Source organism: Daucus carota, chromosome 9 (assembly GCF_001625215.2).
Source record: "Daucus carota subsp. sativus chromosome 9, DH1 v3.0, whole genome shotgun sequence".
NCBI lineage: Eukaryota > Viridiplantae > Streptophyta > Magnoliopsida > Apiales > Apiaceae > Daucus > Daucus carota.
In genome coordinates this window covers 31152630-31224718 of record NC_030389.2, presented here as the reverse complement: position 1 = coordinate 31224718, position 72089 = coordinate 31152630, and the positions used below count along the sequence as shown (strand labels likewise).

General features: G+C 32.5%; 4 protein-coding genes across 5 annotated transcripts; all 4 read right to left on the bottom strand.

The window, feature by feature from the left end:
• Positions 1 to 16487: 16487 nt before the first annotated feature.
• Positions 16488 to 18706, bottom strand: LOC108202201 (S-norcoclaurine synthase 1). Its single transcript, XM_017370590.2, has 4 exons — positions 18401 to 18706; positions 17744 to 17988; positions 17068 to 17395; positions 16488 to 16970 (listed from the first exon to the last, which is right to left on the bottom strand). The coding sequence occupies exons 1-4, from the start codon at positions 18659 to 18661 to the stop codon at positions 16719 to 16721; spliced, it is 1086 nt and encodes a 361-aa protein (XP_017226079.1). The 5' UTR covers positions 18662 to 18706; the 3' UTR covers positions 16488 to 16718.
• Positions 18707 to 31627: 12921 nt separating this feature from the next.
• Positions 31628 to 34520, bottom strand: LOC108201402 (protein FAR1-RELATED SEQUENCE 5-like). Its single transcript, XM_064085359.1, has 4 exons — positions 34499 to 34520; positions 33166 to 34105; positions 32818 to 33076; positions 31628 to 32581 (listed from the first exon to the last, which is right to left on the bottom strand). Exons 1-4 carry the CDS (start codon positions 34518 to 34520, stop codon positions 31628 to 31630), a joined length of 2175 nt encoding a protein of 724 aa, XP_063941429.1.
• A 656-nt stretch (positions 34521 to 35176) lies between these two features.
• Positions 35177 to 38069, bottom strand: LOC108201401 (uncharacterized). Its single transcript, XM_064085358.1, is given in 13 exon segments — positions 35177 to 35284; positions 35320 to 35395; positions 35499 to 35562; positions 35663 to 35770; positions 35900 to 36061; positions 36175 to 36295; positions 36386 to 36598; positions 36707 to 36789; positions 36869 to 37043; positions 37146 to 37197; positions 37291 to 37437; positions 37539 to 37599; positions 38006 to 38069. Coding segments are annotated over 13 exon segments (1434 nt in total).
• A 4273-nt stretch (positions 38070 to 42342) lies between these two features.
• LOC108200575 (uncharacterized) lies at positions 42343 to 47718 on the bottom strand. Of its 2 annotated transcripts, XM_064084956.1 has the most exons (6): positions 47347 to 47718; positions 47196 to 47256; positions 44711 to 44805; positions 43545 to 44410; positions 42759 to 43150; positions 42343 to 42654 (listed from the first exon to the last, which is right to left on the bottom strand). In XM_064084956.1, the coding sequence occupies exons 3-6, from the start codon at positions 44727 to 44729 to the stop codon at positions 42546 to 42548; spliced, it is 1386 nt and encodes a 461-aa protein (XP_063941026.1). In that variant the 5' UTR covers positions 44730 to 44805; positions 47196 to 47256; positions 47347 to 47718; the 3' UTR covers positions 42343 to 42545. The 2 variants fall into 2 exon arrangements, with proteins under 2 accessions (XP_063941026.1, XP_017224270.1); XM_017368781.2 differs by having other exon boundaries at positions 42759 to 43135; positions 47196 to 47717.
• Between the last annotated feature and the right edge of the window lie 24371 nt (positions 47719 to 72089).

The window sequence follows — 72089 nt, the reverse complement described above, 5'->3', positions numbered from 1 at the left end:
ACAATTTGTTCCTTCACAACCTACAGTTCCATCTCAGGGAACTATGGTTGTCTATACAGGTACTGGTGACGGTGTGACAAACACGAGTGAAATCAGGCAAACACCGAGCGAAACACATGCACGAGAGGATAGTGATAAATCTTTGAGTGTTCGTGAGGTGAGTGCACACACCAACACTGATCTGTTACAGGAACAATTGGCTGCTCTGAAAGCTGAGATTTCAAGGTTGAATGCTGAGAATGCCAGATTCAGAAGTGGAGAGTTGGTGACTCTACAGGAAAAGGTTGTGGATCCTTCATTTTCTTCTCTCAAGCAGGAATTAGATGCTCATGTCAAGGGTATTCACTCTAGGATGGACAAGTTTGATCAATCTCAGGAGCTCTGTCTGACAAAGCTTGGAAACTTGGAGCAAACTCTGGCTCAAGTTATTCATCACTTAAAGCTTAATCCGTCAACAGCTCAGTCTACTCCAGAGGATCCCTCAACTAAGGGGGAGAAGGATAAGGATGACAAAGATGATCACAGCAATGCTGATGCTGATGATAGGAGTGATAAGGATGATGCTGACAGGAGTGACAAGGGTGGAGAAAGAGCAAGTGGCAAAGAATCTTCTGAAGCTGATAAAAGCTATAAAAGGTCTAAAGGCAAAGAACCACTACATCAATCTGAAAATGTCTTCAACACTGACAATTATGATGATTATCCCAAAGACATGGATGATGATGACGTATTCGATGCTACCTATCGTCAGGCTGAAGAAGAAGGTAAATTTGATGAAAGCTATTTGTTTCAGGAAGAACCTGTTGATCCTGAACACGAGGAGAATGTCAGGAAGTTCAAAGCAGAAAATGAAGCCAGGAAGCGTAAGCTTCGTGATTATCAGAAACTTCTGGAAGACAAGTTGATCACAGAGGAACAAATCAAGATTGAAAAGCAGAAAATCTATGATGCTGCGATCAAGCAGAAGAATCTTGAGATTAAAAGAAAAGAAGGAAAAGGCTGGGACATTGCTAGAAGAATATTCAATGGACCTCAAAGGGAAACTTTCGATGATAGGAAGTTCTTATCTCTAATCTATGATCTTCGAGAGGTGAACCCTGATGAGGATGTTTGTATGCATGCCTTTGCCTTAGAACTGGAATATGTAACTGTTGCTGTTAGGGGACTGCTAGAAGAATGGGAGCTGATTGTCTACACACAGAGGAATGGTTCATTCAGACTATCTGTCGAATTTCTCAAATCATTCTCTGTATCTGAGCTCTGGGTACTTCGCAACAAAGTCAAGCGTTGCTCAAACTTGAATGAACTTCTTCGTGACAAACTGTTGGATTGTGCTGTTTTCAACAGTCCTCAGGTTGTTAAGAACCCATACTGTGTCAAGTTTGTTCACTTGGAAATCCTCTGCACTGTCTATCTAAATGAAGAGGCTTTGCCAAAGTACCCTGCCAAACGTCTAGCTCTAGCATCCACCTTACTAAGGACCAAGGGCTTCGCATCTAAAGCCAAGTCTGATGCTGATGATGTAATCTCATCCTACTGCACTCGAAGAAACATTTCTCAATACTTTCGGAGGATGAAGGGTGTAACAAAATCTCAGCCATCTGACTTCCGTGAAGACCCTGTGGAACTAGAAGTACTTCACCAGCTAGTTCTGGCTCGTGAAAGAAAGAAGCGTGGAGAATCCACTGCAGCTGAAGAGCCTACTCAGAATGAGCCTTCTACTCCAATTATTCACTATTCTGATGCTGAAGAAGGAGAAGTCACTCGTTCTGAGTGAATAGATTGATTAGGATATTTGTTAGATATGTTCAAGGAACATCCTTTTGTAATCTATTTATGATCATGCTTTAATGTTTAATGCAAGCCATAAACTTATGCTATCTACATTCCATTGTTTAAATCTTTGTCTTATCTGTTAGTTGAGTTATCCTCTAGGAAATTTGCATGTTATGTTAACAAACAAATAGGGGGAGATTGAAAGGCATATGTTCAGCCTATTTGTATTTAAAGAGGTACAACTCAACTCAGATCAGAAAGCTCAGTAAATAGCAAGTCATCGGAATCAGTACGAAGAACGTCAAATGATTTATGGAAATCATATGTCAGATAAGTTCCAAGATACTGCTGCACGCCACTGAAAGAAGTTCATTAATATGTTCAAGCCTCAGTGCACAAATAATCTTTTGTGGCACGTCCAGGAGTTCAGAAGACATAAAGTTTCTATACTTTATTTCATCAGAAGATTTCAGTTAATGAAGATGTACGTACAAGACGAAGACTCGACGAACTAACCAAATTCTTATTGTTTATTTGACGAAGAATATTTGATTTAACTAGATACAGATGAACCAGACAGTACATCTGTGTATCAGTTATTCAAATTAAATATTTGAAGTCAAGCAGAAGTGGTAGTTCGTTCGTTCGACAAATCAAGAAAAAGTTATTAAAGTTTAAAGAAGACAGGAAGCAGTTCTACTGAAGATTGGGTGATTAAATATTTAATAGACTATTATTTCACTTCTCAAATAGTTATATTAATTATGTAATTTATTTATTAAATTAATTCACTCTCGAATTAATTTAATTTATGAATTTATATGATTAACTTAATTAAGTGAATAATTTTCTATTTTATATTTACTATATTATTACTTTTTTATCACCAAAACAGCCCTGCAAGACAATCTGTGATTGTCTTGCCGAACTGCCCACTTGGAATGAAATCAGTGTGCAAGACAATCCAGTTGTCTTGTCTTGCCGAGTGTTTCAGTGGTGTGCAAGACAATTCAACTGAATTGTCTTGCCGAAGGACTTGTGTGGCAGCAAGACAATCCTGTTGTCTTGTCTTGCCGAGAGTCTCACTTTCTGCAAGACAATCCAGTTGTCTTGTCTTGCCGAATGCAAGGAGGTGTGCAAGACAATCTCCAATTGTCTTGCCGTTTGTAGTGTTTGTCTTTCTAACAAAGAGATTGTCATACCTTCCCTTCTAATTGTCTTTCTGACTTGATTAAAGCTGGGTAGACAATCTGTGATTGTCTTTCCTTGCCTTGATTTGTCTTGCCCAAGCCTAGATTGTCATACCCTCTTAGTATTTGTCTTGTCTTGTGTTTGTCTTGCATGTACAATGCTTTGCCTATAAATATGGCATTCATTCTTCATTTGAAAGTGTTCATCACTTTGTAAATCAAAGCATTTGTAAAGCTTTCAAGTTGTTCGTAACTTGCTTGATCGTTATATCCACAGTTTTCTGTGCTTTGATAACCCGGTTGTTTTAATCACTAAATCTAGAATATACCCTGTCGAATTTATTCTACGAACTTTAGTGGACATTAAAACTGAACCATTTTAATTATATAACGACTTCAAACATTGTTATATTAATTAATTATAATCTGATTAACAAATCATATTCAATCAGATTCACTTCCGCGACGATTTGGTATTGATTGTATTCAACCCCCCCCTTCTACAATCATATCTGGACCTAACAGGTTGCTATTGCTGTTGCTGTTGAGGTTGAGGTGGAGGAGCCACTTGAAGTTGATACGGTTGCAGTGGAGTATTGAACATTTGTAGCATGTGAGGAGTGGTGATTAGTGGAACATTGGCAAATTTATTCTTGTTATCCAACTAAGTCATTAACTTGGTACAGGCACGAGGAACTGGTGCCACCGGAGAGTTGGAGTAGTGTTCCTTCTCGGCGTCAGTCATCTTATCATTTAGAAACAACATGATAAAGCGAGGATAGAAGCAGGAAACCTTTGCGTTCTGTTCAACAGATCTGTTCCTTAGCGGTCCCAACTTGGAAAGAATGGCTTGAAGAATAAGCTTTCCAAAGTTGATCCGACGATTATAAACAATGTTGAACCCAATCTTCTGAAGCAACGAAGTTATGACATTAAAGTTCTTGCGAGTGGTTGGAGCAAACACTTTAGCCAAAGTGTCGAAGAAGAGGTCCCACTCAGGCTTCAGATTGCCTTTAAACATCCTAGGCAAGTTGATCTCTCCCTGATATAAGATTGTCTCGAAGAATTGGGTGAGTTCAGCTTCAGTAGGGAGTTCAGCAAAATTCTCCCTTGGAAACCCCAGTATCCTATTCACATCATCAGTGCTGATAGTAATGGTACGTCCTCCGTGTATATCTCCAGAAACCCGATGATTATCCAACAAAGTAGTATTCAGGGCTGTCGAGTAGAAGTCCTGAATTGGTTGTATCTGGAGGTCTGCATGAGCTGTAATAGCAGTGCTGACGAGCGACTAGCTATTCAGAAAACGGACCCACGGTCTGAAACGAGCCAAACTGGCCTCGGGGTCGAAAAATCCATTCAAATTAGTCTCCTCGATAACAAAGCGATCGGCCATTTTTAAAATTAAAAATTGAATTAAGTGAGAATTTTTCAAATAAAATAATAATTTTCAAATTTCTCACAATTTTCAATTAATAATTAAATATCAATTAATTAAATTAATTAATAATTCGAATTAAATGGTTAAATTCGAATTAAAACTTAATTTAATTTAAAATGGCTAAGCAAGGTCCCCAAACAATGTCTTAAGCTTCAATATCTTCAAAAATCCCCAAATTAGTTCCACAAACCCTAAAACTCGAAGTCAAAGAATAGGGTTTCAAAACTATTGAATCAAAATCACCACAGACTGATTAATACAGTGAATCCACAGCCAACTGGACACAAACTCGGCAAAGACTCGCTCAAAATCGTTCGGAATCGTTGTTAATCGGTTGTAACTCGGCGAAGTTTGAATTTTAAAAACAAAATCGGCAGCACTTCGACTGATTTTGTGATTAAATCAAGTAGCCAGCAAGCTTTTTAGGCTTGAAATAAGTAACCAGCAAGTTGTTTGAAGCAAAAACTTGAAAAACTCGAATGAAACAACAATGGCAGTCGTGTGTGTACAGGTGTGATGAAGAAGATGAAATGAGAGTAAGGTATGACTTACATAAGTAAAGTCATATGGGTTTGGTAAAGTCGGTATGACTTTCTAAGGAAATGTCATACCGAGTTTCCTAGAATGCCATTCTGGGATGATCGGTATGGCATTCCTAGAAAAGTCATACCGCATAACCACATAAGGCCGTATGTTAATTCGGTATGACATATTCAAAATGTCATACCGTTTGAGAGGTGTATTCAGTAAGCCAGCCGGTATGACATTATCTGAAAATGTCATACCGAGCTACAAAACAGATTATATATATAAAAACGAAATACAAAATATGATTTTTGATTATTTTTGAAACAATAAAACCTTTTGCACATTTAATCAAAAATCTAATACACATAATATATAATATATTACATATATATTTTGTAAAATTCAACTTTAATTAAATATAAATACTTATGAATTTAACTTTAATTCATTAAAATGAATTAACTTAAAATTAAATATTTATGCTTAATTAATTTTGAAAAATACAAAATAGATACATATAATTATCTAAATGCATGGAGAATATTACAGGGGAGTATGCAGCACTTAGAAAAATTATAGAGACATATATGAACATGCATAATTACACATAAAATTATCAGATAATTTACAAACAATTATTTAAAATCTAATAAAATAGATATAATTACACAGAAAATTCACAAAAATATATAATAATACATAAAACACATATAAAATATATATAAAGAGAATCATGGCATATTTAACATCCCTAGCTCACAAACCAACTTAGAGAAAGTGGATTCATCAAGTGGTTTAGTGAAGATGTCTGCAATTTGATCAGCTGTGGGTACAAAATGTAACACCACAGTACCATTCATGACATGTTCTCGAATGAAATGATACCTGATATCTATGTGCTTGGTCCTGGAGTGTTGCACTGGATTGTTTGAAATGGCTATGGCACTGGTGTTGTCACAAAATATTGGAATTTTGTCGACAGACATACCATAATCATTTAATTGGTTTCTAATCCAGAGAATCTGAGCACAGCAACTGCCAGCAGCTATGTATTCAGCTTCAGCAGTAGAAGTGGACACTGAGTGTTGCTTCTTGCTGTACCAGGAAACCAACTGACGTCCTAGAAATTGACAACTTCCAGACGTACTCTTTCTATCAATCCTGCAACCAGCATAATCAGAATCTGTATAGCCGGTTAAGTCAAAACCAGTATTCTTAGGGTACCAAAGACCTAAACCAGGTGTACCCTTAAGATATCTAAAGATTCTTTTGACGGCTATAAGATGTGATTCTTTAGGATCAGCCTGAAACCTAGCACATAAACATGTTGCAAACATGATATCTGGTCTACTTGCAGTAAGATAAAGTAAAGAGCCAATCATACCTCGATAGCTTGTGATATCAACTTTCTTACCAGATTTATCCTGGTCAAGCTTTGTGGCAGTGGCCATGGGTGTCTTTGCCGGGGAAGAGTCTTCTAAATTGTACTTTCAAAGAAGATCTCTGACATACTTGGATTGGCAAATGAATATTCCATCTTCCTTTTGGCTTACTTGAAGACCAAGGAAGTAGGACAGCTCACCCATCATACTCATCTCATAGTTACTCTGCATCAACTTAGCAAATCTCTTGCACAAGTTATCGTTAGTAGAACCAAATATAATATCATCAACATATATTTGTACAAATATCATATCCTTATCATGCAATTTGTAAAAGAGAGTTTTGTCTATGACACCTCTAGTAAATTTATTTTCAATTAAAAATTCAGAGAGGGTGTCATACCATGTCCTTGGTGACTGCTTGAGTCCATAGACAGCTTTGAATAGGAAGTACACAAAATCAGCAAATTCTGGATTTTCAAAGCCAGGGGGCTGTTCCAGATATACTTCTTCTTCCAGCTTTCCATTCAGAAATGCACTTTTCACATCCATCTGATAAACTTTGAAGTTGGAGTGTGCAGCAAATGCAAGGAATATTCTGATGGCTTCAAGACGAGCAACTGGAGCATAGGTTTCATCATAATCAATTCCTTCTTCCTGAGAATAACCTTTTGCAACCAGTCTGGCTTTGTTTCTCACAACAATGCCATCACCATCTAACTTGTTACGGAAGACCCATCTAGCTCCAATTGTAGACTTTCCTTTTGGTCTTGGAACCAGGGCCCAGACTTCTTGTCTCTCAAATTGATTGAGTTCTTCTTGCATGGCAAGAACCCAATCAGGATCAGCAAGTGCTTCTTCTATTTTCTTTGGTTTTAGTTGAGATAGAAACCCAGAGAATAGGCATTCATTTGTCGTAGCACTTCTAGTCCTTACACCAACATCAGGATCACCAATAATCAGATCAAAGGGATGATCTCTGCTCCAAATCCTTTCCCTTGGAAGTTGTGTCCTTGATGATTCAGCTGTATTGTCAATAAGCTGATGTGTATGACTAGTTGATCCACCAGCTCCCCCTGAGTTGTTGCCAGGATGACTTGATGATCCACCACTAGCATCAGTGGAATCTCCAGCATTATTGCCATTTCCTCCACCATTGCCTGGATCATTATCATTGTTGTCATCACATGTTGCAACCTCAGGTGGCACATCATCATCTGAATCAGAATCTGGATAGTTGTCAAACTTCAGAGATTCAGATGGATCAGCAGATTGTAAACTTGGTAGTTTAGTGTCATCAAATGTTACATTGACACTAACTTTCACTGACAGAGTATCAATTACAAAAACTCTATAAGCATTATTTGTATAACCAACAAAAATTGCTTCAGATGCCTTTGGCTCAAACTTGTTCAAGTTCTCTTCACCATCCTTGAGAACATAACACTTGGCTCCAAAGACATGAAGATGTTTGACATAAGGTTTCTTGTTGTTATACAGATGAAATGGAGTTTTCATATGATCCTTGTTGATCAAAGTTCTATTCTGGGTATAGCAGGCAGTAGACACAGCTTCAGCCCAAAAGTACAGAGGAAGCTTTGCATCAGCAATCATAGTCCTTGCAGCTTCGATCAGTGTACGTTTCTTTCTTTCGACGACTCCATTCTGCTGAGGAGTCCTTGGTGCTGAATACTGCCTTCTAATTCCCCTTTTCAGAGTAAAAGTTGATTAGAGTTTGATTCTTGAATTCTGTGCCATTGTCTGACCTTACAGCTTTGACTGGCACACCTTTATCCAATTCAACTAACTTTATATGATCAATCACTGTCATCGGGGTTTCATCCTTAGAAGCCAGGAAGTAAACCCAAGTAAATTTTGAGAAGTCATCCACAATAACCAAGGCATATCTTCCTCCATCAATGGATGCAACATTCACAGGGCCAAACAAATCCATATGCAACAAATGAAGTGGATCTGTAATGGTATTGATGGTTTTGCCTTTGTGAGATGCTCTCTTCGCTTTTCCTTTCTGACAAGCTTCACAAAGATCATCAGATGAGAATTCCAGGGAAGGCAAACCTCTCACTAGATCTCTCTTGACTAGAGAGTTCATGGTTTTGAAGTTGAGGTGTGAGAGCTTCTTATGCCATAACCAACTATCTTCAGCAGACGCTTTGGCGTAGAAACAGTGAACTTCGTTTCCTGGTCCTGAAGACAAATCAGCTACGAATATATTGCCCTTCCTTATGCCACATAGTGAAGGACGCTTATCCTTGATATGTTTAATGATACATATCTCCTTTTCAAAATGAACATAATATCCCTTGTCACAAAATTGACTGACACTCAGGAGATTATGTTGAAGTCCTTTAACTATTGCAATATCTTCTATGATGATCCTTCCTATTTTGTACTTTCCATATCCCACAGTACGACCTTTGCTATTATCAGCCAAGCTCACTGTTGGGCCAGCTCCTTCTCTTATGTCTTCCAGCAGGGATCTATTGCCAGTCATGTGCATTGACGCTCCACTGTCAAGCACCCAGGTAACACGAACAATTCCACTGGCACCCTGCAAAAGACAACTTGATTAAACATTCTTTGGGACCCACACTTGATTGGGTCCAGCAAACTTAAAAAACTGATTTCTATCAGGTAATACAACAGAGCCTCTTGGACTGATACTTGGTTCTGATTTGACTGAACTTACTTCCTTAACAACAGCCTTATAAACCTTGGTTTTAGGCTTTGGCACATAAGTCTCCTTCCTGACACGAGGAGGACTAGCAGTCTTTGATCTAGCATGCTTGTAGTTTGTGTGTTGTCTAGGTGATGTGTTTTCATTTTTAGCATGCAAATTTTTAAAATAAGCAGACGTCAAATTGAAAGCACAAGTCATACAATTATCAACACTACAAGATTTATGACATGCATCAAAAGCAGGAGCAACAGGCATATCAGTCACAGAAGTAGGAACATCAATGGATTCTACTCTAACATTGTTAACAGATTTAAAGTTCTCAGTAGAATGACATCTATTGTTCTTGTTCTTACTATTCACAAAATTATTAGGCTTGTTGAATTTTGTTCTCTCAGAGTTGACACCTAAACCAGCTTTAGGCAATCTAACATTGCCTTTCACTTTGATTGGTTTCAGTGATGTCAGGATCTCATCTCTCTTCTCATTACTCTCTTTCAATTTAAGGTCTTCCTGTTTGAGTTCATATCTAATGACAACAGGAGTCTCTAAAAGAGGTTCAGCTTCTGAGGTTTTAAACAAAGGTTTAGGGGAATCTTTCAAAACAAAAGGAATCCCTCTCTCCTCAGCACTCTTCTTAAAAGGAGTAATGTTACTAGACTTACCTACAGATTTGTTATAGTCAAAACCTATTCCAACAGTTCTCTTGATCTCTTGTTTATTATTAAGTTCTTTGACTATCATGGAGGCATCCTTAAAGGCTTTACATTTCACTTTCTCTTCGTCTAGCTGAAGTCTTAAAGCAATCTCACCTTTCTCTAGAACTTTGACTTTAGCACATTGTAATCCTAAATCCATAGTCAACTGTTCTATTTTAGGTTTTAATACTTTCATCTCATTCATCTTATAAGCATGAATTTCTAAGACTAAAGTATCAATTTTAAGATTGGCAGCTTTCATCTTTTTAATAGCATCATCTCTTTCAAGTCCTAATTGCATAAACAGTTTAGGGCATGTAGGATCTACCTGAAAGCTTCCAGCAGGAGGAGGTGAAGATGATCCAGCATTAGCCATGAGAGCAACATTCCCAATCTGCTCTTCTTCATCACTATCTGTATCATCCCAGCTTTTCCCTTCTGCTAGATATGATTTGCTCTTGAAGCTTTGACCTCCAGAAGTACCCTGATGCTTTCTAACCAATGCATCATACTTCTGCTTCAGCTCATCGTACGAATCTTTTCTCTTTCCTTGAACCTTGGGCTGTTTGCATTCAGTTGCAAAGTGTCCAGGTTCACCACAGTTGAAGCATTTGAATTTGCTTCTATCCACCATCCCAGTCTTGTATCCTCCTTTGCTTGTAGAAGATGAGTAACCTCCTTTTTGAAACCTATTGACAGTAGGTTTGTATTTGTAGGAAGGGTTCTTCCGGAATCTCATGTTTCCAAAATTCTTGGCAAACAGTGACAGAGATTGATCTTCTAACAGTTCTAGCTCTTCCATTGTATAGAACTCATCATCACCACTGGAAGAAGCAGTCTGACCCATCTCAGGTACAACAAACTCCTGAGTGGTTTTAGAAGGAACAACAACATCCTTCTTTTCTTCTGGTCCAGGTGACTCAACAACTAGAGCTCTCGAATGGTTCAGTGTTTTACCCCAGCCATATCTCTGTTTGCTTTGAACTTGCTCGAGTTCATAAGTTTTCAAAACTCCGTAGAGTCTCTCCAGAGATATCTCATTCAGATCTCTGCTTTCCCTGATGGCAGTGATTCTGTGTTCCAGATGTTCAGGAAGTGTTAAGAGAAACTTCATGTTGACTTCTTTCTTGTCATAGAATTTCCCATTCAGATTTAAATTATTTATCAAATTATTAAGTCTGATAAACACTTCTGAAATCCCTTCTCCGGGATTGGAACCAAACTGTTCACACTGAGCCATCAGTATCTCTTTTTTGTTTTCCCTAACTTCCTCTGAGCCTTCATTGATAATCTCTAATGTATCCCAGATTTGCTTGGCGTTCGTACAATTTACAACAGCATTGTACATCACTGGATTTAGAGATTCAACCAAAATTAGTTGAAGAGCGTCATCTAAGTTCATCTGTTCACTCTCTTCATCTGTGTACTCAGAAAGTTCTTTCGGAATGACCTGATGAGGTATTAACACACCATCCTCTTCGTGTGCTAATATGACATTCATCGGAGTAGTAACACTTTTGTCCAAAATCCCGATGTATTTTCTGTTCGCTGTTCGGAGGAATAGGAACATGTGCCTTTTCCATAGGCCAAAGTGTTCTTGGCTGAACGGTGGGATTTTAATGCTACTGATCTTTTGCGTACTCATTTTTAAGAATTTAAAGTGAATAGTGTTTGGAAAGATTTGGATTTTTGAAAGAAAAATATTTTAAATCAAAATTAATTTTTGGAATAAAATTAATTCGAATAAAAAATATTTGGACATTACAGAGTGTGTATAGGATCTGATACGGAAAATGGTATCAACCGCTCTGATGCCAATTGTTAGGTCCAGAAATGATTGTAGAAGGGGGGGTTGAATACAATCGTCACTAAAAAATCGCGGCGGAATAATCTGATTTGAATTAAACTTGTTAATCAGATTTTAATTAATTAATATAACAATGTTTTAAGTCGTTATATAATTAATATGGTTCGTTTTAATGTCCACTAAAGTTCGTAGAATAAATTCGACAGGATATATTCTAGTTTAGTGATTAAAACAACCGAGTGATCAAAGCACAGAAAACTGTGGATATAACGAATAGCAAGTTACAAACAACTTGAAAGTTTACAATGCAATGAACACTTGAGAAATGAAGAAGTGAAGCCATATTTATAGGCAAATCACTTGGATCTAGGTATGACATTGAAAGGAATGACTTTCTAGCTTAGGAATGACATTACAATGGAAGATATGACATTATTACACAAAGCCATGCCCTAAAACAAAGAAGGAATGGCTTTTAAATGGAATGTCATACTGCCAGGGGCGGTATGACATTATTCCTTGGCCACTACTCTTCATTTGGCATGTCTTTACCAAAGAAAGTCATTCGGTTGAGCTTTGTATGACTTTCTTAAGTCATTTATAAGCAAGTCATACACACAACAGAGAATGCCTAAAACACAAACACGGTATGACTTTTTTAAGTCATACCAGTGAATGTCTGATACCAACAAACGGTATGACATTCACAAAGTCATATCAATTCAAGTCAGAATCAAGTACACGGTATGACTTTTAATTAGAAAGTCATACCGATTGATTAAGCCATGCAATACTCATCAGTATGACATATGAAAGTCATTCTGAGAATGTCTGCTCAACTGACACGGTATGACATTATCTGAGAATGTCATACCGAGCCCAATATGCATTAAAACAATTGATTTAATTGAATAAATACTTACTAATTACTCACTTAATTATATTAATTATATAAATTCATAAATTAAATTAATTCGAAGGTGAATTAATTTAATAAATTAATTATACAACCAATTTAATTAATTTGAAGAGTGAAATAATTAAATAAATATTTATAAAATTATATTCCTTTAGCAGCAGAGACTCCAGGCTTTGTTGAACGTTGTAGATTTCTGTCTTGATCGAACGACCACTTGTAGTTGATGCAGAACACTTAATCTGAGTAGCTGACACACAAATGTACTGTCTGGTTCATCTGTATCTAGCTGAATTAAATATTCTTTATCAAATAAACATTTGAAACGAGGCTTGTTCGTCGAGTCTATGTCTTCGTAGATCTTCTTCATAAGTAACAATAGTATGGAATCTTCTGAATAAATAAAGTATTAAAACTTTATACCTTCTGGACTTCTGGACGTGCTACAAAAGATTATTTGTACACTGAGGCTTGAACATATTGATGAACTTCTTCCAGTGGCTTGTAGCAGCATCCTGAAATTCTTCAGACATATAATTTCAATAAATCACTTGACGTTCTTCGTACGGATTCCTTCAACAGTACTTGCTATTTACCTTGCTTTCTTATCAGAGTTGAGTTGGTACCTCTTTAATTACAAATAGGCTAAACATATGCCTTTCAGCACGAAATCAAACACCCGGAGTGGATGATTTACGCTTGTTCTGTGATCAACTACATACCTGCTGATTCACTGGCTTGCATCACGACAATATTTCTCTTCATTCTGCAATTGATATCATCAAGATTACGATCAACACATGTGTTCAATGAAGCGGGAATCCATAAACACCTTCTGAAATGACTATTTGCAGACCTCGCTAATATGATCTTAACAGGGGACAGGCAGAGGAGATCGAAGCCATGAGAACACCGGAGAAATTCGAATTGCAGATGAGGAAACAGAAATAAACTATGCCCACTATGAAGCACGTATTTTGAATATCAATTGGATACCGTAACTCTCCATGCCTGGCGAAGAACACATTACCTACATCCATGGTAGAAGATTGCTGAGATCTTAATGTGATTTAAGAGATGATAAGAGATGATCCATACGCTTGAAGACTGGAACTGGAATTCAAAAATTCAAAAATTGAATTAAGAGATGGAAGATAAGGTAACGGTATCAATTATCCAAAATATAAAAACTTAAATGGGTAAACGGGTTAATGGGTAAATGGGCTATGGGGCAGGCAAAAGAATGAGTATTTTTAGGAGTATTTTGGAGCCTTCACAAGCATGTATTAAGAGTATATGAATATGGATATGGATATGAATTTTGGGAGGATGACTTTAATAGATTTTATAGACTTTTAATGATTCTTGTTGACTTTTTAAGATTTCAAAAAAAAATTCATGACTCCTAAGACAATGACTTTTAAAAACTTTAACAAACTTTTTTTTACAAATTCATGACTTTCAAATACTTTAATAGACTTTTATTAAAATCATAATAGCCTCTCTAAAACCCAAGTTGGGTGTATGTTCTCAAATCTGGCGACTACAAAATCGAGTACAAGGTATTATTGCTATATTATATATACTATAATACTATTTACTGAATCATATTTATAAATATAATGTTAATTGTGACCTTGTATCAGATTTTTGTATTCACTTTTGATACCATAATTTTACGGATTTTAAGGTTCGAGGATTATGTGTTTTTCACTCTTCATATTTAATATGATGCAGAGCTATAAAAGCTATATCAATAACCACTAATATTGTTACTCATATATGTGATTATATGTTTAATTTTTAAACTATTCTACGATTTAGAATATATTACTAATATTTAACCTCTAAATTACAAAATACTGACCATTAAAAAATAAATATATTAAAATAAATATTTCATAAGAAAAAAATATAAGCTCACTAGATATATTTATGAAAATATTTGATAATTTTAATTAGTTAATATGTATATATACAAAAATTAAGTTAGAGGCAACATTCAACAAGCGATAATTTTAAAATATAAAATATTATTAATAATCCGATTAACAATTAAACATTATAAATTACGATGAAAAAGCGTGCAACCCAACATATTTGTAACAAATAATTACCATTTTTTACAACTATCTTGCTTTTAGTGTTTGTAGCTTGCAAACTTGAATTTGTTACTGCATGTTCAGGGTTCTGGTGATTATAAATTATGGGTGTGCACAGTGGCGGAACCGGGGTACAAACCAACTGGGTTAACTCAAGTATAGCTGATTTTTTTGATATCAGCCAGAATTTCTTACTAATTTTTAAACAAAAAAATATAGAAGAAAAACAAAATTCTAGTGACGGGCTATAAAGCCTTGACAGATGATAAGCCCCTGTTCTTTAAGTCAATTCTGTGTAACATAAGAGACTTGAGACTACAGTCAGTTTTTATGTATAGAGGAGTTGAGCAACTGATGTAGCATGCTTGCCGTCTTTTTAGGCCTAATTGTGATCATTTTCTAGTTGAATTGAAGAGACTTTTCGCAGAGGATGAACCGTAGGTTGGAGCGACTAGTTAATTGTGGAAAGATAAAATCATGTCAAATCTTGACAATAATGGCCTGACAATTTTCTGAAAAAATATATACACTTTTCCATAAAAAGTCATTAAAAGTCTATCAATTATATTTTTTCATTTAAGTCATTGATATATTGAATAACAACTGATTTTTAATAACTCTTTAAAAGTTGTAATTCAATACCTCAAATTTTGAAAGACTTTTTAAAAAACCTTATACAATACCTCTTTACTTTTAAAGAGTATTTAAAAATCTTAATTGAATACACCTAAACTTTAAAAGTCAATAAAAATCATTAAAAATCATGATACAATACCACTCCCTTATTTCCCCGGTCATCTTGCATGTCCGATGGTTAGATGATAAGCTTTCTTGAATGAAAGAATTATCACGGTGAATTGCCGAATCGTATTCGTTGAGATTCATTCTCATTATAAAAAAAAAAAAATCAGAATGCGTGTTCTGTTGGATATTTAGGACAACAGTTCAACTAATTGTTATTTTGGGCACCATTCTTTTAAAATCGGTCAGATTGGGCATTTAGTTTTAAAATTTTAGTTATTTAGCATTTTCTCCCCAAAGAGAAGGGTCTTTTAAATTAAATTTTTTATTTCTCTGTTTTAAATAAAATATAATTTGGAGATGATTACAAATATATATAATCAATTGTATTCTGTTATAATATAATATAAATCTATACTATACTATAATAAGCCAACATGGGTATAATTTGTAATCCTAGATTTTAGTTATATTTTTTGGTTTGGTACTCTCCTTTTGGTACTACAAGTCTACAAATGTGGAGTCTATTAGTCTTACATTGTTAAACAGTTTCAAATACTAAAAACACTCCTAACACCACCTTATCATATAATATTTTATTAAAAAATTATAATGATGTTATAAATAAAATTATAAATAATAATTTCGAATATCTTTTTTTAACAAGAAGCTTTATATAACTCTTTTTAACTTTAACGTGTTCTATATCAATATAAACACCACACATTACATAACTCTTTCTAATTCTAATCTTAAAAGTATTTGTTGCCAAAAAAATCAAGATTATAGAATCATGTTGAAATTCGATTGATTAGATTACTGAATCTTTCAAATGTATTACAAGATCGTCTATGTTTCGAAAAGATTTGAATTTTCTGATTTTTTTAATTTTTAAATCTACATGTACTAAATTCGGATTAAATGTATTATATATATATATATATATATATATATATATATATATATATATATATATATTTGTTATGGTTTGTCCATTTTCAAGTAATCGGGAGAAAATATAGTCAGTCGAATAATATAATTTAATTAAATTCAATCTATTAATATTAAAATACTAATAAAATGATGTTAAAATTAAATTTGTAAATAATAAATTACGAACTATATACCCGCCCGTGCTTCGCACGGGTTAAAGGCTAGTATACTATAATAGAGTATATCTTTTTTCAAAAAGGCTGGAAATCGGTCAATAGAAGAATCAAATATGTAATTTGCATGCTATATTCTGACAAAAGAACCTGGAACTTGACTGATAGAAGATGATCTTATTCAATACACAACACTCATCAATACTCTATGAAATTCGTAAACATGTTTACGATCACACCGTAGAGCACATATATTTCGAATTAAACGAAGAACCCACTGCAGAAGCTTTCCCGGTAAAGAGAACCTTTTATTCATTCTGCACACCGCACCTTCTACTGATCATATTTAATTTTCATTTCGTTCAGCAGGCGCTTACCGTCCAGTGTATTTCGAAGGTTCAATCTCAGAAACTCTTCTATGCTCATCTTCACAAATTTTGGCTGATTTTCATTTACAAGCTCGGGCAATGGACCAAGCATTGTCGCGAGATCTGGCATTTGAAATGTTGCCAGAGATATACGTTCGATTTCATAATTTACCACAGCCCTATGCTCAATGCTGCTATATTCTCCGTTACTCATAATCTGCAAAATGAAAAAAAAAATAAAAAAAAATACATCAAATCATATGTTTTTTCACCAAAAAACACTACTGAAAATTTGATGTGATCGAAGAATTCACCTCAAGCATGTCACCTATGTTGACAATGATGGCTCCTGGAGCTGGTCTTATAGGCAACCATTTGTCGTTTTTCTTCATTTGCAATCCTTGGATGTCGTTAACCTGAACTAAGAGAGTGAGACCAACTGCATCCGAGTGGGGACTGAGGCCGATGACTTTGTTGGCATGGTTGCAAGGCGGATAATAGTTCAGCCTAATTCCTTGCTTGCAATCCTGATCAAACAGACGGCTCAGGTTGCCCCGCTCAACTCCCAGGTTTATTTCTATTAACCGAAAGAGGCTCATTGAAATTCTGTGAATCTCTTTGGAGTACTCATCTAGTGTTGATCTGATGATTCAAAACATTATTAATAATGATGAAATTATGAGCACTAAGGACCTCAATTCCTAGCAGATGATTTGATTGTCAACATATGTTAAGTTAAACAAGAATAATTGTTATATTGTACAAGATTTATTTATTATTAAAAAATGCTACCAAGTGAGTGATTAAGTACATGGAATACTCGGAGTCCTGGTCAAAATCGGTTTATGAGACCCTGATTCATTTGTAGTTTTTGCATGTTATTTGAAAATATTTATATATAAACGATTCTGAAATTTCGAGGCTCTAAATTTTTGGGACCATAGACGCAAGACTTGTCCGCATAAAGTCAAGGCGACTCGGATTAAGTACCTGAATGAAGCAGGCTTTTCTGGCCAAAGTCTCATCTTTCTTTGTGAGACAGGAAGTAAATAAAGGAAGAAGACGTCAGCCCAGTCAAGCTTTTGATCCTCTGAGAAAACAAAAAGGTGTCCATAGCCTTCAATGTCATCTGGTGGCTGTGCCCACTCCATCTTTTCCTCTAGTGGCAGCTTAAAGAACTGCTCAGTCACCGCCTTCATTTTCTCAATGATCTCCATGCCACCGTGATTTATCAACTGTTTTCTCAAAAAATTCAAATTCAATTAGGCATATATCCCCATATCATATTCCAGAACCACGTAAACAAAAATGCATCAAAGATTATCATTAGCATTCCATGAGAGGTTATGAAATCTAAGTGTTAGAATATAATGGCTCTGGTAAAAAGTCTTTCTTTAACACTCATGTTAGAATATAATGATCCTGCTCGAAAATTCAATTCTTGTCAAAAATAAGACAGGTGCGTGCATGAGCGTGTTTAATTATATATAAAAATACTCATCATCTGATGGAATTAAATGAATTTGACCAGGATCATCTTATTCTAACATCAAGTTCGGGCCAACATTTATATTTTACCTAACCATAATAATCGAATAAATCGGCCAAAGTTAATAATAAAACAATCTAAGTTTGCATGTTAAGTACCTGGAAGAAACCCCAATCTTTACATGCCAAATGAAGCTTCTGCAACTCCTCGTCATATCCAAGCTGTCCAGTCCCAAGCTTGTTCATGTCGATCACCGGAATCTCAATCGAACCATCGTCTAAAACTTCTTCGGAGTCGAACTCTGGCCGAACATATCTAGGAGGGATATTTTTAAAATTCTCGGAAGCAAGAAGTTGAACATTTTCTACTGCTAGTGAACTACCCAAGTTGTTTGTGGCGAGAGCTTTTGGAGTAGCCATTCACTTGTAATCTGTATGCACAATGTCCACCATTTTTTCTTATACATAGAGGCCATTTGAGTGAGATTAAGTGGGTGTTTGGTACGGGGCTATAAGCCCGGTTTCTGGAATTATAAGTTAGAAGCACTTATTTGTATTGTTTGAGTAATTAAGAAGTCATTCAAGAAGTACTTAAAAAAGCTACGATTACTAGCTTTTGTCTCACGGTTTCTACTTATTTCCCAAACACTTTTATCACTTAAAAATCTTAACTTGCTTCTAACTTCTATTTCACTTTTTTATTTTAAGCAATAAGCACTTATTTTAAGCTCACTCAAACGGCCTCATAAGTGCTTCTTACTTAAAATAAAAAAGTGGAGTAGAAGTTAGAAACAAGTCAATACTAAGTGATTAAAGTGTTAAAACCTAGCATTTCTAACTAAAAATTGTTCTTAACTTTTTACACAAACAATACGAATAAGTAATTCTAACTTATAAACCAAGGTGCTAGTAAACAAACACCCCATTTTCTTATTCTTGAATTTATTATTATTATTATTTTTTACAGAATCTTATTCTTGAATTAAACCAACGAGATGACTCCAAAATTTGGTAGCTCACTGAATAAATATGTATCCGGGCAGCGTTTTATTCTCATTCTGTTTAATGTTGAGGATGTAAACCTTGATTAATTACTAATATAAATGAGACTTTGCTAATATGGAAGCCGATAAAAATGATGTGTCTAATTATTAATATAATAATACAAGTCTCAACATTTAGTATACAGAAATATTCTAAGATAATAAAAAAATTGTTAATTATTTTTTGTTCCATTATTAATATAATAATATATTTTTAACATTTAGTATAGAGAGATTAGTCCTAAACAATAAAAGAGAAAGTTGTTATATTTAATTTTTGTTCTATTCTGATGGGAAAACATAATTGTAGTGATCTGTAGAAATTAAATTGTAAATTATTATAAAATCATATCATTTCGGTGGTAAAATTTGCGATCATTATGCATATTAACACTTTAAATTAATAAATTATAATCAAACACTTTATAAAGTTAATTCATGTTTGAAAGTTAGAGGTTTTGGAGAGTTTTGAGGTGTTTTAGAGATTTGACTGAAATCCACTAATGCTAGTATTTGGTAGTTAGCGGATTGAAACAAAAGTTTTGATTAAAAAAATTAATTTTCAAAAAACTACTGAGAAATTTTTTAGTTAGAGGGTTTGGTTTGTGTTAGAAAAAACTAACAATTTTATAAAAAAAATTGCTAATTTAATTCACTAATGACAAAAAAAAAAATCACTAATCAAAACATATACTTTAGCCAGCTACTTTGTTTACAGAACCAAAATTATATATAATATCCCTACTACCGACCAATCCATAATTAACTATGCTGCACATGCCGACCCTTCTCCAGCGGACAGGGAAGAAACGGAAGAAACGCATGGGTCTAGCTGGTGTGTCTGTATAATGTGAAATATGTGATATGCCAAAGACATTTTAAGGCACAACTGTTTTCTTCATGCTGATTGGTTGTTTTAAGGAAAGACTTCTCTTTATAGGAGTTGAGATTCCCTTCTGTCTTATAGATTATGACCGACCACCGTTGCATGTTTGGATTGCATTATTGGAGGAAAATATAGATTTATTAAAGAGAAAGTTTCATATTTATATAATATTGATTATATTAAATATTATATAGGTGTTTATATTTCATACTTGTTTATTTAATTTACTTATTTTCAAAAAATAGAGAAATTTGTAAAAGTATATATATTTTCAAATTTATTATTAAAAAAAGTTCAAAGTTACAAGTTGCAACGCCGTCGAAAACAGTTGATTTTCATGACAACAGTTACCATTAAAGTTTTATATATAATGTAACGGTATTTTTGAGGGGGGAAAAAAATTATACCTAGGATTAACTTATACGTGAAGTAAATAAGATAAATCACACGAGTGTATAACATATTATAGCATTTAGAAAAAGTAGTTACTGTATATGATATTGTTTTCAACTATAATATAAAGATGCAGCGGAAAGATATGGTTCTAAATGCGGGTCATTTCTAAGAAATTACAATTCTATGAAATATCCATTACTCTTTTTGTTTACAATCATTTTCTCCTTCCCGTTATTTCTCTTCCAACAAAGTTTTATATTATTATGACAACGATGAATATCAATAAGAATTTTGTTAGATTTTTAATCAATGTCATAACTTATATGAAGTTGTATTTTGTATTATAAATTTAAATTAAAACTAATAGATGCTCTTAGAACTCTTTAATATAACAAAATGCAAAACTGTGATATATATATATATATATATATATATATATATATATATATATATATATATATAGGGTGACAATCTAGGGAGTGCACCTTATATGAAGTTATATAGTACACCCGATCTGAACCGTTGATATTTAAAAAAAAAAGTAACGGCTGTGATTAAACATATTAATTAACTCTTAAAACTGTTGCAGCTAACTTGCTTTTGGCAACTATACACACAGAAGCTATACACAAAACACAACCACCGAGACTCTACTACGCACAGCGGAGCTTGAGAGATTCAAACCACGAAGCTCAAAAAGAAGCTCGAAACAAGAAATCGAGCTTCCTTGTCTAGCAAATCGAAGGTAATCGAAGCTAATCGAAACTTATCGAGATTCAATTTTGTTTTGATAAATTAGGGTTTCAAATTAATCGAAGGTAATCGAAGCTAATCGAAGCTCTTTTTGTTTGTTTCAGGTGATTTAGAGAAGTATTAACAGCTTAGAAGATGCTCCGCCGAATAGGTCGGTAAAACTTTAGCGAATTGTTCAAAATTTTATATTCTACAATAGAATGTTTTGCTTTAGCAAAGTTCGAAACACGGATGTTCCACAATAGAAGTAATTTTAATTGTTCTACATTAGAATAATATCATTCTTTATAAAACAGAGCATGTTTATAAAGTTTATAGAGCATTATTCATTATTTTGCATCTGTAGCAGAGTATATTACAATTTCATAAAGTTTGTGCTACATTAGAATAAAATCATTGTTTATAGTACACAGCTTTTTATCTTCCACAGTAGAATATATTATAAGTTTGTCAAATATGTTGTATATTAGAATAAATTCATTGTTTATAGTATAGATTATTTTGCTTCTTTTGTAGAATATAATATTAGTTTATGAAGTTTGTTCTACATTAGAATAATATCATTGTTTGTAGAATAATGACAAGGCTTATATGTTACTTGTATTCATCAGAATAATTAGTTGTAGAATATTTTTTAGGAAATAGTCACCTTATGTTTTACATGTTATTGTTTGGTGTTTGCTTAAGGTAACATCGGTTGATCCCACTGATCATGGATTCACTTTGGTGATTGGTATACTGGTCGCTGAATTTTTTTTCCCTTAACTGTCAAACTGGTACAATATATCAAGAATAGCATGGGCATTCATAGTCCTTATCACAGGAATATGTGTACATGTGTGCGTCGTGGAAGTTTTATGGTCATATATATTAGTCATCAGCACTTTTAACGGTGTTTTGTTTATATGTATAAGGGATAAAGTTAATTATATCTCGCGACATTCTTCCAAGTCTAAGATCAGGGCAGATATAAGACCAATATGAAGATTATGCTGAAAAGAAATAAGTATCACTTAATCTTGTGTGACATTTAGTCATCGTTTCCTGTTATAATGGTATGGAACATTGTTTACAGGCACATATAGTTGAACATATTTAGAGTACAACTTTAAAACTATTTGCTCTTTATATATTTTAACTCAAAGTGTATCTCTTACTTGCTTTGTGGAATAACTCAAAGTGTATCATATATAATTACTCTGGCTCATATGAAAGCACAATCTAAGCCTCAAATAATTTAAAGTGTATCATATGAAACTGAATCCTACTTGTTTATTCAAAGTGTAGTTCTCCTTTCATTAATTAAAGCGTTTTAGGGCGTCTCGGTGGTGTAAGCTTTCATTTATTTGCATAAATGAAATACTTGGTTTTTATTTTCCTATTCAATTATTCTAATATCTTCACTACTTTTATCTAAACATGTACAAGGTCAGGAGGAAAGAAATATAAATTCAAAAGTTCGGGATCTGCAAAACATGGCAAGTCGCAAAAGAGACTTAAGCAAGATTCTGATGATGAAGTAGAAGAACAGTTGAGCACAGCAGTCTTTGATGATTATTGGAGGTAATATATTCTTGTCAAATTATACAAGTGTTTTCATAACATTTTTTCTATATTATTTTCTCTGGTCATGCAAATAATTTTTTTTCTATGTAGTTTAATCTGGAAAAGAATACCTTCAGAGAGAATACAAGGATGTGTGTATTTCCATCCTTTATCTTTTCGAAGATATTTGACTGAAAAATCAGCTAACAAACTGAAAAAATGGGTATCAAGACAAAAAGTGTTCTCAAGCAGATATGTCTTCATTCCAATGTGCCAATCATAAGTAAATTAAAAACATGATGTTAGATATGTACTAAGCATTCTTCAAACCAATTCTAAGAAATTTATATTTGTTCATGACGGAAATCACTGGAACTTGCTCATTATCTGTAACATTGGTGAGGATATGAATTCTGAAACAAAGAGTCCATGCATGTTCTTATTGGACTCGCTGCAACTCGGAGAATCTACAAGACTTCAAACAAAATTAAGAGAGTAAGATCTTATATTAACTATTAATTATAGTTTAATTATTTCTTATATATATATATATATATTATATTGTAACATAAAATTTGATATGATGCAAACTTCAGGTTTGTGTTTCATTTATATGAATCTAGAAATCGAAAAGAATCTGTTGAGGAAATCTTCAATATACCATACAACATACCATCCATTCCACAACAAGAAGATGGGACTAAATGTGGTTATTACATGTTGTTCTACATGTTTAAATTCCTCACTGCTTGTCCCTATCATTTTGACATGTCTAAGGATTATCCAGGATTTGTAAGTTCTTATTTGTTGGTTTTCTCTAATCTATATGTTCCTAATTTGTGTTATGATTTATAAAATAAAATGATGTATTTAAAACTTCCTAGTTGTAACAGATGAATGAAGATTGGTTTGATTTGGATGAATTCCAAAACTTTTACGAAGACTTGACATCAGTAAAAGAAAAGAAGTTTAGTTTATATGACACAACTACAGATAAAAACAAAGATGGTGAAGGAAGTAGCATTCAAATGATTAAGAATGAGAATCATGATATGCTGCAAACACCGCCATCACATGATCTATTCAAATCTAATGATGCCCTCCCTGCACTGGTATCATACACCCCAGAAAGTTCACAAGAAGAGCTGAAAATAACTCAATGTAAGAAATTTTCTACTTTCTTAAGTTTATATTCTTCAGAACTTTGTTTCTTTCAAATTGCTTTAAAGAAACATAATGATGCTCTTTAAATATGTCCTTTTGTAGGCAAGAAGTCATCCCCTTTGCCAGCAATTGAAGAATCAAAGATTGAGGGTGATGGTGTCAAAAAGAAAAAGACCATCAAATTCAAATTCAAACCAGGGGAACAACGAAAATCACCTAGGCTCATTGAAGCAAAGAAAAATCCTAATGACTACGCCAAGCATGATACAAAAGTTGCTGCAGAAGAAGGTGAAAGAAATTCTACAGAAGATATCAGTTTTGAACCAGTTTTGATTGTTGTAGTTGATAAGAATGAGGATGAAGGAAATATGGATAGTAATAATGAAGACAAGGCTGATGAAGATGATTTTATTGAAGATGGTAAAAGCAAAAAAACAACTAAGCCTAAGAAAAAGAAGAGAAAAGCTTCAAGTCCGGTAAATAAGTTTATTATTTAACATTCTATTTCTTCTTTCACTTCATATATTAGGAACACTCTTTCATATATGTGCACACATATGGAACCTGTCTATCTTTTGAATTGTGTAATTCAAATACTAAATCTTTTCCTTTAATCTGGATGATATTAGGTCAAAATGAAAAGAGCCAAGAAACGAAAAAATGTCAAAGAAGAAGAAGAAGAAACAGAAGAAGAGGAACCAACTGAGAACATAAGAAATCCTGAAACAGAAATGCAAAATAAGATATTGTTACATGCCTACCCGAAAACCTTCACCGATGCTATCCAGGCGTTGACAGAAGATCAGAAAAAATGGGTGACTGAAGCGGGATTTGGCCCTCTTTTATCATTTGCAATGAGAAAAGTTCTGCACTCAATGTGTGTGATATAATTTGTGGTATGATTTGACCAAGGATGAGAAGGTCTTCTATAATCAAAGGCTGAAGATCACAGAGCAAGATGTGGCTGATACCCTTGGGCTGCCAAAGGGAGAAAAAGAAATTTGTTTCAAAAAAGGCAAAGTTAATAGAGACAAATTCTCTAGATGGAGAGCACAATTTCCTGACAAAGATGGAAATAGAATCACAGAGTTGACCGTGTATGAGGCGATAACTAGATCAAGAGTAGTGGATCTTCATTTCAAACAAAACTTCATGATTCTAATGATGAATCTGTTCGTATACACAAACAACAGCTCTTTCCTTTGTCAAGATGTTTTGGGATTTGAAGACGAGTTTGAAAACGCAAGCCAGTACAATTGGTGCAAGCTTGTGATTGAATCTCTTCGATCTACTCATGAGGAATGGTGGGATGATCCTCACAATAAATACTACACTGGTTCACTAGTGTTCCTCCTTGAAAGTAAACATGAAATATTAATAATTCATACTTGTCCTTAATATCTACTGTGCATTGATTTTAACTAACAATGTTTTCAGTTATTCAACCTTGACCGAAGCGTCCATACTGAATATAGAGCAGAAAGGACAAGGCCTGTTTTCATTGATTAGAGGGACTCACTCATTGAGAATAGAAACAGAAGTGAATCCATTGATGGAACTTTTATGAAAGGAGAAATTGTAAGTTCATTTGTCCATTTAATATAATTCTCAACTGATTTCTCTGAAAGATTGTGATTAAATTTTGTTTTTAAAATACATTTCAGGTTGGACCATTGCACAATGAAAACACTGGAGAGAGAGAGAGAGTACTAAAAATGTATCACCTGAACAACATAGGCACCAGGTAAGAATGACAAACACATCATAAACTACATTCTCAATATAAACATATGTGATAAGTAAACTACAGTTCTCATATGTTATTGAACTTTGAAAATATAGGATGTAAATCAGGAAAATGAGGTGGCTGCAATTTTGAAATTGCGTAAAAACAAAGGAAAGTTACCAGCTAAAGATTTTGTGGATGTAAGCTTCTCAATTCTATTCTCTAAACATGATTTTAATTTATTTGGATTTCATGTTCTATATTAAAATAAAGTTTATGTTCTATGGTACAATAATAATTTCGTGCTTCCAAAGTACGCTCAATTTAATTGATAATTAAACTGCATCAATCTTATAGTACGCTAAATTTAATTGATATGTCTTCTCTTACAGATATTTCAATAAGGTGACAATTTAAAAACACTAAAAGAAACCTTAAGGGGAGTAGAAATAAGTCCACAACTATTCAAGGAAGATGAAATTAATACTGAAATCATGTCTGTTGCTAGAGATATTAACTTCATGTATGAAGATAATGAAATTATCACTGAAGAGGTACAAACCATTTTTTTATAATTCTATAAAATCTAGTTTCTGTCCTGTAATTATATAAAGTTTTGCATGATGTTATTATGTCTATGAAACTAGGAAATGATGTCACAAGTTGATAAAGACATCAAAGAATTGGAATTTGTGTATAAGAAATGCAAAAACAACTTGAAGATGGCGAATGACCTCTTCCCAAACCACCCTAGCCTGAAGCTGTATGAAGACACATTTGCAAAAATTTATCAACCCCCAAATCAGGAAGAAGAAGAAGAGCACCAAAGGTATTATAACAACACTTAGAATATAATGTAATTTTTGTGATTGTTTACTTTGATAATTGTATGATTCAATATTCTTATTTATCATATGTCATTCTCTTCTATTCTAGTAATCATTGAAAAACAATTCAAGTGACAATAATATATTTTGAAAAACAGACTCGAACCAGAGAATGACCGAGACACGGAGTGGCCTTACTACACGAACAAAGACCGGAAAACAATTGATATTTTAGCGCTTCCAAAATTTGATAGAGCATATAACAAAATGATTGACATCGATGATTTTCTAGGTGATCTAACATTAGGTGGTGAACGTATTGATTTTGATAGATTTGCAAGAGAAGAAGACAATGAATATATTCCGGGAAGACTGAGGAGAGAGGTAAAGGTTGGAGACTCCCAAAAATCACCATATCTTGATCGCACAATTGATTTCAACAGGCAAAAGATTACAAAAGCAGATGAGGAGGTGTGGAATTGGATCACAGGAGATACATCAGATCCAACGTATGCTTCACTAACATATTTGATTAAATTTAAAAACACATCATTACTTAATCTAGGCAGTACTTTTAAGTATGAATAATATTATATTAATGCAGACAAGTTATTTTCTTTTGGGAGGATGTAATTTGCATGAAGTACCAGATTAAAACTTTTCAATTCAATGAAAGAATATCAACTGCTGTCGTTGATGTATATGCGAGCATCCTGAATGAAGACGAAAAATACAGATCCCCAGACTCTCCACACCGGTTCTTTTGCAACACTAGTATCACGGTATGCTACTAGACGAAATATTTTAGACACAATGAAGTTCTTTAATAATATATAATTTGCACTGATTCCTATTAACTTCTATAGTTTATATTAACTTGAGATTGTTTCTACAATACAGGGGATGTCATTGACAAAAAGGAACCATGTTGAAACTCCTGAAGAGGCTAAAGCAAAGTATAGAAGGTTTTGTTCAAGATTAATTATATGGCTTCTGAAACATGATTCAAAAATTGATGATATCGATCTGGTACGTTCTAAGAATTTAATAAATACTTTCAATTTCACACAAAAACACGAACATAGATAGACTAAATTATATATTTCACATTTATTTATGCAGATATTTTTCCCCATCCATGATGTAGACCACTACTATGTTGTCTATTTCAACATTAAAAATCCATCAATAGAGATCCTTGACAACAATAGAAGTGGAGATGGCAGCAATGCAGTCTATGATGGATTACCGGAATGCTTAGTATTTTTCTACTTTTATTTGTAACTATAAATTGTGTTAAATGTGATTATGGTTAGCTTAACGGACGTTAGCCACATTGATATCATTCCTACCACGTAAGTAATTTCTGTGTACAGATTTTTACTCAATTGACGAAATATACACCTGATTTAAGAAAGTGAGTAAGTGGCCTGATTGAGACGGGTTTTAGTGACCAATTTCATTCTACTATGTTCAACCCAAACTAGAGACTCTTCTAGTTCTAGATAATGACCTGCTTGTAATTATAAAATCTTAATTGTAACTATAATACTTGTTTACTCTTCTAGTTCTGGATTATGCTTGGTATTTTTCTACTTTTATTTGTAACTATAAATTGTGTTATATGTATTCACCAAAAATTTATTTTCAGCAACAACATTTTGTGACCTAGTTGGAAACAAGCAGTCCGGTCAAGAGTAAACAGTTGGGCAGCATTTCAATTGTTCGACTAAATATGAAATGGCGAACAATGTATAATAAGGTGGATTCTGGAGTGTTTGCCATTAACCATATGGAAACTGTTAGGTCCAGATACGATTGTAGAAGGGGGGTTGAATACAATCGATACCAAATAATCGCGGAAGTGAATCTGATTGGAATATGACTTGTTAATCAGATTATAATTAATTAATATAACAATGTTTTAAGTCGTTATATAATTAATATGGTTTAGTTTTAATGTCCACTAATGTTCGTAGAATAAATTCGACAGGGTATATTCTAGATTAGTGATTAAAACAACCGGGTTATCAAAGCACGGAAAACTGTGGATATAACGATCAAGCAAGTTACGAACAACTTGAAAGCATTACAAATGCTTTGATTTACAAAGTGATGAACATTTTCAAATGAAGAAACTAAGCCATATATATAGGCAAAGGAATGAACTTGTAAGACAAATAAAAGACAAGACAATTACAAGTCTTGGAAAGACAAAACAAGAAGGGCAAGACAATTAAACCAACTAGCAAGACAAACTTATGAAGGGGCAAGACAATTCATACACTCGGCAGGACAATAGAATTGTCTTGGCAATCAAAGATTTCGGTAGGACAATCAATTGTCTTGGCACCTTCCATTTGGCCAGACAAAGGATTGTCTTGCTGGGATCTTTTATCAAATGGCAAGACAAAATCCAAGTCACATGTCAGTAAGACAATAAACATTGTCTTGTTCAATTGAGGAATTCGGTAGGACAATCTCTAGTGGATTGTCTTGCTGAATCCTTTACCATTCGGTAAGACAAACCAGATTGTCTTGCTGCGTTCTCATCTTTTCCATTAAACCAAATCGGCAAGACGATTTACAATTGTCTTGCTGCATTTGTGTAGGTGATTTAAATGTAATTTGAAGTTTATATTTAATAGACAATTATCCACTTAATTAAGTTAATTATATCAACTCATAAATTAAATTAATTCGAGAATGAATTAATTTAATAAATAAATTACATAATTAATATAATTATTTGAGAAGTGAAATAATAGTCCATTAAATATTTAATCACCCAATCTTCAGTAGAACTGCTTCCTGTCTTCTTTAAACTTTAATAACTTCGTCTTGAATTGTCGATCGAACGAACTACCACTTCTGCTTGACTTCAAATATTTAATTTAAGTAACTGATACATAGATGTACTGTCTGGTTCATCTGTATCTAGTTAAATCAAATATTCTCCGTCAAATAAACAATAAGAATTTGGTTTGTTCGTCGAGTCTTCGTCTTAAAAGTTCTTCTTCATTAACTGGAATCTTCTGAATAAATAAAGTATAGAAACTTTATACCTTCTGAACTTCTGGACGTGCCACAAAAGATTATTTGTCCACTGAGGCTTGAACATATTAATGAACTTCTTTCAGGGGTGTGCAGCAGCATCCTGGAATTCTTCTGACATAAAATTCCCATAAGTCATTTGACGTTCTTCGTACGGTTTCCGATGACTTGCTATTTACTGAGTTTTCTTATCTGAGTTGAGTTGTACCTCTTAAATACAAATAGGCTGAACATATGCCTTTCAGAAACCTACAAAGGCAATGGATTGCGGAACTGGGAATGCAAATTTGCATATGACAAGGTAAGAGCATTCCATGTCTGATTTGAGTTAAATAGTAATCAAATTATAGTCTCACCAAAATGCTATGTAGATACTTTACTCTAATACTGTTGGTATTCAATGTTCTACTATCTATTTAGTTCTAGAATACTTTATGCTCCGAACAAACTAACTAGGTAAACTGATCAATATATTGATGCAGGGAGTTCAACAGAAAAAACAGCTGGAGAAGGCACGTCAGATTTACGCCTCAAAGATTATATATTCACCAATAAATCTGTACAAAAACAAAATGGTGAATGAGATCAAGTCGCTGTGTCAACCAAGATGAATAGTACTTGTCTTTGAAAGTACTTGTCTTAGAAAATACTTGTCTTCGAAAGTGATGTGAATAGTGAGATGAAGCAAGTACTTATTTTTGAAAGTGATGTGAATAGTGATCAACTGCTAGTAAAAATGTTGTAGATTTTCATTTGCTACGTATTGGAATATGATGCTAGAAATTTGAAAAGAAATACTCTCTTGTAATGTCTGTTTTGCTATCTATCATTCTATCTATAAAAGAGTCATTGTTATGTATTAACTTGTGTTAATCTTCATATGGATTGTAAGTTATTAAAAATGAATAGTAAGTTAATAATAGTAAGTTAATAATAGTATTCTTTAGTGGAATCATTATATTTTACCTAAACCAAAAAACCTACAATGTTCACATAAATATTCAATAGTAGAATAATTTAATTTATTAAAAAGAATTTTGGTTTTCAATATAATACATTTAGATTTTAGTAAGCTAATAATAGTAAGTTAATAATAGTATTCTTTAGTGGAATCATTTTATTTTACCTAAATCAAAAAACCTACAATGTTCACATCAATACTCAATAGTAGAATAATTTAATTTATTAAAAAGAATTTTGGTTTTCACTGTAATACACTTAGATTTTTATAATGTTCTACATTAGAATCATAGTTTTTCATTTACAATAGATTTGTTTTTAGTATTCTATAAAAAAAACTCATTACATTCCTCATCATATGACTTAGGTTTATCATTGGAATAATATATCACTTACAAAACTAAATGAAAGCCTAAAAGATTAGCCTAACTAATCCACCACTTTCCGAAAGCGCAAGCAGGCCAAGCCTCAAGGGATGGTACATTAAGCCGAATAATTTACATCATCTCTACTCCTGCACTGAAATACCATGTGAATTCACAAGGTATCCTCCAACTCATCTGGTACATGCAGCTTCTCTATGGCAGCCTGCCAAAAGATTACAACCTGGACTTTAGGTTGTGCATTCAAGTACATATATAGAATCTGTATAGCCTATCAAGTTTGGTCAAGCAAATTCATATCTATGCCAATAAAGCCAATTGAAAAATAATCCATAGTTACATCTCCACCGTGAGAACACATTGGTCTAAAATCCAAATATCAGACTTTCAGACAATCATTCTTGCTTAGTAAAATTTGTAATTTAATCTCAAGAACAAATTAAAATTTGTTCATTTACATTGCAAAATAATCCAAGAACTATAAACTTGACAAATCCACATTTTTGCTTCAATCCTTGTTTCTTCTTGTCCGCTGATCCATGCAAATTAGCTTAATATTCCTAAAAAGAGATATATGGAAATAAGTTATAAATTGGAATCAATCTGCTTCAATTACCATTAGATAAAAATATTTAACATTAGGGATATGTCAAAAAAAGTATGGACTGTCTTCTTTTGTAGCTCTGGAACTTTCAAATTTTTCTTCAATCCTTATTTTCAAACTATTCATCTCATCAAACAAAAACTGCATACCATTAGCATTATTTGCAACATATTCAACGCATCCTTGGAACACAGTCCATACTTTTTTTGACATATCCCTAATGTTCTGTACATTAGTACTTTCCATCACATCTGAAAATTTTGATTTGCAAAATCTGTCCTCTGCATTTCTCATCCAGCGACTACACAAATACTGATGTGGAATTCGTTTAACACCCCATAGACCCAAACAGTAGAAACAATGCCGACAAAGATATCCCACTCTAGTAAAAAGCTTGCAAGAACACTCCACATTGTTTGTCAAGAACGAAAACTGAACCTCGAAATACTTCTCATCATAAGTTTTATCACGTACAAAATACTTACTAACACCATCAACCACAATTGGCTGTCCAGCCAAACTAATATGAAAACAACTAGCTTTAATCTGTTTTTGAACCTTGTAAAACATTGTGCGAGTGTAAAGCTGGGCTGCTTCCTTTTCAATTTCTTTTTCAGTGATAGTTTTAGGAATACATCTATCTCCATCATTAAGTTTTTTATTTTCATAAATCTGTTTCTCAATGGCACTCTCATAGCATATATAGAACTCTGACAGTGTGTCTCCCCTCTGCACAAAATGATTAAAGAAAAAGTTACTACTTTCTGACCTTGATGTCGTTCTGAGCAACGCTCTCAAGGGCTTGTCCCGAAAAAAGGCAGGAATCCACGATTCTCTCATAAGGTACATTTCATTCAACCATACATGTTCACTCAATCCAAACTCATTCAACACAGAATTCCAACCTTCTTCAAATTCAGATATCGTCAAATGTGATGACCAAACAAATTTATTAAGTTTCTCCATAAAACCAGATTCTGCACAAAGAACAGGACCAACCTATAATAAAAATATTATTTTTAATGGATTTAGACAAATGAGAAGGTATTTCTAACACACAACAGATAATCGAATTAAGTAGATAATCTACAACTAATCTATTCCTCTAATAGAATAAAAGATAAAATATAATAACTCAAATAATACTAATGAGTATCTATATTACCATCAAACATATAACAGATACAAGTAAATCAAAATCATTTAATTTGCATAAGGCAGATGTATTTGATTACCTTAGCTGTAAACTTTTGCATTATATGCCACATGCAATATCGATGAATTGAATTAGGGAATATCTTGTTGATGGCAACTTTCATAGCCGGGCATTGATCAGTGATAATACATTTTGGTGCCTGCTGAAAGACTTTCAAAAACATCTCGCACACCCATGTAAAATTTGTCGAATCCTCGTGATTAAGCAAAGCAGATGCGAAGGTAACACTTTTCCAATGATTGTCAACACCTATAAATGGTACAAAAACCATGCCATACCTACAATTACACAATATAAATTATACAAAAGCAGAGGTGAAAAATTAAAACAAAGAGTATAAACTTATACACATATAAGAGTAACATACTTATTTGTGCGATAAGTTGCATCAAAAGACACCACATCACCAAACACTTCATAACTTTGGCATCCTGGAATATCAGCCTGAAATAGACGAGTAAGATGACCATTCGAATCTGTTTCATACTCATAAGCAAATCCAGCATCTGATGTCTCTCGCTTATTTTGGAATTTTTGAAGCAACATATCTGCATCATGCTTTCCAATATACAACTTAATATCCCTTACCCAATTCTGAAAATCTGTAGCAGTTGCTCCTACATCAATGTAGGAACCGGCTATAGATTTATAGAGGCTATGTGCTCTATGAGCACCAATATTTGATTTAGCAGCATCTAAAATGAATCGGCGTTGAAGTGAGGAAATAGTTCGATTGATACGAAGAAATTGCTTTCTAGATGTGGATGCTAAAGGATGATTGTGACCTTCAACAAAACAAGATATTATATATTGATTAAAACCATCATATTTCAGTTGAACATTTGCTTCACATTGACATTTTTTAGTAACTGTCATTCTTCGCCTTCTTACATCAACTCCTGCAGTGCTTGAGACAAGAGACAAATCCGAATTACTATCAGAGTCTTTCGACATAGAAGTTTCATGATTACCTCCCTTCGAACAGATAAAATACTTGTAAACTACAATATCATCTCTGACTTTTTGTGATGACTTGAGAATATCGAAACCACCTTGCCTCCCATATTCAGCATAAAACTTAAAACATGTTTCAGTATCTCTAAAAATCTGACCAGAATAAGGCTTCACTTTGTTGTCATCAACCTTCGGTATCCATAATCCACTACTACTACTAAACGAATCATCAAAACCTTCAATAAAATTCTCAACCTCATCATCACGAGCACACTCAACAGTGAAATCATTGTTATTAGCAGTGGAATCAACTTGTAAATCACTGTATCTATTGCAACTATTATGTAAATTTCCTGGACAGAAGAAAACTATATTTCAATAAAAAAATAGAATAAAATTGCATTCAAAATAAAATAAAAACTTAATTCCTACTATCTATGATTCTCTAGTAGCATAAAAAAAAATTATATGTTCAAAATGATGTACTATCTGCTATAGTTTAGCTGTACAACTCAAACATGTAATATGAAATCAAGTAAATCAGCACTTAAAAGAAATCTCACAGTATTCAGAATGCACAACACAAATAAAAATAAAAATAAACTTTCAAAAACTACTACTAGTGCAAGTAGAATCACAGATTTTAAGAAGTACAAAATCTATTAATTACATTAGCTAAACACAATGAAATTGAAGATAAATATCGGATGATAATTGGATCTCAAATTTTGATTTAATGATATTACCTTGATTCGAAGAAGACCCCATTGTTGCTTTATTGTGTTTGATAGAGAGAGAGAGAGAGCAGAGGGGGACGATAGGGAGGCGAGGGAGGGGGTTTGGTGCACTGAGACTGACAGAGGAAGGGGGTTTGGTTTGGGGAGGAAGAGTGCAGTTGGTTATGAATCAACTGTATCCATTAAGTTTGGGCATTTATTATTTTTTTTAATATAATATTATTTTATTTATTAATGTCTATTATTAATAAAAATATTCTATAATATTTATGATATTCCATAATAGAATAATCTTCAATTTTCATATTGTATGTCTTCCTCTGGTTTCAAAACAAAACTGTATGTCCTCTTTAACAGAAAGATTATTTAAATAATCTTTATTTTATATTATTAATTATCAATAATTTATAAACGCCTCTATAAGAGAATAATATTTAAATAATTAATTATATTCAAGAGTAGAAGTATTTAAGTATCAGTATTCTTAACAACTATATTGCTTTTGTGCTTAAGTAGAAGATTTTCTGTTGTTCTACAAAAGAATCTTTTGAACTAGAAAAGTACATATAAAATCAAAATTTACATTTGCTTGGAACACAAATTACACAATTTCTTTTTCTCAACTTTTTTATACATAATTTGATATAAAAGTAGATTGTATAGTATTGCTTCTATACATAATTTGATTCAAGATACTATATCGAAATCTAGTGTCTTTTTCTCAACTTTTTGGGCAAATTTTACAGCTTCCAACCACCAACCATCTTTCAAGCAGCTATCCACACTGTCTATCGTCTTGTTATCGACATTATGCTCATAAATTTCATGACGCTTAACACCCTAAAAAAAATGGTTGTATCAGGTACAAATTCTTCAGGAACTGGACGTAGTGGAGAACGATAACCCGTTATAACATTAACAAGAATATTTAAAATTGATTATATTTTTCAAACATTTATTTGTATAACTAATAGTGACACATGATTTAATAATACAGTGACTCATACCTCTGCAATCTGGATCATGACATTTTTGATAATAACTAGCTTTTCTTATATCAACAACATATATAACTACAACGTACAAGTCAACTTCCAATCAAAATAAAATAACCAAACTCAAAGCTACAATATTAAATCAAAAATAGATACTACTAAGTGGGATAAAATGTACCATGATTGCTTTTGTGTTGTCTACCAATTCTCTCACAGTATCTATTTTTTGACATATTATACACCATTATACCATACTCTGAAAACCAATACCAACTGTGAATTTTTCCTGAAAAAACATGTAATATCCAACCTACTAATCATACAAACGATTATATATTCAAGTATCAATAAATATATATTCTTCTTATGTTTCTAATATTCAATTACACATAAATCATAATCACTTAATGGATACCTGATATATTTCCTAAGGAGCCAACAGATTCTACAAACATATCCAAACGTGGAAATGTTGATCTCCCTGTCTGAAATATTCTTGACGAATTAATCATGCAAGAATTTGACAGAAGATTTCTTGGGATCCATAATCTTTATGGAAGTTGACATGAATCTGAATCGAATTACACTTTATTTTAATTCATAATAAAATTAGCCATTATGAAAATTACAATGATTATAAGGGGCATGGATACATTCTATCAAATAAAAGACTTTCAGAGGTGATAATAGTTACCTGTGTAGCAAATTGGAGAGTGTTTGAACAACCAATATCCATTTCACATATAAGAATGTTTTGAACATCAACATCCACTTTGCAGATCAAAGATGCCATAAACATATCTACCTCACTCTGTTTTTGGAATATTTCATTTCATTTAGTTGAGTAACAAATATAAGCATCAGAGAAATAACAACTCAGAGTCTTACTCTAGTATTTTACCATGAACCTGCACTTAAAACATCCAGTAGGTACAAGTATAGAAGTCTTTCGTGCTTTTGAAGACAATGGTAGGCGAAAGCATCGGTTTCTAGAATACACTGCTCTATCCATAAAAACTTCTTTATTCACATGAGATGAGTTCCTATCTTTTAATATGAACAATTTTTCAAATCTTCCATCTCTTCCCCTTTCATTTTGTATCCTTGAGCAAATCTGAAATTTAAAAAAATATGAAAGCTTCATCTGTTTTGCGATTAAACAATACAAATCCCAAGAACCTAAACCTTCATAAATAATATCTGATTTAAATCTGAATTACACCTCACCAACAAATGCACCGGCATGTCGGTTGTTCTTAAAAGCAGTGTTAGGGAAACAAATGATTTTATGACGAGAAAATTTTTCTGCCAATAATAGTATAAATACAGAATCAGAATCCAACTTATAATTTGTTAAAAAAGACTGTTTATGTCAAAATAATACCTTCTGTTGATGAATCAAGTTCAACAACACACTCTTTATCTCCTTCAATAGAATACTTCTCATTTATGGAATCAAAAACAAGTGATAACAGTATATCAACCATTTCCTCACCATTGCTGTTTGAGTTTTCTATCTTATTGAATTCCAAATCAAAATAAAGGTGGCATGGTAATCCCTAATCACAAAATGAAACTTTAAAACACATTAGATAAACAAAAACTCACTAATTACACTGTTTATTACTCTAATACTACATATTGCAATGGAACATAATTACCTCCTGAATAACTTCATAATGATGACGATATTTGGGATTCATGTTCTTGTACCTATGATTACATGACAAATTTATAAGTTATAGCAACAATAAACATCAAAATTACGTAGATATATTAAAGCAAATAAACAAAGATTATAAGAACCTTCGCCAAAACTCCTTATAGCTTGAAACAACAAACCTCCTCTGACCATTAACATGGTCTTGATAGCTAAAAATAAAAACATTGCTATGTTCTTTTTGATAACTAATAGCTTGTTCTTGTCTAGGAAATGTTACCCATACTTCATTCCTGACAAATATCATATGCAACAATAAAGCTTAATAATACTTCATTGATAATTGTAAAAACAAAACTAACTAAAAGCACAGCATAACATTTATCCAATGTACCTTACTGCATTTTGTTCACTAATATCATCACGAATCTCGTGTAATAATCGCAGCACTCTATCTGGCAATGATTAGGACCATGAAATGGACTATATTAATTTTAAGTTTGACACATCCAACTATACATCAATAATTTTATTCCACACTAGAATGAATATTAAAGACATTGCAGATAACAATACCTAATCTGATTCTATAGTAGAAGCATAAATTAAACAATATCCATAAACTATAAAATCACCAAATCAATTCTATAGTAGAATGCAAATCCAAATTAATTATAAGATACAAGAACATACAAATCTCATGTATAATGTTATTCTAAGATAGAACATAAACAACAATACAATCACAAATCGCATTCAAAATAACTAAACAACAATTATGACTACAAAATTTTAACTTTACACAATCTCCAAATATATGCAACTTGAAAAAATGAAAATCAATTAGAATAAACAATACACCTGATAAACTTGGAACATCACCGACTGATTTCATGCTCTCAGATCCGTTGTAAGAAGTATCCATATTTCGTTTGCACAGATATACAGGATAAAGAAAGAGAAAGAGTAGAGAGAGAAAGTGCGAGAGAAAGAAAGAGCGTTGAGAGAGAAAGAGAGATAGTAGAGAGAGAAAGTGCGAGAGAGAAAGTGCGAGAAAGAAGACTGTGTTTGGCACAACGGTCGACTACCGAAATTTTTGTTTTTATTCAAATGTTACCAGCCGTTGGATAAGATACAAATGAACGATGGAGATTGAATTAAAGGTTTACTATGTAACTCTATATAAAATGTCTCTCCCTAGAATTTTAGCATATATATATATTAAATATAGATCCATAAACGAATATAAAGTAACCAGCATGAAATAAAATTTTTGTTATACATATGTAGTATAAAATAAATAAAAATCAATACTAATCATCTTCAAAAACCTTTTTGCTATCTAATTTCGCCATGGACCTACAAATCTCTAGGACGGCCCTAATTCAACACTGCTATAATAGAAACTAGGGGAAGATTATCTTGACTATCTGAAGTTTAAACTTATGTCAGCTGAGTTCAAAACAATCAAAACTGAAACCAAGTCCAAATCATGTAAATCACATCCACATGTCAATAATCTATGATTCGAAAATTTGAGTTGGTGAATGCAGGAGAGAACCACATAATTTCCATACCAATGCAAACTGGGAAGTTGCAAAAGTAAGTCCTAGATAAGCTTAGGATCACAACTCATTAGTCTTGTGAACCTAAAGTATCAACTCAAACCAAAAGACATTGAGGTATATATTTACGGATACTTGGTGATAATGACGCTGACTTGTGTTACCTGAACTAAGAAGCTATGAATAAATTATGGGCATTTAAAAATCTACAGCAAAGTCCAAAAATGCATCCTCTTCACCTCCTGTAAAATCTTCGATCTGTTTTCGCCATTCTTGCAGGACTGCTGTTCCATTCATTTGGCGATTTGTACTAGGTAGATTAATTATATTCATTATTTTGCGACGAAATTATTAGTACTAAAGTTGGGCATGCTAAAAGCTTACACAGGGATGCAATAAAGGATCTCGTGCTATCAGATCGAAGAAGCATCAGAAAATAGGATGTGCCTCGAGTAAGGAACTGCATCTGGCGGAGGACCTGCAACAGAGAAACTAGACTCTCCTCGGAGACATTTAATTTTGTCATCGATGACAAGACGATTGTTTGAAATCCCATTTAATTTTATTTCTAAAATTTCTTTCTATTTTTGCTGACAAGATACTTATATTTTATATCTTTGTTTCTCTAATATCCAACTTAGCATCACATTACGCAACATGTCAACGTCGTTGTCCATACGTTAAATTTTCTGTCAAAAATTTTCATTAATTCATCTCAATGAGTTAAGAAACCAGCTGAGCTTGATAACCTACTTGATATTATTGAATGATTTCGGCAATGAGTTTGATGAGTTGGATAATTAATCTGTTACGTTCTAAACTTTTCTAAACACAGTAAATTTGGCATTCAATTACAACATTTCATGATTAGAAGTTTTTTTTTTGTTTTTTTGACAGAAATGATTAGAAGTACCTATGATTTAAAATGATTTCCAAATTCTAGGACTTGATATCGGTTTGTTTCTTGGTAGTATAAATCAAATTTCCAAATTCCAGGCTCCGAGTTCAATCCACAGCATGTCCTTGAGTAAAGTGGCCGGCACCACTCAGTTTAGAGGTGCCACAACAGTTATATATATATATATATATATATATATATATATATATATATATATAGGCTCATGATCAAATAGAAACCACTCTTAAAATAAAAACTAGAAACCAGTTTCCCTACCACTATTTATAACTACGGGTATCACTAATTTATACTGCACTAATCACTGTTTTTATAGAGTATGTAAACAGCGATTTTTATTATCAAAATTGAGAAAATTTACTTATCTAAATTATTGATAATCGATTATAGATGATTAATTTCATCCGTAGGAAGGTTCTTGGTGGTAGGAAGCCGCAAGAGAAGTTGTATGATGATGGTAAGTAGTCGTTAGTTTTGTAAGTTATGATGGAAAGTGTACATGATTATTGGTGATGATAGACAATGGTGACAAGTCATAAAAACGTTTGGTAATGGTGGTAAGAGTTTCATTATTACGATTTGGGTGAAGATAATGGTCATATACGTTGCATATATGTGTATATATATATATATATATATATTTATATTCGTGAAATATGCTATATATAAATTAGTGACATGTTATGTACAAATTAGTGATTTCTGTAGTTAAAAATAGTGATAAAAAACTGTCCAGAAACTAGTTTTTAGTTTTTAGGCTAATTTGGTTTCTATTGGAGTAGGACTCTATATATATATATATATATATATATATATATATATATATATATATATATATATATATATATAGGGTCTTACTCTGGTACAAACCTTCTTAGCGTACAAACTACAAACCAAAATTAAAATGTCTCTAAATCAAATCGGAATATAGCACATATGGTATGGAAATTAATCGTTGCGAGATGAACAAAAATACAGTGAAATCGGATTTCAAAAAAAGTTCACCGATTGACGGGAAAATTCAAATTAAAAACGGAGGGGATTCTGTGGATCATGTGTGGCAGGGTGCATATTAACTGGTGTGTGGTTGCCCCTGCGGGGCCATTGAATTAGATTCATCCAAGGGCTTATATTAAGTTTGTAGTTTGTACACTAACTTAGTTTGTATTTGAGCACTTCCCTATATATATATATATAGGGTCTTGCTCAAATGAGAACCCGACTAATATGAGATATGAGATCTAATCTCATCCACACATTTTCATCCCCAAATTAAATCACAACCACACATTTAAACTCTTATTTTATAATTCATCTCTTTCATTCTCCTCCCACCCACCCACCCACCCACCTCCACCACTACCCAACCCATCCACCAGCACCAACACCACCACCACGCACCAGCAGTGCCCCAGCCACCACTTCCACACAATCAGATCTCTCCTCTCTCTCTCTCTCTCTCTCTCCCCCTCCCCCTCTCATCTCCAGCCCCGCTCTCTCCCGCTCCTACCACCACCATCCGCCGGCGCCGGCAACCTAACTCCCTTCGCTGCTTCGCCTCCTCTTTCTCGGAAAAACACCGCGCTACTTCCTCTACAAACAACGCTGTTGAACTGCCTTGGTTTCCGCTACCGCCCGTGCTCTTCCCGACGCTATTTTGCGTTTGTAAATCTTCGAATATAGATACAGAATGATGATGCACACTCTTTTGCATACTAATCTTCGATCCGGCGTTATTTACAGCGCTGTTGTTATCTGATTGTCTTGTGTTTTAAGCTTTAGTGATTTCACTTTGTTTTTTGGAGATCTGATGGAATTTTTGGTGATGGTGATTGTATTTTAGTGATTCTAATTTTGGTGGTGATTTTCATTTTTTCGGCACTGATTTTATCTTTCCGGCAGTGATTTTGTCTTGTAGTTGGTGGTTTTTTCAGATTTGGGAGTGGTGGCGGTGGTTTGTAGATGTTGGTGGTGCGGTGATTTTAATTTTCTGGCGTTATTTTTTGATTTCATGGCGGTGATTTTTAATTTTCCGGTGGTGATTTTATGTTTTCCGATGGTGATTTTATGTTTGCCGGTGGTGATTTTCTGAAGGTCGCCGGAGGTGGTGGTGGTCGCCGGAGATGGTGGTGGTGGTCAGCGGTGGTGGTGAGCGGTGGTTGAAGGTGATAAGTAGTTGAATTAGAAGCTGGTGAAATAATAAAATATTAAATGAATGGTGAGAGATGAATATAAAGTATTTAAATAAGTGGGTGAGATTAGATCTCATATCTCACCACAGGAGTAGTTCTCATTTGAGCAAGACCCTATATATATATATATATATATATATATATATATAGCATAAATGTAGATCTACATTTGAATAGAAAATAAATACATTTATGTAATAAATTTATTATTCTACATAACTATATGAAATAAATAGTATAAATATTAGTGATCTAACTATGCAAAACCTTTTTAAACCTATTGAAATGGCAAGAGATTCGCCTAAAAACATCCGAATCTCTAAGGCCGGCCGTAAGTCCAACTATTACTACGATAATCTATCGATTAGAGCCCTAGACAAGATTACTTGACTATCTGAAGTTCGAACCTGACTCAAATTATATGATTCTGGACTGAAACCAAGTCCAAACTAATAATATAATCCACATCCACATGTCACTAACATCTATGATTCGGAAAATTTTCAGTTGGTGAATAAAACCTCATAAAACCCAAACCAATGTAAAATAAGAAGATGCAAAACTAAGTTCTAGATAAGCTTAGGATCACAACTCACAACTTTTAATAGTCTTGTGAACCTACTATAGGTATCAACTCAAACCAAGAGAGATCATTGAGGTATATATTTACGGGTACTTGGTGACTTGTATATAGCTGAACTAAGAAGCTACGAATAAATTAGGGGCATTTAGAATCTACAGCAAAGAAGTCTGGAAAAGCATCCTCTCTGCCTCCTATAATTTCTTCGATCAGCTTTCGCCATTCTTACGGGACTGCTATTCCATTCATTTGGTAATCTGTACCACAACAGCAATGTTTTGGTCAGATTAATTATGTTCATTATATAACAGCAGAGTTGTTAGTATTTAGTACTATAAGTTTAGGCTTGCTAGAAACTTACACAGGGAAGGCAAAGGATCTAGTGCTGGTTGTGCTGCTATCAGATCGAAGAGAAATGCTGCCAGAGAATGGTACGTGCCCCGAATAAGGAACTGCATCTGCTAGGGGCCCTGCAACAGAGAAACTAGACTCTCCTTGGTCACGTTTAATTTTGTCATTGATGACAAGACGACTATCAGAAATCCCATCATCATTAATAAGCTTTTTCTCTGACTTGAGCTGTTGTGCAATGGCAGTTTTGTCAATCTCATCTATGGTAATGGGGGAAAGTTTCGAAGATTCAACATTAAAAGAGATAACCCCGCTGTCAAGTAGATCATCCAAACTGTTTCTGTTTGATGCTTCTGTCCTTACAGGACTCTCATGTGCACCTGATATCTGTGAATCAAGTTCCTGAATCAATTTTAAAGTGCACAATTAAGCTTAACACTACACGCCCGCTATATTACACAATATAATCTATAAACTGAGAGATCTAAAGTTAACATCATGGCCATTTCTTTTTAATTAACCGTCAGAAGTGTGCCTCTTGATAGCTGGATATCACTTTACAATACAACTTTAAAGAGTTTCATATTTAAAGGCACTAAATTGTGAAGGAAAAAATAAATAAATAAAGTCGGCCTTGGACTCAACAAACCTTTACCTCCTTAAACTTTGTGCCTGAACTCTGAAAAAGAACACCTAATAAATTCTACTGGAAGTGAATTGTCCACACATGTAGTAAAAAGATAAAAACCGGAAAACTGATACAATCAGGTAAACAAAGGATACAAGAAATACTGACCTCATCAGACTGTTGGCTGCTCTTATCTTCACCACCCTTTGCAGATTTGAGCAGAGATTCAAGTGAGGTTTCACCGCAAAGGTCTTCACTTGAAAGCGTGCTATCACGAACAATTTCAGTTGTCTTGTCAATTGCATTGCACTCTAATTCACCTGTCTGAATCGGACTTGTAGGAGTATTACAAGCAATTTCATCTGTCTTATCAACTGCGGTGAACTCTTCTTTATCTGTCTGAATCTGACTCATAAGGAAGCTCGCAGAATTCTGATCTTTGTTAGATTCTGGAGAAGATTTTTGTTGAAAAGAATCACCATTATAAGCAGTATCCTTGTCCAAATTATCCTCACCTTTATCCACACCCTCAGCAGAATCATTCTCTCTGAAATCTTTATACGGCGAAGATTTAAAGTCTTCTTCATACGATATATCAGTATCAGCTTCTTCAGTTAAATCAGTATGCCTGAAATTTTTTGAAGGCAAGGTGCTATTTCCACTCACAAGATTATCTGTCAGGCACTTGTCCTCAGCAGGCATCCCCTCATCCACACATATATCCTTGACATCATGAAAAGTGCTATCTTGGTAGCAGACGATCAACTCTGGCAGGTCAGATTCCAAAATGTTTTTATCAGTATATATAACTGAGTCGGCAAGAAGATTTTCTGCATGCACCCCACTAGCAGCAACTGAATCTTTGGAGACTTCTTTACTATATTCGGTGAAATCATCCGCATGTACATCATGTTCTGGGGACTTTCTGTAGCCATTTTCAGTTTTGAGCTCTGCTGAAACAGGAGCTGTTTTCTCATAGCCATTTGGATGACTGGATATCCCGTTCTGATCATTTATTGTCGACTCAGGTTGAGCTGCATCACAAGAATTGCTGTTCTTTAAGTACTAATACTGATTATTTATAAATTGTACAAAGATCGACAACAACAAAAAAAAAAAAGAAACGTAAGATATTTTTTGACCCAGAACATTCTTTGTGAATTGTGAACAATTTTCTAGTTGTGTCCTTGTGTAATGCATTCAATTTCCATAGAGCTCTGCAAAAATTTTCTAACCTAACAGCACAGCTACGAAAGTATTCACATTGAACAACATATACTAGTATAAGAATGAGGATAGGGTGCATGTAAAAATCAATTAATCAAATGCATTACCAGGATTCATTATTTGCATGTTCTTGTAGAATCTGAACTCTTAGCAGCTGCAATGCAAACAACCCAACTTGAAGCAGAGAGCCAGCTCAAGTAGCCTACACATCATAATGAATGATATTACTAAATGGAAATCATTTTTTCAAACAATAGCAGTCATCAGATGGATAATTTGCTTCCTTATGATTGTTGCACATAAACAAGCACGATAGTATGAACAAACTACACATGGAAGGATAAAGGGAAAGAGGGGAAAATTATTAATCTAAACAAGTTTCCTGGACGCAGAAATTAAGATTACTATGATACGAGGAAACAAAGAGTTCAAGTCCAGAATGTGAATATAATTTATGCATGAAGGTTTTACCTTACTAGGAAGGCAAGGTAAAGTAGTTAACCACCTAACGGTTTCTTGGCAAGAATCACTTTTTTAGACTGCTGTAAGATAATTGGTATAACATTTTTGGACAACTGTCAGATAATTACTACTACTCCGACGTTATACAATATTAAATATTAATTATAATCTGATACGATGACAAAATAAAAATTTCTCTGTTTGCCTAATACCATATCAGTGAAGCAAACACATCATTCAATTAATAATTGACAATTTTCATCACAGAATCAGACAATAGGTATATAAAAATTTGCCATGTGCAAATTGGTTTACAAAAATAGAGCAGTGTTTTATCCCAGAGGCAAAGATCGTAGAAACACTTCTAATAAAAGTATTTATTTGGAGTCCAGTTATTTCTTTTCGTTTCAGTTTAATTGTGTACTTTAATGCATGTTTGCTAGGTTTCTTAACAGAACAGAATCATGATTCTGTGATACGCCCTCGCCCTGTTTGATAGTAACATATAGTAATTTCATGGGCATGTATTCTGAAAATAAGCATAGGTCAGAACACCACTAAAAGGAATTTTTATTGATTCATCTGTCCAGCTAAGAATATCTTTTTTGGTCATAGTAGTTACTCGGACAAACAAAAACATATACCCTAGTGTCCCAACATTTCACTAGAAAGGCTAACAAGTAACATAAAAGTCAACACACAAATGTAAACGATGGTTACAGGATTCATTATTACAGATAGCATCTACATCTAAGTTTGCAGCAACACAGAAACCAGACCACTAAGCTGGGTGAAGATCATAAGTAAATTTCTAGTCAGCCCCTCCCTACTACCATCTTCTTTCCTTTTTTAGCTCTTTATTGCTTTGAATTTAGAGTTTGGCCCTAAAGATTTAGCACTGAACATCTCAAATCTGAAAGGTTTAAAATTATCCATAGAGGTTTGACAGTTGATTCAAAGATTGAACCCAATCCCCCATAAACTAATCTAAAACATGAAATAAAATTCGTAAAAGAGAAACAAACCTAGGTATTGGTTTACAAAATCAGGGCAATGTTTCCCGACACAGAGATTATAGAACAACTTTTAATCATTGTATCTATTCAAAACCAGTCATCCCATTTCAGTTCAATTGACTAATTAAATGTGTGTTTGCAGGGTTATTAACGAGAAGGGATCATGAATCTCTGATACGCCCTCATACTGTTTGATATTAACATATCATTGATAAGAATAACGCCACTAAAAGGAATTTTTTAGATTGTTCGTTTCAATTAGGCATACCTTTTTTGCTCACTGGATACATCTGGAAAAAGTAAAATTATTTACCCTAATATCTCCACAATTCAAGTAGAACAAATTACAAGAAACATATTGATCAACACACTAATGTAAACGACCCCAGCAAGTTTCACATACCGATGACATCAAAATCAAAGTTTGTACACAGAGAAAACAATATAGAAGCTAGAACGCTAAGCTGGCTGTAAAACAGAGATGAATATCTTAGCTAGCAGTCTTTACATTATCCCTGTCTAACATCTTTCGATTTTTAGTTTTTTGGCTCCTTGCATTTGGAGTTTGGCCGCAAACATTTTCCAACAAACATCTCAAACCAAAAGGCTTACAATTATCCAAAAAAACGACAGATGATTCCAAGACAAAACCCGAAACTAACTAAAAACATGAAAACAAAATCGTAGAAGAAAAACAAAAGCAGGTACAACAAATCAACAGTTTATCACACACTAGATGTCTCTCAATAACACAAAATATAAAAATCATCAACACAAATGCAAAAAACAGAGATCATAATCACAAGCAAATTGCATGATCAAATGTAACAAATACATATACAACAAAAACTACCTGTTACAAATTAAACAACAGCCAAAGAATTCAAGGGCATACAATAACTTTAATGTATATTTATAAAACATCTTATAAATATCTAAAGATATATACAATACAAACAAATTAATAAATACGAGTACAGTACATTTATCTATACATGGAAACAGCTTAACAGCACAGAACCTAATAAATGGAGACAGTTGAAAACATTAATGGGGTATTAAAAAACACCAAATTTTCAAATAAAAAATAAAAATAAAATAAAATAACACTGACCAGTAAAGAGACAGACCACCTTGCCGGAAAACAAGGCCTCGCCGGAGAATGAAGGAGGGAGCTGATCAGGGCAGATCCAGTGAGTAGACAGATGGGCTTGGTAAATATAGATTTCTCAATATCTATGTATCAATATTTGTGTATATATTACCTGGCTGGAAAATACAGAACTCTGTGTGTGTATGAATGTGTAGTGGTGGTGGGAGATGATGATTGGGAATAAAAATGATATGGGGTGGTGAGAAAAAAGTCAAAGGGGCTTTTTCTGGGGGTTGGAGTTTAGCCGGAGAGATATAAAAGACAAGAGAGAGATATGTGTGAGAGAGAGAGATTATACAAGTAGTAGAGAGAGATATGGGAGAGATGAGAGAGGGAGAGAGATAATGTGTGTGTAATATGTATGTGATTGTGTCAGTGGATGGTGTCAGGAGAGATTTGGAAGAAGGTTGTATAATCACTGGATAAGCTGTAATAAAGTACTGCACTTGTTGCCTTAATCTCTACTGTATTTTCTCGTTGAGGTTTATGATATACTACTACTGCATATATATGAGTAGAAAAGTGGTTAGCCAAATCTCGTATTTAGTCAACTCTGATATCTCGAAGATTGTATTAAAATTAAATTTTTCCATGAATAAGATCTTCTCAACAATAAATACTTTTGCAGAAAACAGATTTTGTTAAATATCTAGAAAATACTTCAATTCTTAATACAAAATTATTGAGACCATCAAATAACATGACTAGATATCTCGATAAAAAAATGTTAGATATCCCAAAAATATTCTCAGTTTTTTTTTCCTAAATCCAAATGGTAATATATGGTTGGTTTCTCCCACACTAATAATAAAGTCTTTCTAATGTGTGCCCAAGAACACACAATAAACACTAAATTTGATGAATTGGGTAGATTTTATTTTTTTTTTGCCACGTGAATTTGGTAGATTTTTATTGATAGAATTGGTATAAATGCTGGGGTCCATCTATATTTATGATTAGATTATCAATAAAAGCGCACCAAATTCATAAAAGTTAGCGTCTATCGTATGTCCATGAGCACACCATATGAGCACATCATAGAAAAACCATTGATGATAATAAGAACACATATATGCACATCAATCATCCAACTGAAAATAACCGTATGTCTGCCACATTATTTGGTAAAATATTTTACAAATAAACTTTTAATACGTGACTAGATATCATATCAATGTCACATATAATGCCATTTATATTACAATATACTTAATCATATTATAAGTGATGTTAATATATTTTTTTGTATTCTAAGCTCTTAATTTACTAAGGAACGAACGTGGGTGAAAATTGAATACAAAAAGTGTTTTTACTTGATTCGGATTTTTTAATGTATGCTCCTGAATATAACAACTATTTTTTGATTAGGTGGTAAATTTTTATTAACTCCGATTTTATTAATGATTCTCTATATGTATAAAAATCTTCACCAATAAAAAATATCATCTTTTTACGGATTCTTACTAGTCCGTAAAGATTCGAAATATACAATCATCATCCACAAGTTGGTATTTTTTTTTTTTTTAAGATATCTATAAGTTGGTTATATTTATAAAGAAGAATAATCTATTATTAGAGTTGAGATTTTCTCTACATTATTTCTATATTTTTTATTTTTAATACATATTACTTCTTTATTTCATTTTAACTGATATTTAACTTTTTGACACGTATATTAAGGTGTAAAAAATTTATTTGATATAAATTTTATAAAGGATAATCATCTTTAGATGTGATTTTTTTAACAACTTAAAATATGTGTAAAAAAAATCAAAAGCAGTTAAAATGAGACGAATGTGGTACTGAATTTTAGTTAAAAATTCAGATTGTTGAAGATGCTTTGATTAAAGTAGATCTTACCTTGTATATTGGATCTTATATAATTAAGAAAACAAAGTCTATGTCAAAGGTGGAAAATATACTCCTCGGCTTTACTTTCCAAGAAGATGATGATCTTCAAAGCTATAAAATATAATGATTTCCAATACTCTGGCCTTGGTGCGGGAATGCATGTTTCAAAAGTGGAAAAGATGCTATTTTCTATACAAAGTTACCATTACGTTTTCTTGATCATTATTATCGGAAATATGTGTTTTACTTTAGTAATAGTGCTTATTTCGGGATTACTTGCTAGTATATGTAATGGAATTTATTTTGAACGGGTGAGGGGATTACTTGCTAAAGTACATCAAGAGGGGGTGAATATGTTAGGCTAATAATGTCAATTTTAAATTATTACCGAGTATTTCAGTTTATTGTTTTCAGTTAAGAAGTGATTATAGCAGGCTACCATGCTAGCAATAGTAAAACTGTCAAGTGCAAAAATGTAAATCTTAATCAAGTTCGACCCCTATATCTAATGGTCTACGTCCTGGTCCCTTACCAACTTGGTAAAAAAATATATTATCACTGAAAATACCAACAATTCAGATTAATATATACCCCCCTTCCCAGTCACTTAAAGCAGCTTGCTGAAATCTTGAACAAATAGTAAACAGCTCGTCACTATCGTCTTTTATGCAACCTGTTCTCGAACTCTTGAATTACCTGAGCTTCCCTCCTTGAATTCTTCTTGTTTCTTGAACTATGTGCTCCTCAGACCAAGTGTGGCTAATACTATCTAGACTTCTCATTTGTTTTTATCCAAGAACTCCCGCTAGCTTTATTGGCTAACACTTACAATTTTTCAAATACACTATAAAAAATGTTTACAACCCAAGTTCTCTAACTAGATATGAATCGAGTACACAACAAAAGCTTAGTACAGATTAAAGAGGTTTTCAAGATCGTGAGTTGTTAACTATTACTTGAAAACAGTCGGTTGTTTATATATGGAAGAATATAACGGCTACATTGGTTTAAACCTCCATGGACGTTAGTTCCATGAGAGTGTTCCCCAAGTGGTTTATCCGAGAACCTCCGCTAGCTTTAATGACTAACACTTACAATCTTTAGAATACAATATAAAAGATGTTTACAACTCAAACTTAGTTCTTTTAACTAGATATGAATCAAGTACACAATAAAATCTCAGTAGAGATTGAAGAGGTTTTCAAGATCGTGAGTTGTTAACTATTATTTGAAAATAATCAGTCATTTATATATGGAAGAATATAACAGCTATATTGGTTTAAACCTCCATGGACGTTTTGTATTCCAACGTTTATAATCCATAGAGATAGGATACTGAGTATATAAAAACGTTTAAGCATCCGTCCCCATAATTATGGGATAAGAGGTTGTTTTAGGAAAGAGTTTGTTTTGTAAGCATTAACAACCTCCTAAATTTTAGAAAAACGTTTCTATTAAAAAACCTGAGCTTAATATATGTATACTTAACTCATATATTAATTAGAAAACGTACACTTTATATCCTAATCCATTTTGAAGTTGACAACTAGTAAACAATGAGAGGTTCCGTTTCTGGTAGGACTCTGTCGTAACTTACTGTTTGGAAATAGCTTGCTATAAATATGTTATATATAAATCTCTACACCACTGGATTAGACAAGTAAAGCAGCAGGCTATAATAATGTATAAGAATTATGTTAAGCTAAAATAGTAAGATAGCATGTTAAATTCTGATCATCAAAACTTGAAATTTACATAACATGTCGATGAAAGTTTAAAAAATATAACCAATATTAGAGTATCTTCAACTATACAAAACATTAGCTAAAAGTCTGATTATTATATCAAAAATAAAATTTATAAATAATAAATATAAATTTCACAACTTCACTGGTATAAACTTCAACCTCTTGATTTTGGTTATATTTATTAAAACTCAAAAATTTATAATAAGATATCATATCACCTATTAAAATATTAAAATATTATATTCATTCTACTAATATCAACTTGAAGTAATAATATCATATTTTTAAGATATATCATATAAAAGGGCTTTTTTCATAAATACATAAGTCTAAACGAATATTTGTAAAAATATTGTCATTTTTTTAAATAAATTGCAAAAATGCTATATTTCAAAAATATTTGCAAAAATATGAAAGTTACATATGTAATGCTAGCAATCATATATGCAACCACAAATGCAATTTTAAAAAAATTAAAAATTTTATATAGTTGCATAATAAGTTGCAACCAGTTGCAAATGACTAAAAATAATGCCCCGGACCAATAACAATAACCAAAAACAATTACAAAATCAACCATCCTCGAACCTTAAACACCTGCTACTCACCGCCATCACCAGCCCACAACACATCTCTATATACTTTGATCTGCTCAAACCCAACACAACACGATCAACCACACCCCAAATATCACAACACCAACCTAACCTCTTTCGAGCCATCCTCACAAACAATTACTCTCCCCAACACCGTGCCATTTTGGCCGTCTAACTCCAGCGAGTTAACGGCGGAAGGTGCAGAGAGGAAGATAAAATATTCGAAACAGAAATTAATTTTGAAACGGTCATAATAGAGGTGAGAGAGTGGGGGAAGAACTTGAGAGATATGATTGTGAGAGAAAGAGTGAAAGAAAAGAGGGGACATCGGGAGGAGTGAGAAACGGATAATAAAACCGTATATCTGCAAGTTTTGACTTATGTTAGGAAGAAAACAATAAGCGGGTGTTTGGATATCCACAGGAAGCGCTTTTTTTGATAGAAGTCGGGTTCAGCTTCTTAAATGACTGTTTGGCAAAAAAGTTCTCTCACTTCTATAGGACTTTTTAACAAAGAAAAGAGGGGAAAAAAAAAAAAGAAGCTCCAAGTTCTAACTTCTTGTCCAGCTTTGACTTCTCATTAATTTGATTAAAATATTTAATATATTTCTTTTACATTCCAGATATGTAATTAATTATATATATTTATCAATATCATTTATTAAATAACTTGTTAAATTGAATATACTTATAAATTTAAATTACCAAAATCTTCACCGATTTATTATTCACATTATCCAAACACTTTAAAAACTTATAAGTTATGTCTACTTATCACTTATAATTCACTTCTCTATTTTAAGCAATAAATAACTTCTTTTAAACTTAACCAAACAGCCCCTAAATCTGCAATATTTGCAGAAATATCGTATTATTGCAATAAATATTTTAAAATGGGGGTATATTTCAGAAATTTCCTAGATTTTTATATTTTACCAAGAAATGGAATAATATTAAAAGGCAAAGAAATATTTTATCATATCACCCTAATTAATACCTTATGTTTTGAGCGACTTTCGCACATCTCACCGCCAGGATTATTTAATTGGCTTTAGCCTAGCCATGTAAATTAATCAAATTATTGGGGGTGTTTGTTTAGAGGAAGTAGAAGCCGATTTTGGGTTCTGCTTTTCTTGACCCGTGTGTCTAAGAGCATCTCGAAGAGGCTCTCTATTCAAGCTCTTAAGTGAAAAAATAAAGAGGCATGCATAAATTAAAGCTCCAAGAGACTCTTAGAGGCTCTTCAAAAAGTTAAGAGCTCATTCTCTCTCCTCTCTTTTAGGAGCCACAACTTGGCTCTTAACTCATTTTTATCAATAAAAAACTCTTTCCCTCCGATTCATCATCACTTTTGAATTTGGATCTTTGTTTTAGTGGAGCCCAACATGAATAAAATATGATATAGAGAAGAAAATATAGAGAGCATTGTTGGAGTTCATGCTCTTAACTTTGTACTAAATCACTAAGAGCCCAATTTTTTATATTATATTTAAGAGCCAACTAGGAGGCTCTTGGAGATGCTCTAAAGAAGTAGAAGCATTTTTAAAAAACTTCTCTCTTACAGCTCTTCCACTTCTTTTCCAAACACTTTATTTAACTTATTTATTTCTCACTTTTAATCCACTTCTTTACTTTAAGCATGAAATCACTTTTTTTAAGTTTGCTCAAACGGTCCCGGTCCCATTATATTAGCAGCTAAAGTTTGATCAAATTTCAAGTGATTGATGATGGTGGATTGTAACAATTAATATTTAATTCTAATATAAATATAATAATGATGATTTGGCTAATCGATTTGATTTGCTTCGCTGACTTCTTCTGGAAGACACGGTCAGAACTTTACCATAAACATCTTTAAATTTGTATTGGTGGGCGCTGATTGTCCCCTGTTGCTTTTGTTACAGATTTATTTCTTTGTGTAATATACTGGCATTTTGGGATCAAGAACCCATTGTGGAATATTACTCTCTCTGTCCGAATAATTGTATACAGTTTCCTTTTGGGGACGTCCTATCAATTGTATACATTCCAAAAGTAGTAAACTTTTATAATATAAAAAAATCATTACACCAACAACTTTCTTCCACTATCTCCATTTTATAATAATATAAACACTATTACACCCACTAATTTCCTCCACTATCTCAAATCTATTATTAAATATAAATGGGTCCCACCACTATACCCACTTTTCATCTAACTTTACTCATTTCTTACCCAATTTCTTGGTCTCCGTGTCCCAGCCATTTGTATACAAATGACTGGGACGGAGGGAGTAAAATATTTTATGTAAAGTCATGTACTCTGTTTTCTATATAGAAATGATAGATTCAATTTGGACGTGAGAAAGTCCAGAAAATTATAATGATGTAGAATTTTATACAAATTTAACAGAATTTCTGATTTACAGTTGTTTTTCCAATACTAAGAGATTACTTTATATTTTGAATGTCGTAAAATATTCAAATCTTAACAGAATAACATTAAATTTTAAATAAGGAGTGAATGATAATCTCTATCAAACATTTGGATTCTACTTATGTATATTTGGAATCCATAAAATCCACATTAAACAGTCCTCTGAATATTTTAAATATACTATTATTATATTATTTAATGTATATTTTAAAATTTTTATAAAATATAGTCCTATAATTTATTTTTAAAATATTTGTTTTCAAATAAAAATTTGAACACTATATATTTATTCAGGAAAAAAGTAATCAAAAAATTTATCAATCATTATTTCTAGATTCTTATAATAAGTGATGAACCCTCACTTTCAAACGTATACAATTCTCCGGCTAACAAAGTATCTAATGTATTACTATTAAACAGTAAAAATGTAGTATTAGTTTAATTTTTACACAAAAGTTCAAAATGAGAAAAAATAAAAGAAGAAAACAGTACGATGATGCAATAAAACATAAATGAGCATGAAAGCTACTAGCGGCCAACCAACCAGCTAGGCAGCTACACCTACTAGGTCGCCTCTTTGCTGTTTCAACTTTCAACTGTTCCTCGTCGTGGGGACAGTCACTTTCTATTTTTAGCTTGTATAGCTGTTTCTCTTTACATACAACAACAGTTGGGTTGTGCTTACTTTTTGTTTTTCGGGGGACATCTTTTTAGCTTTTCTGTTCGTGCGAATTTTTATTCGCAACCGTGGAGCATTTCGATTATAAAAGTCTCTCCAACCGTGTTAGACTATAATTTTTGGTTAAATTAGACTTGTAAAACATTATGTAAAATTTGCTGAATTTGTAAGACATTTTGCTTCGATGATATTGGCTATATTAGTTGGTTATAATTTAAAAATAGTATGTTATTAATATTTTGAATTATTATAAATAGAATATATCACTTTAATATGGTAGTAAGTGATGTGTAATCTTCCTACAAATTTTTTTACAGACCTGTAGATCGAAAAATATAACCATTCATAGTAGGTTGATTATAACAGGTGGAGATGGTTGGAGCGTGAATTTTTGAAATCATTAATTATAATTTTTATTTTTGGTATAACAACAAGGATTTTAGCTAACGGGTCTAATGGTGGGAGATGCAAGTTGGAATCATCTTATTCTACAGTGTCGATCCCTTTCATCAAAGATATGCATACTCAAAGCAAGAAAAATTGAGTAATTCTATTCTCGAAATATTTTTGTAAATATAATTCTATTCTCGAAATATTTTTGTAAATATTAAATGACGTGATTTGAGTTATTTTTCATATTTTTTTATCAAAAAATTATTCTCTCTCTATATATGAAACTTTTTAAATATTTTAAATATATAACTAATTAATTTTTGTCCAATTTATTGGAAATCATTTTTTTGTCTAGTTTTGTCCTGATCAACCGCTATTTATATCAAAAGTAATCTAATCTTATTAAGCGTTATTTGTATAAAATTAATGAAAATCACAGCAAATATTTATAAATTTTGTATAATATAATCCACTATATATTGAATCTATTTTAAAAACACATAACGAGTTTAAATGCTCCAAGTTTTAGAGATGTTGAGAAAATTTAAAATCTGAAATCCGATGGGGAAAATTTTGAAAAACCCGATTTGAAAAAAAATCCGGCCCGGTCCGAGGTTCTAAAATAAGCCTAATTTTTTAAAGAAAAACTGGATTTTATCCGGAATTTTGAAAGATCCGGATATTTTATAAGTAAACCGGACTTTAGTATTTTTAAAAAAGGTCCGTCCTAGCCCGATTTTTTAAAAAACCAGGCCCGGTCTGCTTTGAAAAAATCCGTATTTTTTTGTCGATCTTAACGTGGTCCGAACAGATTTTTATGCATCCCTCCTGGCAGAAGCACATTATTTTTGTCTCTAGCCAACGAGGTTCTAAACTTCTAAGGTTTCGTGTTTCATTCTTTCTCCTCATAATATATTGTACTATTTTTGTGACTTATTTGAATTAAAAAAAGGGTAAATATTTTGTCTACTCGTGTAAATGCAATTAAATGTGCTAATGTGTCGACAGATGAAGATATGGTCGACAAAACAGAACAAAGCGGTGATATTAAAAGTGCAACGAAGATATGGACATGTCCTTTGGTATGTTGCAGATGTCCGCAATTGTCTTGCAAGATTTATTTCGAGAAAAATATATATACATATATATACATATATATAATATTTTTAAAATATTTAATACGTATTATTTGTAATAATAAACGATTTTAGTTTTTAATAAATATCCATTTTTATATTTTTAAATAAATAAATGAATTTTTTCTATTATAAAATAAGATAAATTAAATAGACAGAACATATTCTTTCAAATCTATCGAAGTTTATCGAGCAAAGGACTTGGAATTTAGTTGAACACATCGGACACTGCGAATCGGACAGTTTCCACGCATAGTGTATTGTTGCTTAATTGCTGAACACGGATGTAATGGAGTGGCTTAAGCATGTCACATGTTTTGTGTTCAGAAGTTTGGTGCGGAATATTTTCTTCAGCAAGGAAGTTTGTAAGTTGCAAATTGATATTTGCTTCAAAAAATAATAAATTTCGAACGAGTGTGAGTCAGAAAAAATGATTTGAAATAAAATATGAAGATAAATTCTTTATCTAATTGTGCTAAAAAGTTTGAGGTTTTTTCATAAATATTCAACTTCAAAATAATTTTTATAAAAATACTACAGTTTTTTTCAAATATTTTATAAAAATACAAATTTTTTAAAAATATTTGTAAAAATCGTGTATGCAACAAGTTATAACCACATTCAATCATACTTACAACCAGATTCATATTTGTAATTTATGCGGAGTCAATTAACTTAATTGCATATGATTGCGTCTAATTACAAATCGTATTTTTGTAAAAATCTTCTAAAAAATCAGCATTTTAGCAAATAATAAAGTCGCAAAAAACTCAGAAAATGGATATTTTTGATAAATTCTTAAATTTGATACTTATAATAATATGAATCATTTTTTAATTGATATATTCATCCGTTAAAATTCTAATAATATAATAATATATATTATAATTTTATATCAATTTTTATTTAAAAATAACATTTTTTGTTAGAAATTATTTCAAATAACATGAGCAAAATGTATTATAAGTTATAATCAGATCTAGGCACCATGTTACATTCATGCCGTCTCCGAATGAAATCAATATTAATGTTTGCTTTCATTCCTCTCCCTGCTGACTTTATGACATACAGAAAAATGGTTAAAAAGATAACAGTGATACTAATCAGCCAATTGATCGCAATGGTGATGTAATTCGATTCTGACTTTAAGTATATAATAAGCTAGTTTTTTATTCTTCAAACACAAACATGCTAAACTTTTTGCAATTATAAATCTCAACGGTGCTGATCTTTCAAGAATTAAATCACATTGTTTTCGCAAAGTCGCTTTAAGTATGCGAAAAATACGTACACGGGTTAGGCGCGCTCGTGATTTATGTTATATCCATGGTTCAAGAAACCAAAACATATACGTGCTAGTTGTGATTTAATGTTCTATTCAGCGACATTAAGAATTTAAGCACTAATTATAAATAAAACAAAAATTTAGTAAGTCGGTTTTCGTTTTCATTTTCAGTTAATATTACTGCTATAGATAATAATAATTTTTCTATGAAAATGTGTTAAAAAAAATTTTGATAAATTTAAAAACAGTTTTTATTAATAAATTTTTTCTTTTAAAACTGTTTCCCGAAAGAGCAGAATTTAAACACTAATTATAAATAAGATCAAAACTATTGAGTGTCCTAGCTTGAGGTCTAAGATCCCGAGCTGAATCGTCTGGATTCGAATACCGTTTGTTTTGAGAAAGCAGAAGTTGTTTTTGTCTTTTTGATTTTCTTGATCTGTTTGTAGAAATAAGTAGAAGTATTTTTAACAAGTTAAGAATGCTACTTTTTGTCTCAAAACTTCTATTTTTTTTTTCAAACATTTTATTAATTTTTTAAATTCTTACATCTAATCTATTTTTTTAATTTAAACAAAAACTCACTATTTTTAATCATTGTTCAAACAGCCTCATTTTATTCGATTTACGGTGGAAAAGAAGGTTGAGCAAAAAAGATATGTGCACGACAACTTCACGTGTGCCCGACAATTTAAAATGGCAATCGCCGTAATGTAATGCTGAGAAAAATGAAGATCACGTACTTACCATTTGTGAATACAAATCAAAACATATCAACATTCGAATGTCATGTGCACATGGGCCTGTACTTTTGCCGTTAAGCATCCAAATCACAAAAGCCTCGCATCAAAATGTGAGAGGACGGATACGCGATATCAGAATTTGAGACAACTTAAACTTTAAAAGAACGGTTTTTCTATGGTGTGCCCATGGGCACACAATAAGCACTAACTCCTATGAGTTTGGTGCATTTTTATTGGTCACTTAATCATAAATAAAGATGGCCCTCCTGCATTTACATCAAGTCCACCAATCAAAATCCACCAAAACCATCAATTTTAGTGTATAATGTGTGCCCATGGGCACACACTAGACAAACCCTTAAAAGAAATTATACTTGCATCTCTCTCGCAAGTCGATGAACTAAAAGTGGGAGCCAAAATGAGAGAATATGGGATTAGAATGAAGTATACGATAATAAGGTATGAGAATGAGCATTTAAGATGTGTGATTTATCTTTCAAATAGATCAAGGTTCTCACTCAATACGATAAATAGCTAATCCAGCACTAACATATGAATTTGGGTTCCGATTCCATTTACCCAAATTTGCTAAACATGAATCAAACGCCTCTTAAATCTTCAATAATTTAAAATTCTCGGACTTGAATTTATAAAATTCTATTTTTTTGCATTTGAACGGCAGTTCGTACTTCTTTAAAATAAGAAATTCGAACTGGATTTTTATTGGAGTGTACATCTTGTATTTTTCCAAAATTTTAACATTTTAAATTTAAATATGCTGCTCATTAATATAGTATTTGAATCCAGTACAGGAAAGAACTCGAGTTAAAAAGTATTTTCGCCGTCATTTGATTAATTTGATAATTGTAACTAGGGGACGGATGGATGATTGTCGTGATTTAAAACATGCACCTCCTTTGGATTCATACAATTGATGAAGTAAACGATAAATTAACATCCAACATTGTTAGTATTGAATTGTAATGGAAAAATATAAAATACGTGTGCACACGTGTCATGCCAATAAAACGTGCTGATATCCTATTCTATCCTGTCCATCCGAAGGGAACCGAGTCACCAAGCTTTCACCCAGAAATGTGTCCTACAAGTTCAACAATAAAGTGAGACAAATTTATTCAACTCGAGCTTTTGACACTAAATATATAACGAAAACAGTGGCCATGATCGACTCACCATTTTTCAAAAATTGTACTCGTTTTCTTTTGTTAGCTATATGAAAATTGTTCAAGTAGTTGCATATTTTGCACTTAAATTCTAATACAATATTATGAATTGGTATTAGATCGTATTCGACGCTATAATCATGTGTTAGAGTCTTTGGAACACGAATTCTTGCGAATTTATCCGTTTGGACAAATTCAAAATTATCTCATCATTTATAATAACTAGTTGAGAACCCGCGCGTTGCGGCGGCCTATAAAAATTATATTTATGATTCAGTATTTATACTTGTAGAATACAATAATTTTGTGGCTGTCTATAAAAAAGTATATTAATGATTGAAAATTAATATTTGTAGGATAAAATAAATTTTATATTATAAAAATTATGATGTAATACCAATACTAATATATAAAATTGCAAAATTTGGACTGTAATTCATGGTGAAAAAATGAAAATAACTTTCTACACGTAATTAACAATTTAAAGCACAATGAATCTTAATTTTATATGTGTTTTTTTTTTGAAAAGTAATCATGTTCTCACATTACTCCAATTTTTTGGGATTGATTGTGCACTAACTTAAATCCGTGAGATAGCGGTCTGTATAACTACCCTTGCGTGTAACAATCTTTATTTTTTAATATTGTATAAACAGCCTTCACTTGAAAGTGACTTGAACGGAACAAACAGATAATGCATGAATAATATTTTCCTGTATACAAAGCAAATCATATAAAAATTAACAACAACAAACATGTTCGATGAACAAAACAAATATTATAAAAGAATAATTAACAAACATACATCACTAATAGTTAATTTATTGATATCATTTATCAATATCATGTCAAGACTACATTCTTCTCCCTTGTTTGGATTTGTCGACTCCCACCTAGTGGTTCTTTACTTGCAACAACTTATATATTTTTTATTACAGTATAAACAGCCTTCACTTATCGTTGAAGAAGAACGGCACCACCGAGTTAGAAATCGAGTAAGAGAACTACCACCATAGAGAGAGGTAGGATTGTGGTAGTGAGAGAGAGTATGTTGTGTTTAGATGATACAAAACCATACAACCTATAAGGGTATTTATAGATGCAGAGAGACTTGTGTGCTACTCTCTCCCATAATTAAATAATCTGAAACAAAATCAGATTAAAACTTTCAAGCTGCTATATTCCATAAATAATCTGAAACAAAATCAGATTCTGAAACTTGCTTCTAATACATCCGAAACTAAAAAAAGTAGTTCTAATTTTTGATATTTTTCATCCGAAAATTCCAGAAAATTAGAAAAATATAACAGAGCAATGTGAGAGGCGCCACCTACACGCCCCTCGCTTCTCCTTTACATAGAAACGAAAGCAGATTGAAATTTTTAACAAACTTGCTCCTAATATATCTAAAACTAAAAAAATAATTATATCGCTTATCCTTTATATAGAAACAAAATCAGATTAAAACTTTCAAGCTAATATATTCCATAAACAATTTGAAACAAAAAAGAGATCCTGAAACTTACTTCTAATATATCCGAAATTAATAAAGGTAGTTCTAATTTTTGATATTTTTCTTCCAAAAATTTTAGAAAATTAGAAAAATAGAACGGAGCGATGTGAAAGGCGCCACCTACACGCATCTCGCTTCTCTTTTATACCAAAAATTTTAGAAAATTAGAAAAATAGAACGGAGCGATGTGAAAGGCGCCACCTACACGCACCTCGCTTCTCCTTTATATAAGTATATTGATTTAATGTGGTAAGTGTTCATTTAAAGTAATTTTATATTATATATAATTTACGAATTATCAAAAAAATAATAAATTTGATAATTTATTTATTTAGTGTTGAAATTGAATTTCATAAACAAATCATAAAAATAAATAAGCTGATTGAAAAAATGCATTATACCAATTTTTGATTTTAAATCATTCACCGACTTGTTTTAATTTTAAGTCACCTTAACTAATTACACAAACAAATTTTTTACGGTTTAAATTCCAAAATGAATTAAAATCCGGACTAAAAATCCATGCAAACACGCACTGCTACCAAAGTTATGTCTGTACCCGTTTATCCCTTTCAAGACTATCGGGCAGCAATCACCTGGACACAGCTTCCGAGTTATCGTCGGAATTCTTGAAGCCTTTTAAGGGGCAGTACTATCCCGTCCGGCTATGTGTTTATATACTTCCTCCGTTCTCCGTCCCAGACTCCCAGTCATGTGTATGCGTTCATTATTTGCACGTATTTCGAGATTCTTATAAAACATAATTTATCTTTTTAAAATTTTTCTTTTAATTAAAAGTTTAAATATCAAACTTTTATTCAGGGGAAAAAGAATTTAAAAAAATATTACGGAGCTATATTTTAAACAAGTCTTAAAAAACGTGTTAAAAAAATAATGTATACAAAAGGTTGAGAAATGACCAGGACAGATGGAATAACATTTAACACAGATGATTAGTTGAACATAATTTATTAACATGAGCAGTTTTTGGGCATAGCATGTAAGAACAATCTGTCATCCGTGATCAGGCATCAACAATTCTCAGAAATCACCTGGCACCTCCCATTTTTAATATTCTCCTTACCTAGATACTCAATAATGGCATTCTTTTGCCAGCCTTCAAATCTCCTGTCCTGAATAATTTATTGCAACTTAACTTTATATGGTGACGAGGAGCTAAGCTTGATCGACCAATCTTGTCAACTAGCATAATTTTACTTATTATCACCTTTTAAAATAAGCAAAAGAGAATGGATTGTATATAAAATATCTGAATATGCAAAAGACTAGGGACCCTTTTGTTACAAATTTACCTACACATCAAAAATTTATCTTCTCGCATTTTCAATTTATCACCGGTTGAGAACTGTTTAGTAAAGTCTATAAGAAAAAGCAGCAGACTTCTTGGGTTCAGTTGGGGATCTTTTTGGTTTATGTTTTACTTACTAAAATGTTCCTGTACATTGTAATTCTGAGCTTTTAGATTTTCGACTTTAGCTCCGATGGTTCGTAATTGTAAAGTAATTTAGGACCGAAAAAGAAATTAACCCTACACAGGTTACACATAAGATCTCTGCTCCATCAATCCAATGACTCATAAATTATGCAGTATAATAAACCTCTAAACAATAATATAGAAAAATTTGAAATTGTAGCAACGCTGCAGTTTGAGACTAAGTCCTAAAGCTAAGTCATAAGAATAGTACTGATATCAATTGAAGACATATGATGGATGTGGCCGTGGTAAAACTTTAGACTACATGTGTTCACTTGGATGAAATGAAAAAGGTGAGAGACTAAAATGAAATTTGTATTCTGTTTAAATGAGGTTGGAGAAACTTTTTTATAATATTAACTCGGTTCTATCATATTTGAACCTTAATATAATCACATGTTATAAAAGGATTGCTCCATTCCATTTCTTCACCGTTTACCCAACAATATTCATCATAGAAAATTTAGACTCATCCATTACGAGAAAGGTTTATGAGCGACCAAAAGTATCACCGATCGCCAATTCTGTTGCTAATATTGAACAATAACGACCGCCTTCAGCGACGACAAATATCCTCATCGCTAATGCCCTACCAGTGATCAACGACCGTCACTAATTCGTCTCTCTAAAATATTTTGCCACAAAAAAATTGAGGGAAAATTGACGCCAACTCTAATGATCAGGTACTAGCTGTCTAAACAGAGTAGTAAAATATGTAGCACAATTTTAAATTTCACATCTGCTGAAATATTTCTGTAAATTATTTTATTTCCAGAGTTCTGATATTAGATTTGCCAGCATAGGTTCTGTAATTAGCAACTTCCTTTTCTAGCAAAAAAAAAATAAAATTAGCAACTTCCTTATTTTGGCGTTTTGAGTTGTGCAAAATCTGACTATCTGAGCTTGGTATGACCGTATGAATGGCGCTTTTTAAGTTAAAATCTGTATCAACGGAGCATTTGCTTAGCTTAGGTTAGCTGTATCCCCGTCTTCTCATACTTTAAGAGATTAAAGTTTCGATTCCTTTCATTTCATAGTAAAATTGTTTCGTGGAAATTGTATCTCGTCTTCTCATATTATCCGAGACTGAAGTTTCGTTTTCTTTCGTTTCATAGTAAAAATGTTTTGTAGAAAGTATTGTCTGATTTGGTAAAGTGCCAATTATGAACATTGTTTCCTGAGTAAGTCTTGTAAGAGGCAGAGCCTGTATAGTAATTTTTCTCAAGGAGCTTGTTATTCATTTTACTGTACTTCTTTTTAATAATTAAGCACACTCATTTACCCATCTTGTCTTCTGAACCCTCGACCTCGGGTCAGCAGAGCGAGGTTGATGCCATGTGACCTAGAAATCATTGGTCGTTACATTGTATTTGTTATAGCTAGAAATAATTGAATCCTCCACCCCCTTACTGTTGCTTCTCTTCAGATACAAGAATATGTAGAGGCTACAAGCCTACAACATTCTGCAACTTCTGCGGCACCGGAAGCCTTCTAATGCTTGATGAGATGAATGCAACATTGTTGCCATTGAGTGATCCAACCGTTGAACCCTGGAAAATTCATGTGCATGATTATATAGTGGGGGTATTAAATTTATTTTTAGGCCTAGTGCGTATATATTGTGGTCTTTTAGTTTATGCAGTGCATCATTTTCGATTGAATTATATAAGGTGAAGTGATTCTGCTATAAATATTCCCGTGTAGCTTGCTGACTTAATAGGAAAACTAATGAGGTTGGCAATGGGAAGACTGTCTGGTGGTGGTGGAGAGCCTTAATTTGCCGCAAAGATATGCAGGTTTGTGCAAAGTATGTACGGACAGCTGACTCTTCTTGCCCCCCAAATGGATGGCCGTCAAGAGATGAAGGCAAAGATGGAAACAGTGTGGAATATTTTGGTGAAAATAGAAAACTGTATGTTTTGCCAATTTCATGCTCTACTGTTATATATTATTCACATTCAAAAACCTCATGCTCTTAACAGAGCTATTCTTGTGAAAAATTATCAGCATGCTGCATTAATAACCCTTCATTCTACTTTTCTCTCTATTCTTTGCAGGCTTGCAGCCTGCTTCAACCATCATGTTAGAAAGGCAGAGTACAACCCTCTTCTTTGAAGACAATGATCTCCAGCTCCCTCTCGATGCACTGATGGCTGGTATGCAGCTCGAATGAATTATTTTCCTGAGTCGAATAGTGGTATGTCGATGACTATATCCAAGGAACCTTTTACGACCTGACATAGGCAATTTTTCAAATTGTTTTCCAAATTTTGATGGTTTTCCTGCAACTGTAATACTGTACCTGATTATTCGAATTTGACAGACAGATTTATTAGTTTGCTCATGCGACTGTATTCATTATCATTGAGCTTACAATCTTGTTATCATGAATCAACCAAGCCCAAAATAAGAGTTGTTTGGGGCCTTTGGGCCTGCCCATTTCTTTATCAATGTGATCATTGATCAGAAGAGAAGGAGCTCAAATAGATAATGACAAACTGTTGGTTAGAACTTATGTTGTGTTTGGTTGGGGTGAATGATTCCGGAAGGAATGGAATGAAAAATGAACTTTCTTATCGACAATTTTTAAGAAATTTCATTTTTTTCTCCATTCCATTCCTTACATCATGTGCTAATGTGCTAGATATCACACCTTCAATTTAAGATGGAATGCTCCAATCTCTCTCATCCTCAATTTCTTCTTGAATCTCATCATGGCAATTTTGCACTTTTTCAATTTTTTTTCAAAACTTTCTTCCTATCTCTATTAATTACAAGTATTTTTACTCATTCCATTCCAATCTCCCCAACCAAACACAACATTAGAGTAAGTCCAATAGGTTACCTAAATGATGTCCTAAACTCACATTTAGGTAATGTGTCAAAAAATGCACTCCAACACTATCCTAGTGGTTACCTAAATCACTAGCACATTCCCAAGTTTCCTAGCCATTACTTATTTTTAGGTAAACACTAGCAATTATCTATTAATATTTATTAATAAAAAAATCATCTCCCTCCTTTCTTTGTCTTTTCCCTTATTTTCCCCCTTCTCTCTCAAATTTATTATTAAAATAATAATAGTGCACCAAACATAAAGATTGCTATTGGAGTTAAAATCAAAGCAACAAATAGAGTGAGAATGATAGTTTTGGCATATAGGCTAAAACCTGTTTGCTAACACCAGAGTAAGCAACACACTTCTGCAAAGATGAAATTTATATATATAACTTTACAACTACCAAATCAGGGTAGGCCCAATACCAGAATGATTTGGTTAAAAGCTACTAGCTGGGACTGGAGTAGCATCGCTTGATATAAACATTTATGTCTTATGTATCAAGCAAAGCAATCTTTGATGTTTCACAAAAATTTGGGTCAGGTAGTTTGTTAGGTGAATAAATATACAAAATTATACAAGTAGTGAATTGGTTAGATTTTTAGATATGGCCGGTTGCCAACTTCTTACTACATACGTTTGCATAGGTTTCTCATCAATAAAATCACTTCGCAACATTATAGTCCGCGGACACCCGGTTACTTAAATAATATGTTATCGAGAGAAAATTAGTCAAAAAGAAAACGTCAAGAATTTTAAATTTTCAGATTATGACATTATAAATTTGAAACTATTCATAATTTACTTACGAATAAACTGTTTCAGACTTATAAATCAAGAACCCGCTCAAATAAGATTTTCCCAAATAGTCACTAACGGACATTATTGAATAAGATTTTCCCGAACAGACAGTATGTTATCGAGAATGGACAGAGTACCGGCCCAACAAGGAGGTGTCAATGCTATATGCAGTGTATCAAGTAGCAGCCGAAGGTGGATGGGTTGATGTACAGTTTATCTTATTTTTCCATTTGTTTATTCAAATATGTCATAAATTTAAATATCCATAACTATTTGCAGTTCAAAACTCTTCACACTTTTATCCTACTTGCATGAAATCGAACCCGAGCTTTCGGTGAACCCGAATTTTGATATCTTGTTAAGAGATTGATTTTGTAAAAATTTTAAGTTGTTAGAAGAATCGGTCACCATAATATCTTTCTTGTTATGCTTCTGTGATCTGTCCAGTGTTTGATTAGACTAGACATGCCTAGGTACTAATCTCATACCTTAATTTCCCGGTCTTTTCTCCCTCTGCTATCCTAGTAAGATCTCTGTCGTGATATTAGATTCGAAGCTTTCGAAGATAAGTTAAATGAATTACAAAAAGACCGGAAAGAAGCATGGGAACGTGGGTAGCTGTTTTCTTCGCATCTCAACTGTTTTTTACTTTACCCCTGGGGAATCTCTACGTATGTGCAAACACGTTAAATAATATTCCTCTCGTGCTTCTCTTGATACTAATTTTAAGATAAATATAAAATATAATTTCATAATTTATTTTTAAACTTTTTATATATATTTAAATATTAAATTGTTATTCAAAAGAAAAAATAGTAAAAAATAATTTATTCAATCACATTTTATAGGATTTTGAAATATATGTCAAGTCCGGTCGTCCCAAAATAAAGAAGCCAGGAGGACAGACAATATACAATAATTTTCTATAAATTTAATTAATGATAAATGCAAGGATCAGGGAAATAACGTAGAAGATTAACAAAAATAATTTAATAAGGTTCAGAACCTATGTCCCGTAAAAATGAGTATATTTTAACATTAGAGAATTGTATAAGTGGATAATATATTTTATATCAAAGTTCATATTTGAATACATTTTGAAAAATAAGAAATTCGGCTGGTAGTGCCCTATACGTGGAAGGTGTGCTGGGAAATTCGCCTGTTGAATGTGCGAAGAGGCACACTCATGATCAGTTTGGACTTCACTTGTGTAATTCTAGGGTGTAGTTCAAGAATGAATGTGAACAACTTGTGATGTTAAATACTGATATAATTTAACTTAATCTCTAATTAATATTTTTTATTTGATATTTAATTTTATGTCACAGATATTAAAGAGTTCTGACTGTATGATTAGAAATGTTTTTTAATAAAAGAAATGTGAAAGAAATAGGTTATTATATTTATTCTTTAAAAGAAAAATCTAAAAATAATAGTTTTGTTATGCGGGTTAACATTCATTCAAAACTAAAAATTTCGAATTTACATATCAGAAATATTCGTATCAATTGTTTCACATCTAGAAAAATATATGTAATGAGAATAAAAGAGAAATATTACTAGATACTCGCATACATACACATATACCTATACCTTATGCATGTTCGTCAGTTCATCCGATTATTTCTTGACATGTGTGTAAATAAGTAAAATTATTTTTAAAAATTTGAGAATGAAATTTTTTTTCTCACAGCTTATATTTCTTTTTCAAACATTTTATTAACTTATCTACTCATCACTTTTATTCCATTTTTTTAATTTAAGCAATAAGTCAATTTTTTTAAACTAACACAAAAGGCCCCCCTATCTCCTCATGTCATAATTTTAAATAATTTTTGGCAAAAAATAATTATTAAGGACTTTTACTCCTTAAACGGCCTCTAAAGAAGTTACTACAAAATTTACTACTATTACCCTTGAAATTTTGGTTAGGTGCATGTTCATGCACATAGATTTGTAGTATTATGTGTAACACGTGATGAGAGCCATGCTCGGTCCATAAGGACCATAACGTGATAATTCAGCGATTGCCCTTAAACTAATCAGCTTCTGCTCACGTGAGTCTGTGTCATTTCCATAACTATAAAACCGACCTTACCGGCCTTCTTTTGTCTTGCTGCCATTTTCATTTTTTTTTTTTGAACAAAGGCGTTAATCTAATAAAAGGTCATACGGCATCTACACCAATGATCGAGTCGAACAAATAGTAAATTGCAATCGCCTGTTCTCACGAAGAGACAGTTAAACGATATTTTGAAGAAAATGTATGTACAAATACAAGTACCCGCTTCATGCATTCTCGTTGAATTACTGGTACCCTCTTCATCATGTCCCGATAGAGCTATCGTTTGAGCTATCGACCAGAACTGCGATTCCATACAAACTTTCATCATCAAATCAAACCCCGCTTACAATTAAGAAGCGAAAAACAAAGTTTTCACCAGGGAGAGAAAACAACCTTAGATGAAACCACAGAAACAAGAGGAATCCGACATTTGCTTAACTAATTGCTTGTGCTAGCATCTTGGAGGAATATACTTGTACTTCATCATAGTTTCAATTCAACAATAGCGTTAACATGATAGTTGAGTGATTAGCACGACTTAATGAGTTTAAAATAAGGAGTCAAATTATGATATTACGTGCTTAGTATAGTCAGGGACTCAGGATTATAATATAAATGCCAAAATTGGACTTTATTAATTTAGCGGTGTGTCACGAAAGAAATTAGAAGAAGCCTCAACTTTGTTTTGTGATTAATATTTTGTATGATTAAGTACACAGAAACGCCCGTATGTTTTTTTTACTCAACCTCAATAATATTTTGTGAATTACAATTGAATATACAGGTTTTTCTTTATCTGAGATTCTTTTATATATCTAACATTAGTATTACTTCATAATTACACTCTGATTTAAGAAATATTTTTAATTCTCAAGATAAGGAAACGTTTCAGGTTGTTTTAATGATATAATCGCTATTATATTTATTTGAATTTTTATCTATCATAAATTTAGTTGGATTGGATATTTAATTTGATATTGATCTGAATATGAATTTATTTTTATAAAATATGACATATAATTCAATCAAATTGATCTTAAACCATTTCGATTTAGAGTGTTGTTCAAAATTTATTCTCTTACTCGAAAAAGTACCAATATTACGTGGGTGTTTGGAACACCCAACTTCCCACTTTTTTTTTTAATATAAGTTGAGCTTAGCTTATTTACGTGCGTTTGGATGCAGAAGCTGGGAGTGTCTTTTCAGTCTTGTAAGCCAGAAGTTGGAGGTTAGAAATGCTAGTTTCCTTTTGAGCTTCTTTTTGTGATTTGCATTTTTGTGAAGTTTTTAAATTTTTAATATGTAATAAACTTTATTTATTAATAATGTTTCTTGTATTTTTATAATTTGAATTTTTTTCTAATTTATAAATTTAAATTACCAAACACTCAATTGATTTATAAGTGAAGTTATTCAAATACTTTTGATAACTTATAAGTTCACTTATCACTTATTATTCTCTTCTTTAGGAATAAATCATTCTTTTAAGTTAAGCCAAACGACCCCTACATATTAATGTATGCAATATCAGTTTCGCGGACTAACTAAAGCAAACAAGATTAGTTTCAGACATTTGGTGCAAGACATTTCTAAAGCACGTCTCATGCACAGAACACGCTATAACATATACCAAAGAATTATTGAGCTCTTTTATTTGGAAATTGTGTATATTCGGCATGTGTTTTATTTATTTGTTAATTGTCTTCGAAAGTTTCGAATGAGTCATCATTAGTTGGACAATTATCCAATCATAATCGTGTTATGTCTTCTTCACCATACATATTTTGAAAACGGCTAGCGAAATTGTACAATTATTTATGTTCCCGTGCATACCATTTGTTTCACGTTAATTGCAAAAAATTAAGAACACGGTGGAAACTGTACATAAACGGTTATACATGTGAATCACGCCTTCCCCGAGATTGTACAAAACCATTGTGTCCCCGGCTAGTTGTATCGTTTTCCTGTAAAAATAGAAAACAAAATATTTGTATCATTTTCATCTCATATCATACCCGATGATTTGAAACTCCACCGAATCTTAAAAACATCCATGATAAGAAGTAATTGATAGTTGAGGATTAGGATTCTGTTTGGTATTATAATCACAGCTGGTTATATATCAACATGATAATTAAAGTGGAGGATCATGTATCATTCCGTTCACCAATCTTAACGATGTATTATTTGAATTATTAAAGGTACAATAAATATCAAACAAGTATCCGTAATTATGAGTTCAAATATAATTTATAGAGTGTTACACGTTATTTTTAAATATTAACACTTAACACAACCAAGTAAAATTATATGACTTCTAGCATTTATATGTTAATATATTTAGATTTTATTAAGTTTATTTACTATTTATTTTTAATTAAAACAAAGAAAACAACTATATAATAAAAAATAAATAGTAAATAAACTTGATAAAATCTGAATATATTATCATAAATACTAAAAATCATATCATTTTACTTGGTTGTGTTAACATTCAAAAATAACGTGTAGAACTCTATAAATAATATTTTTACTGCTTGAACTCATTTTTGAATGTACTTGTTTGATATTTATTATGACTTTAATGATTCAAATGATACCCCGTTAAGATCGGTGAGCGAAGTAATATATATAACTTCCACTTCAGTGCCCATTTTAATATTTAACCCTAATTACAGCTTTATTTGATAGAGTTAAGTTCTATGGAGTACACAAAAATATTGGAGTATTGGAGTACAAGTTTTAATTTTTTAGTTTAATCATAAATAATATATTTGATTATACAAATTTATATACAATCTATCATTTATAAGTTGTCTTGCACATAATTGTCTATCAATCTTTAATATCCTTCGACTTTAACAAGTATTAACATTATTGTTCTGCTTATTAGTTATATTGCAGAACTTAGAGTCCTGTAATTTATAAAAGTCATTATTCTACCTTTTGATTATAATGTTTATGTTGTGTAGAACATAATGTGCATGTTATTAAATGTTTACGAATATTATTGAACAAAAAAATTGAAATTTAGATGAATAGATTATATTTTATCCAACTTTGTACTCCAATACTCCAATATATTGTGTACTCCATTGAACTTTACTCTATATGATATTATTATTGCAGACAAAAATAGTTAAAACATTGTTTGATAAGTTTAAAAAGTAATGTTCTGAAAAATCTAAAAAATACTCTCTAATTCTTTATGTTTTTGGAGTAGCCGCCTCCATCATTTGAGGGGCTTCCATCGGTTTTCACCGATGGAAACCCAAAACTCTTGTATTTGTTTTATTAGATTTGTTTTCTTCTAATAATCTCTCGCGTCGGGGAAGGCTTTCTATCCTTTCGATTAGGTTTTTTTTTTCCTTTTTAGATCTAAATCATTGGATCTTCTGGTTCACATTTTTATATCGATTAGCGGAGCTTATCGGATTCGAAAATTAATCGCCTATCTCGCGGCTTCGATTATCGGATCTAATTTCTTATTTTGGTTTGTTTTTAGTTTATTTTTATATTGTTTTTGGATTGGAATTTCATGTTGCTTTCTCTCCTTGGCGAGAGGTTTGATTTCGCTTTTTGATTGTAAGCTGTGGTTTTGATTTGGTGATGAAATTTCGCATGTCAATATCTCAAACGATAGCTCCATCGGGCATGATGAAGAGAGTACCAATATTTCAACGAGAATGCCCACAGTGGGTACTTGTATTTGTATATATATTATCTTCAAAATATTGTTTAATTGTCTCTTCATGAGAACATGCGTTTACAATCTACTATTTGTTCAACTCGATTATTGGTGTGGATGCCGTATGACTTTTTATTATTAGATTAATACTTTTGTTTTTCAAAAAAATATAATATTCTAAAAATTATTTTTAAATTTATCAAACAATTTTTCACTTGTTTTCCAACAAAAAACTGATATTAATGTCGACAACAGTAATGCTAAACGGACTTGCAATAATAATACCAAACAGAGTATTAATTCTTAATTACAATCACTTGTTATCATGGATGTGTTAAGAATTAAGATTCTGTTAAGTTCCGAATGATACGAGATAAAATCATGAAAATGATATATATTTTTATATTTTTTATTTCACAAAA

What these genes read in the sequence shown, in the direction of transcription:
- LOC108202201 (XM_017370590.2), bottom strand. Translation starts at nt 18,661, where the DNA reads ATGGCTACTCCAAAAGCTCTCGCCACAAACAACTTGGGTAGTTCACTA. An exon ending in AAGATTGGGGTTTCTTCCAG is followed by an intron (nt 17,989 to 18,400) that starts GTACTTAACATG and finishes TTGAGAAAACAG; the next exon opens with TTGATAAATCACGGTGGCAT. An exon ending in GAAAAGCCTGCTTCATTCAG is followed by an intron (nt 17,396 to 17,743) that starts GTACTTAATCCG and finishes TTGAATCATCAG; the next exon opens with ATCAACACTAGATGAGTACT.
- LOC108201402 (XM_064085359.1), bottom strand. Translation starts at nt 34,520, where the DNA reads ATGGGGTCTTCTTCGAATCAAG. An exon ending in GCAACTTATCGCACAAATAA is followed by an intron (nt 33,077 to 33,165) that starts GTATGTTACTCT and finishes GTGTAATTGTAG; the next exon opens with GTATGGCATGGTTTTTGTAC. An exon ending in TGCAAAAGTTTACAGCTAAG is followed by an intron (nt 32,582 to 32,817) that starts GTAATCAAATAC and finishes TTTTTATTATAG; the next exon opens with GTTGGTCCTGTTCTTTGTGC.
- LOC108200575 (XM_064084956.1), bottom strand. An exon ending in GCAGCCAACAGTCTGATGAG is followed by an intron (nt 43,151 to 43,544) that starts GTCAGTATTTCT and finishes AAATTGATTCAG; the next exon opens with GAACTTGATTCACAGATATC. An exon ending in AGATCCTTTGCCTTCCCTGT is followed by an intron (nt 42,655 to 42,758) that starts GTAAGTTTCTAG and finishes GTTGTGGTACAG; the next exon opens with ATTACCAAATGAATGGAATA.